This window comes from Lycium barbarum, chromosome 11 (genome assembly GCF_019175385.1).
Source record: "Lycium barbarum isolate Lr01 chromosome 11, ASM1917538v2, whole genome shotgun sequence".
Taxonomy (NCBI): Eukaryota; Viridiplantae; Streptophyta; class Magnoliopsida; order Solanales; family Solanaceae; genus Lycium; species Lycium barbarum.
Window position 1 is genome coordinate 123,439,702 of NC_083347.1, and position 72,089 is coordinate 123,511,790.

Below are 72,089 nucleotides of genomic sequence, written 5' to 3' on the forward strand. Positions count from 1 at the left end.
TGCTCACGACTCCGCTCGTGCCTTATTTTGACTTCGTTCACCGGTTCCCGAGCCGGTTATGATTCGTGCGCCCTATGATAATTCGGCCGTATGCTGTGTTACGGTTCCCGAGGCCTCGCCATAGGGCCGGGTTCCGTTTGGAGTTATGCTGTGATATGGCTAGTGATGCGATACGCTCACTTATGTTTGTGTTCGGGGATGTACGGAGATTCGAAACCTTCTGGTGTTATGCTGTGTGTGGCGCCAGCGTCGGAGTGGCGACCACGTTCTTGAGCGTTTGCATGATTTCGTTTGCATTATGTATATGTATATGATTTGATACGGATTTTGACATACTGATTGGTACTTCCCTTTGATATCCGGTTTGCTTTCAGTTTTGGCTCATATTTCTGTACTCCGTGTTTTACATACTCAGTACATATTTCGTACTGACCCCTTTCTTCGGGGGCTGCGTTTCATGCCCGCAGGTACAGACATTGGTGATCCTCCGCTGTAGGCTTCACTCTCTGCTATTTCGGAGTACTCCTTCTTGACTCGGAGTCAATTTTCGGTACAGACTTCTTTTGGCTATGTATATATTCTGTACATTTGACTATTTGGGTACGGCGGGGCCCTGTCTCGCCATATGTCTTTGTTTTGAATTCGTAGAGGCCTGTAGTCATATATGTGGGGCGAGGGTCCTATGTATGTTTGTTTGATTTTGTTTTCTGGTCTTACATCGGTCAGTTCGTTATGATGGCCCTAAATGGCCCTTATGCTTATATTTGCACTTATGACCGGCGATGTCTATTCCGCCGCTCCGTTTGGATTCGATATGACATTTTGATTTGTGCGACCGCTTAAGACATATTTTGATATAACCTATGTTGATATGACTTTTATGAAATTCTGAAATACGTTCGGATTTGGTAAATGAATATGTGATTTGGTCTGGGTACCCAGGTAGGGTGCCAGTCGCGGCCCACGGGGCTGGGTCGTGACAGCTAGGATTCCTAATATCCGTAATGGAAGAGTAGGAATACAATAACGAACATAGATACAAAATTCACGTACATACATACATAATTTCGGGCTACCAATATGTTGGGTTTAATGCCCTAGGATTCGAACTTCATGGATTTTACGAAACAGATCATGGGGAAGAACGTAGAGATTCCCACATGTGGATGGAAGTTCTACATACCTTAACTTCCCGCTTTTGAGCGTATCACAATGTCCTTCAATCCCTTCAACTTCAATCTATAGCAATACAGGTCATAGGGATTCTATATTAACAACAATATCCATGCTTTGTTCATCTAAGCATTTTATCAAACACTTGGTGGGTATGAAGCTCTATAACCCTCATTAATGGTGTTTTTTTCACCCAATCCCCATTCTATTACTTCTAAATACTTCTACAATCTCAATTAGATGTAATTAACATCATTCTTCATCACCCATATGAATACAACAATCCCAAGTCAACAATCCAACAACTCTAGCACAGTTCATATAATTCTCTCTATCAAACCCATTTATTTTTCTTCCAAGAATTCATCAATTCACAACTATAAATGATTAGGGAGTAGAAACATTACCTTTTATGAGTAGTCACCACAAAATCAACATCCCCAATTTCGATCTTTAGCTTAGAATGACGGCAACAACTTGTACTACACTTTATCCTTCACGAGCCTCGGGATTCGGGGCCTTAAACTTGGTTGATTCTCTACTTTATCTCTCTAACTCTCCTCTCTCTCACTTTCTCTCTCTAAGATCTGAAATTATGGGGAAAATGGGCTGCTAGGGTTGACATTTCCCTTAAATACCAAGGGGAAATGGGTTTGACCCAACTTGGAAACGGGTTGGGACCTTTCTGTCTTAAAACGTCCATATCTCCCTATCCCGATGTCACCTGTGAACCCACAACCTATGGTTGGAAAGATATTTCAATTATCTACAACTTTCGTTCTTTGCGTTTTCCCAAATTCCCAATTTATGATAGGGTTATGGCCTCCCGAAGTCAGGTGACCCGAAACGTACTTACGGACCAAGATACGGTCACTGTTACGGTCCCGTAACACGAAGTACGGACCGTAACTTGGTACCGTACCTTGGTGAAAATTTCCAGTGAGGTTCTGGAAATTTTTGGTGTGTTACGGTCCACTGTTACGGTCCGTAACACGTGTTACGGTCCGTAACGTCACCGTTACGCTGGCAGAACTTCCAGCGAACAGTCTTCAGTAAAATGGGCATAACTCTTTGCACAGATGCCCGTTTGACCCCCATAATATACCGTTGGAAAGATATTTCAAAGGGCTACAACTGTCATCAAGGAAGTTTTCCCAAATTCCAAATTAATAATGGGGTTATGGTCGTTGGAAGTAAGACCTTCTATAAACTTACTTGCAAACATGCCCCGTAGAGTGGTTTTCAACTTTGCTTTGCCCAAAGACTCTTCTCATGTCTTGATTGGGTTTCAAACACCATTTATACACTACTCAAATTGGGTTCATTATACCCCCATCTTATAAGACAAATCTTAACCCGGATGTACGAGGTGTTACACAATCACTTTTTTGAAAAGCACTTTTAAGAAATACACTTAGAAACATTTTTTAAAAGTTTGGTCAAACACGAATCGTTGTCCAAAAGTGTTTTTTAAATTAATTGACTAAACACAAATTGCTTCTCACCAAAGTATTTTTCTAAAAAGTATTTTTGGAAAAAGCACTTTTCAAAATACGTTGATTTTAGAAGCTTAGCCAAACAAGCTATAAATCTCTCCTTCCTTGTTAATTTATGCAATGTTTTTCGTTTTTCAAAATTCAAATATGCGAACTTTGATCAATATTTTGAAATGTGTGTTTTCATCATATTGACATGAGAATAAGTAATTTATGATACTTATCGTACAAGTTTTGAATATCCAAAATTTTAATTTTAAAATATTAAGTTGATCTAATTTAATTTTAAGGAAGTGATATATTTTAAGTGGTTATTAAAGCTAATGCATATAATTAAATGAAGTGACATATTTTAAGTGGTTAACTTATCTACGTAATGAGCATTTGAAAACATGCGCAAAAACTTTTTCGAAATTTGAGCCAAAAGTATCTGATATAAACATTTTTTCATGTGTTCATATACTCAATCGGAACATGTCATAATTCGAATGTCTAAATAAAATCTACTGACAAATTTAAGGGGTTATCAATATATTAGCCTAAAAACATCATCACGATCAAGTAAGAATCCTAAATGGACATCTATAATTGAATAAATGGAAAAGGACATAATTACCCTCGAACTATTCGAAATAAAGCAAATATACCCTCCATTTGATTTTGTTACCAAAACAGCCCTTTCCGTCTAACACAAGGACCACAAATACCCTCACTTTTAACGGCTCGCCACGACATCTAACTAAGCAGTCTGATTGGGTAAAAAATGTGATATGGCTTTCCAACTAGGTAGTCCAACTTGGCTGGAAAATTTATGTGTCACGCCAACATTTGTGTTTACCTGTTCAACTTTAAATAACTTGAGGTGTCTACTTATGCACACTCAAAGTTGGAAGGCATACTTGTCAGCTGAGGCCAAGTTTGAGGGCTTGTTTATGTATTTCGCGTATCGAAAAATCTCACTTTGACAATAAAGTGCTCCCTTCCAAAGACGACTTACCACCCCACCACTTAAGTCATAAGCGTCACTAACCAACAAAAAATTACAAGGAAGGAAGAGTAAACTTACATGTTTCTCCTTTTGATGTAATCTCAGCATTCTCCCCCATGGTGAGGCAAGGGAAAAAACAAGTAGCCACACCTTCAAACAATCAAGAATATTTAGCAAATTAAAAAGAAAGATGTTTTAATTTATTTAAGAAAAATGAAATTTGCAATGATGAAACACACACAAAAAAAAAAAAAAACATACAGTTGATGGGATCATCAAAGCAATCACAAAGACCGCTTGATCATTGCATCTCTGTTAAATTTGCTGTTGATGGCATCTTGCAAAGCAAAAAAAAAAATGTAAGATATTTTTTAGCGGTATCCTGTTTTTATATATTAAGATAAGAAGGTTTAATTAATTTAGGTCAAGATTTAATGACATCTAATTGATTAAGCTACATTTCTACCCATATCTATTCTTATGGGTGAACCAAACCGTTGAGCTCTGCCACAATTAATAAGGATTAAGGAGCTATAGCCAACTGTATGAAGGATTATTCAAATGAAACTAAAGAGTGTACAGACACAATACACTTTATCCCTTGTAGGTTAGGTAAGAATTTAATTTTTTTTGGTTATCTCCTGAACTTCATGCCAATTACAAACATCACATAAAATGAAATGGAAGGAATAATCCAATTTCTGATCGTATTAGATATTGTAATGGCTCTATGGGGGACAACCAGGACTAGAGAGAGTAGGGTAGGTTTACATTAATGATCACTTTCTCTATTTTAATTTATGTGACACTACTTTATTATTAATCAGTTCTAAAAATATTGACACACTTTTGAATTTGGAAACAATCAACGTTATACGTACACTTGGCATTTATCCTGGATGAGAAATTTTTATGGCCACACAGATATTACGATGCATGTTTAAGGCCACAATATTAAATATAAAGTGTATTGTGCATTTGAATGAAACTAAAGATTTTGCACAATATTGAAGAGCACTAGGAATCTTGAAGTTACTTCTTGAAAGATTGATGTTGATGATCTAGATCCTCTAAACATTCTAGTGATGTTTTGGTGTAGTTTATTTTGTTGTCACAAATAATATACACTTGCAGCTGTTATATGTGGTGCCTTTATACTGTAAAATGTTATTGCTGGAGTCAGAGGCGGATCCAAGGTTCGAACATTATGGGTTCAAATTCGGAATTCTATTACAATCGATTTGATAATTGGTGGAGCCAGAGGCGGATCCCTACAGTTTATGTATACATAAATGTCTATCACTAAAAGAGTTAGAAATGACACACATTATATCGAGGTGACAAGAGATTGTGAATGCGACATTGTTCATACATGGGCTTCTCTGATACGAATGGGCCACTTCAAATAGGTTCATTAATGTTTAGACTCAGAATACGATAAGCTATATGAACCTTTCTTCTCGCCTTGTATATGCTTCTGAAGTGATAGTATATACACACAGTTAAAATGAGCATTACTACGTAAATGAGACAAAACTGAAGTGGAAAATAGAGATCAATAAATATATTGTCTATCCTAAGCTAAATATATCATCTTACATAAGAAAAATAGAACCAAGGAACAAGAGAGAAAAAGAAAGCAGACTAGACAAGATAGTCACAGAGAGCGGAATGCTTCCTTTGTCTTTCCTCAGTATCATCCCTTCAATTATAGGATAATTCACCATCAAGATGAAAAATGAGAGGAACACTTGGCCAAAAAAATCACTAAATCTCCCTTCAAAAATCACTTTTCCAATTCCCCAAATGAAGGAAATCATATTCAATATGACTAATGTAACCAAAGGGACTATTAGCATCTTAGATGCTTGAAAATCATAAATTCCCATTTGGTATCTCTTCAATCTTTCATCATCAACAACCTTATTTGTTGGCAAAAAACTTGCTTTTCTGAAGCCAATTAACTTCAAGATTGCATCCAAAGTTCCATAGAAATAAGCTGTTATTGACTTTATCATCCATACCCTCCACTCATTCCACCATGTTCTCATTGTTCCTCCAGAGTGGACAACATCCCATAAGTACTTGGAAAGTGTTGACAAGAAAAGAAAAGAATATACAATGAACCATGGACTTGAGACCTGTGAAAACAATAATAGTTTCTATCAAGTCTATCTTCTAAGAAATAATTGTCTTGGGTAATCAAAAGTTAGAGTTTAACTTCTATACACTAACAATATAATGCAAATTTATCACTATCAAGTAACCTAAACGATAATTGCAGGTAGTCATTCAACAGAAGTGGTATTAGTAACCAAGAAAATAAGACAGGTTACCTGTCACAACATATTAAAATATAGTGATAGTGCAAAAAAAATTATATTGTCAACTATGTTGCTCGAACTCTCCAAATTGTCACCACAATCATGTTGGATCCTCCATAGATACACTACTTTTGGAGGATCCGGTGGCATATTTAAGAGTCTGAGCAACGTAGACTCTCGGTGTATATAAGTTAAATCTATTTAGATTTGAATTTAACTTCTATATGCTAACAGTCCAACGAAACTTAGACAACATTAGATCATACATATTAGAAGACAACCATTGGTACCCATATGTAAAAAGTGGGGGATTCAGAACTCAGAAAATAAAGAAGCTGGTTACTTGCCACGACACGTTAAAATAAACCGATCGTTTAAATATTTTTGCGCTATGAGCGTATATAATAAGTTAAATCTTGATAATGATCATATTTTTTCTTACCTTAGGATAAATGGGAATGCCATTTAGGAGACAAAGTTGAGGAATGATAGCTAAAAACCAAGCTGGGAAGCAATAGAGAGCCTGAGTAGCAAGGTAAGCATAACACATGCATTCAACAAGAGGTATTCTTGATTTCAAGCCATAGATGAGTGGACAAAATCTTGAGAACAAAACTTCAGTTAGACCAGAACTCCATCTTGTGCCTTGAACTAATGTGTCGTTCAAATTTGTTGTAGCACTGCCTAAAAATGCTGGCCTTGTGGGGTTGTAAAAGACAGATTTCCAGCCTTTGCAATGCAAAATGAAACTTGTGAAGTAGTCTTCCACCACTGAACGGTACATGAATCCTATCTATATGTATAATCAAGCCAATCAATCAAAATTAGCACAAATATGATAGAATAAGAGAAGTTAATTACTCCCTCCATTCCATTTTAAGTGGCACTATCTTTTTTAGTCCGTTTCGAAAACAACACCTTTTTTTTTTTACCCCCAATGACATGCTTGTATAGCATAAGAATCTCATACTCCCTCTATCCCATTTTATGTGATGCACTTTGCACTGAACATGGAATTTAAGAAAAGACTTTTGAAATTTGTGGTCTAAAAACAAGTCATAGATATATATGTGGGTGGATCATCTCATCAAAGATGAAATGAGAAGTTTAAAGTTAAATTGTTTCTAAATATGCATCCAAGGGTGTGAGTGTGTGACTTAATGGTTAAGGAAGTGGGTTGAGAACTATGGGTTCTCATGTTCAAATCCAGCGAGGCGAAAATACTAGGTGGTGTCTTCTTATCTGTCAAAGCCTTGGTGAACAGATTTACCCAGTACTTGTGCTGATGGGAGGTAGTAGATAACCTTGTAATTATGAGATGCGTGCAGGCTGGCCCGGAAACACAGTTATAAAAAAAGTATTTCTAAATATTGAGAATATGACAGACTAAACAAAATCATTCTTTTTAGGATAGAATAGAAACTAGACAGAAAGTGCAGAACATAAATTGGAAAAAAGGAAGTAGCATATACATGTTTACAATCATAAACTTCAAAAGTCTTTCTTTATTTTTTGTGTTTCGTATCCAATCAACTTATGCCACATAAATTGGAAAGGATAGAGTTGATAGAATTGATGTTGAACTTGCCTGCTCTCCCCATTGTGAATCCTGTTCATAGGTGCAAGAGGCTAAAATTTTTGCTTCTTGAATCTTATTGTCAGCAAATTCCTTATGATTAGTGCTTTTAAGAGTATTTAGGAACTCATTTGAGGGACCAAAACACTTCTTCATCTCACTAAGATCCATGTCTGATTAAACAAGTTAAAGAATTGTGATTACTACAGAGTTTATAGGAGAACTTTTTCAAGGGACAAATTAATGCCCAACAATTTATTAGGGAACATTTTTGTAATTTGAGGAATACCATTGTGTGTAGCATTCCCATATAGAGCCTTCCTCTTCATATAAAAGCATGAACCAGACAATATAGGTCCTATGACCCCATCCATCCCTGGCCACTTGAGCTAATATATATACATAGTAACAAATCAAAATCTTAGTTATACATCAAGTGTTTCATATATATTTACTAGACATTTACAGAGTTTCCACGGATGTTCCCGTCAAAACGTTGTCGGGAATTTGAGATTTCTAATGGATATCCGTCTGACGAGCATATTTTGTGAAAAAGGTGCGTGTTTCTAGCAGAAAATTTGTTATACTAACAATATATATAACCTTAACTCATTGAACTTTTATCTTATGTAGGTTTAGTACCTGATTATGTGAATAGTTTTTTACACCATCAGTGCATAAATAATGTAGAGATATGAATTACTTACCACAAAAATAGCTCTTAAGGCAGAATCATAAATATCTTTCTTGCTAATGTTGTGAAATCTTTGAGGAAACTGGACAAAAGCAAGTGAGGGAGAGATTTTGGGATCAAGGTGAAAGCACATTGCTTGTCTAGCTGAAGAAGGATCATTGGAGTGCATATCACAATCCAACATTAATATGTAAGGGGAGTTGCTTATTATCCCAGATACTCTAAGCTGCACAAAAAAGAATCATTAATTACACATAGTGACATTTCCAAAAAATTAATAAAAATAAATGAGAAAAATAAAACAAGTTAATACTGGAGAAATGTTTATTAGTTTTGCCTCCTGTTTATAAGATCATGAAAAAGAAATGGTCCAAATCTCTTGTGCAAAGAATGATGCACGAAACATTTAGCGTTCACATGGGGTTGGGGGAAAGGCCAAAGCCCACACCCAAGCGGGTGTAATGTAGGCATGACCTACACTGACACAAGCATTAGTGACTGTTCCACTGCTTCAACTCGTGATTCTATAGGGAATGATTTGGGAAATCCAAAACCAAAAGTAGTGGCATTTGCTAGTAGCAACATAACAGAGGTCTTCATAAACCAAAAAAAAATAAAATACTCTCTCCATTTCATTTTATGCATGTTCGTTGGTTGGATACGAAGTTTAAGAATATAAATTTAAAGAAGACTTTTAAAACTTGTAATCTTAAATATGCAAGTCATGTAATTCATGTAAGAGAGCGTTATAAAGGGTAAAGCGGGCTGGTAATCTTATAATAAAATATATACTATAGTGTAAGAAGTAATTTTTTTAACCAATTAAAAAGTAAAGTAAGATACATAAATTGAAACGAGGTAGTAGCTATTCATGAAAAATGTAAACAGAGTTGTACAAGAACATTGAGAGCTCCAGCTTTGAAATGGTGAGGATGAGAAGGATTTTTTTCCCTTGAAACATAAACAAGAGATGGTATTTTAGCTTTGCCATTATTTTTGCCTCTCTGCCCTATTATCTGCAAGACAAGAACATATAGGCAATAATGTTAATAAAAATTTAAGACAATGAAAAAAAAACGTGAAATTTCTGATGAACCAAACATCTATCACTAAAATATAATTTAATAAATAATTATGTCATTATTTAATTCCCGAGTTATAATTTCATTATTTAGCTTGTTCACAATCCAAACAAACCTTAAATAGTTTGATGAGACTGATGTTTTGTTTGTCTGTAATTATATATGCTATCTTGTGATTTGATTCTAATCAGTCATCCGTAAGAATTTAAGGAAACTTTTTGTTCAGATACGCTGCGCGTGACCAAATAAAACACCACATATGTTTTTTTTTTTTTTTTTTTAAATCACTTGATCATGAGTCACGAGTATGTATATCAACTTTTTATTATTATTTGATTATGACAAGCTAATATAGCATGTGATATAAAGAAAATGTACTTCCATTGAGAGCTTTAGTGAGGCAACTATCCTCCATTTAGAGGTGTCTTTGTTCTATAAATATGAATTGTTACCGAGGATAAGAATAAAAATTTATTCATAGCCGATATTTATACCAAATTAATGAATGCATGAGATATATATTCTATACATACATTTATTGTAATATTTATTCTCACTTTAATTTTTAATTACTAAGGTGAAAATGTACCTCAATGTTTGGACCAAAGTGTCTTTCCTCTGTCCCTCCATTTTCTTGAGCTTTCTTCAACCGCTCCTTGAACACCTCGTACTCTTTCTGCGTACATAGATGCTAACTATCAAATGAATTCAACCATTAAGATTTTTAGTATCGATTAGTTATACTTTAAAAAATAATGAGTTCAAATTTAATATTTATTGAAAATTTTATGATTCCACCTATGTATTTAAACGTCGTGTAAAAAACATTGGGTATCCATAATAAAGAGAAATCAACACTAAAAGTAATGTACTAACCAAATCAAATAAAGAGCTAGTGAATTTTTTAGCGCACTAATAAAGAAATAATGTCTTTTTTTTTTTTAAACGGAGAAATAAATGTTACGAAGTGCATTATAAAGCTCCAACTTTAGTAAACTGTACAAGGTTAAATTAAGTTTTTTACTGCATTACTTTCTGCACAAACTTATCATTTCTAAAAGATAATAACAAACCAAATAAAATCCCTACTTTTTTAATCAATAACTGACAAAACTCTACTATGTTAAAGTTTTTTACTGCTTGCTTTCTGCACAAACTTATTATTTCTAAAAGATTCTCTAAAGGATGATGATGATAATGATAATATAATATAATAAAATAATAATAATAATAATAATAATAATAACAAAGAAAATTAAATCCGTACTTGTTTAATTAATATTATCACTTAGCACTGAGACAAACTAACTATACAAAAATGAAAAAAGTAAAGTTAAAAATAGTAGTACTACTGTAACATCTCGTACTTTAACGTAAGCTTTAACCATGATCCTAGACTTATAAATCAGATAAAGAATGTGGGAATTGGAATTTCCCTGTTCCGTTGTAAGATGGGAGTTTACGCCCATGAACAGTGACCGTATTTCAGTTTACGGGCCGTAAATCAAATCGTAAACTGGTACCAAGGATTTCTGAGCATTCTGGAATTTGGTAGTTGAATGTCATATGGTTAAATACGGACCGTATTTCACAATACGGCCCGTATTTCAAATCGTAAACTGAAACCAAGGATTTCTGAGCATTCTGAAATTTGGCAATTTGATGTCAAATGGTTAAATACGGACCGTATTTCAAAATACGGCCCGTATTTCAAAACTTATTTGGAATTTGGGAAAACTTCTTTCATGAAAGTTGTAGAGCTTTGAAATACCTTTCCAACGGTATATTATGGGAGTCAAACGGACATCTGTGCAAAGAGTTATGACCATTTTACTGAAGAGAGACAGTACTGTCCGTATTTCAAAATACGGCCAGTATTTAACTAGGCCGAAAAATTATTTTTTCCAGAACAGTATATATTCGTCCATATCAGTTCAAATCATTATTTTTCATTCCTTCAAGCCCTAGAACGACTTCCTACCCTCTTCCATCATCAAGAACACCAAGGTAAGCCTACTCTAATTATTCCAACTCAATTCTAACACCTATCCTTGTAATCTAAACAAGAAATTATCATTCTAAAACTAGGGTTTTCAACAAAACCCATCTCAAGGTTCAAGAATTCAAGATTTTGGAAATCTTCTTCAAAGCTCAAGTCTTTAATTCAAGTTTTGGAGCGACTAAGGTATGTAGAGTTACTATCTACGTGTGGGAACATCATTGTTCTTCCCCACGCCTCATAATCCATAAAATTATGATTCTCTACTAAAACTAGGGTTTCAATACCATGCTCATGATAACCCTAGGTCCATGTCCATGATTATATTATGTATGAATTGTTATAATTTCATCATTGAGTTCTTAATATTTCTTTATGATTATTGAGAATCCGTCCGTAATCTATGAAAACCCATATCTTGTATTCCATGGGTTCTTGCATGCATGTTTTTGACTAAGAATGATGGTTTCATGAATATCCTACATGTCTACAAGTTTTCATGCAACTGTATTATATAATTACTTTCATGCTATGATACAAGATACATACATACTAGATACAAGTTATTTCATGAAACCATATTTACAAGTTATTTCATGAAACCATGCTTACACGTTATTTCATGAAACTATGTTTACAAGTTATTTCATGAAACCATGTTTACAAGTTATTTCGTGAAATCATGATTACAAGACAAGTACAAGTTAATTCACGAAAATCATGGGCTTCTTAGCTAATTATATTATGTTCATATTTTTGGGAGTTGCACGAATTACCGAGAAGGCTCAGATAGCCTGAAACTACGTAGCCACCGTAGGACAAGGATCGCTCCGCCCAGTTAGGACGATACCTTAATTTTACACTGAATGGATCCATCAGACACGTTACCACCTTATACCCTGGCAAGGTATAGGGGCTCTGCTAGTCCGGCGAGGTACCAGACTCCACGTATCCACGCGGTGATATCATGTGTCGGTTTATGAAATGCTCTCCTACTTATCATGTTTTACTTATGTTATATATATATATATATATATATATATATATATATATATATATATATATATATATATATATATATATATATATATATATATATATTTGTCATGTCTACCTCCGTTAGTCCTATTATTGATTTCTTCATGTCTGACCATCTATCGTCGTAAATCACTATTAGTAGAAAAACCAGTTGCAGCCATGCAAATGGATGGAACACATAACATATATAGACATTATGTTCATAAGGCCTACATTAGCTTTATAAATACATATATATATATATATATATATATATATATATATATATATGTACTCATGCTCATGTTCATGTCCAGGTTTTCAGTTTCAGTTCTTATCATGTTATTCCATGTCCCATGTTGTTTCTTTCAGTTGCTTTACATACCAGTACATTCAATGTGCTGACGTCCCCTTTTATTTCCCGGGGGCCTGCATTTCACGATGCAGGTACAGATTTACAGGACGACGCTTCTGCTCATTAGGATTTGCACGTACCCGCTTTTTGGTGAGCCCCATCTCATTCGGGGTTTGGGCATCTTCTTTCTTTATCTAGTTTTGTATCTAAAGGTATGCTGGGGGCCTTGTCCCAGCAAGTATGTTACATGTTTTTCAGACTCATGTTAGAGGTTTCATAGACAAGACAAGTGTCATGTTAGATTTCTAGAGTTGGTTAGCCGGTTTGGCTCATTATGATATTGTCCGCATTCATGACTTGATCAAGTATTTATGTTTAATATTATGACTTACTATGTCTTATAAAAGCTCAACATGCACTTCACGTTATATTTCCGCTCATGTATGCCTCATGATGGTTCAGCAAGCCATGTGGTTCGCTCGGTCACATACAGTCAGGCACCGAGTGTCGTGTTACGCCCAGGCCATGATTCGGGGTGTGACAACTACTTTATTAGATTAGTGTCAGATATTTAGAGTATACATTTTCTGTAGATAGTGTTTGCCACACACACAAAAGTTAAGATGTGGGGAATAATATATTTTTTAGAAGTTGAAGAGATAATATAATTAAATTAATTATAAAAATAGGAATCTAGCATAATGATAGGTTTGAAATAGGGGCGGAACTAGCCCTTCGGGCGTGGGTTCGGCCGGACTCAGTAGCTTTGGTCTGAATCATGTATTTGTATTAAATTTTTTGTCAATTATGTACAAATTATTAATTTAGAACTCAGTAACTTTAAAGAATTAGAACTCCAAACCCATAAGCTTCAAATTCTGACTCTGCCTCTGGTTTGAAAAGAACAATTAAATGATTGTATACCAAGGCTCATGTAGAAAAGGAATTTAAACTTTTTTATACTACTAACAGTGTAATTTTTTATTTTTTTTTGAGAAGTCATATAAAAAATTAGTAATGTGTAAATAAAATAGTAACCTGCTAAAACAAGTGTAAATACACTCATATCAAAAAAATGAGTAGTATTTTTTTTTTTTGGAACCCCAGGATAACCCGCTGCCGCTACAACCTCTGCCACAGCCTCTGCTCTTCGGGTGAGCACTTTGTGCGCACTGGGTAAACCCCCCACTGTGTAATAGCCTGCAAACCACACAGGAGATGTAAACCGCACTAGGCAAGCCCTATGCGACAGGCTCGACTCAGAAGGCATTGAGGGGGGATCGATCCCGGGTCATCCGTGTGGATAACCACCCTCCAAACCAACTGAGCCATCCCGAAGGGCCATGAGTAGAATTTTTATACGTTAATATATAAATAAATTTATATTATCAAGTCACAATTTTTTTTATCTTCATGTAACCTTCATAAAGAGTAAAATTTATAATTTTGCACATAAGCTAGATGTCTTGATATAACATGTAAAGGCAACCTGACGGAATATATATGTTAAGCTCTAAAATATTTATATTGTCAATGCATATATTTCAAAAGATTTAAGTTATATGCATTGTCAGGTAATGAATTTTTGTACTATCAGTATAATTTAACATGTTATTTCAAAGTTACTATTTATTCTTGAGTAACAATCAATGTTATTAAAGAGAGACTTGTTTGTGAGCTGATAATGTTAATAATTTTTTAGTTTAAGATTGTGTAAAAATCTTTTATACTATAGGTCATTCTGAAAATGTTCTATTAAAAGTGAATTTATGATCTTGATAATAAAGCATATACAACAAGGATTGAAGAGTAGTCAGATACTTATATCGTGCAAGCATGTAACCAGTGGCGGAGCCACACTATGCCGAGGGTGTTCATCCGAACTCCCTCAGCGGAAAAAAACACTATTTTTACTAAATTAAAATTATTTTTTATGTATATATAGTAGATGTTGAACCCCCTTAGGCTTCTTCGTATGTTTACTTTTTTATATTTTGAACCCCTCGGCGGAAATCCTGGCTCCGCCACTGCATGTAACATGTAAGGAGCATCATCATACTTTGGTTGCATGGGCAATGATTTATCCCAGGCCACTATAACATTGTTTATAGAATGAATTCTTTATTGACATTTGAAACCATCCTTTTGTTTCTTTTGCTCATAAACTAGAGGGATTTTTTGATAAATTAAGCTTATAAAATTAGTCAGAAACCCTCAAATAACTAATACTATATTTTGATTTTACTTTACAGAGGTAAGCTGCCAAAAGAAATCCGGGAGATGATATCTTATTTTCGATTAATAGGCAAAAAAAAAAAAAGTATAATTATTATTAACGTACAAGATCTCATTTCATTAAGAATTTTATACTAGATGTCAAAATTACAATTGAAAATAATGATATTAATATGTTACTAAATTTTTGGAAGTTAAGATTATCCTGAAGCATAATTTCTTAAGATAAATTCTTAACTGTGGTTAGAATGTTTGTTTAAGTCAATTTAATATAAGCCTTTAGAATTTAAAACAGCAGTGTCATCCAAGCATGCACTTGAGAAAAATGGAGAAAAAATATAAGAGGTCATAAATCCCTCTAGTTTGTGATTTTATTGGTTGGATTTTAAAATAGGTTGGATTTTGACATTACCATCAAATAATAAATACTATTTACAGAGGTAAGTTGCCAAAATAGTTTCATATAGGTTGGATTTATTAACCAGAGGGATTTAACATTACCCTCAAATAACCTATTTTGGCAACTTACCTATGTTAAAATAGGTTGGTTTAATTTACAGAGGTAAGTTGCCAAAATAAGCAACTTACCTCTGGTTTATGATTTTACCTGACGGATATAAAAGTTTCTGGCAACATAAACAGTTTAAGTTAATTTTTTTTATTTTTTTTTTAGAAATGAATGTGCATAAATTAAAAATTAAGAAAGTATATTCATAATAATTTTGTTTTACCATTAGAAGATTCGGCTGATATAAAACATCATAAAGATAAATTATTTTCAAATATATAAGAGGTCATTCTTCTTGGTACAAACTAATAAGATAATAGGTTTACATAAATCGAAACGGAAGTATTAAATTTTTTTTATTTGGCCACTGACCTGAATTTTTTCTCTTTCCTGCAAGTACTCCTTGCTGCCATTAATTTCATCAACTGCTTGAAAAAATACGTCAGGGCAAATCCTCTTCACACCAAATTCCTTACAAAATGGGATCCACAGTTCCCCAAATTTCCACGCTTCACGTATCGCACACAACGTTAAAACCGAACTGCCGTCATCGGATAGATACACCGTCACCTATTAAGAATAAAATTTATATATTTAAAAATTAAATTAAATCCAAACTTGTTTAATATTAGTATCACTTAGTACTGAGACAAACTAATAGTCTGTTTGGCCAAGCTTATTTTTTCTTCAAAAATACTTATTTTTTCAATAAGTGTTTATTTGAAAAAAAGTGAGGTGTTTGGCCAAGCTTTTGGGAAAAAATAAATACTTCTAGGGAGTAGCAGAAGCAATTTTTCAGAAGCTAAAAAAAAGTGTTTTTTGCCCAAAAACACTTTTTTTAAAAATACTTTTGAGAAAAATACAAATAGAAACACTTTTTAAAAGCTTGGTCAAACACTAATTGTTGTTCAAAAGTATTTTTTTAATTAATTGGTCAAACACAAACTGTTTTTCGCCAAAAGTGTTTTTTTGAAAAGTACTTTTAAAAAAAGGTATTTTTTAAAATAAGTTAATTTTAGAAGTTTGGCCAAACAGGATATAACAGTCAAAGAAAACGTGAAAAGTAAAATCAAAAGTATTACATTTTCAGGAGTTTCACATGATAATTAGTATTGAAACATACTTCAACAATTTAAGAAGAAGAAAAATCGAAATAAATCACTGTTAAGTTGTTTCGGTCACCTATTTGCATTTCATGTGCATACTTTATAAAGTTAATAGAACTACTCTCGCATGTCAATTTATGTGAAGCTTTTTGCTTTTCAATAGTCAATACGATTAAATTTTAAAATTTAATTGGATTAGATTAACTCAATATTTTAAGATTAAAATTTATATATCTTAGTTTAGGAGAAAGAGGAAGGAGAGAATATAAGTTGCAACTTTTCTTATATCAATTCGGTAAAAAAAATACATCTTAAACTATCTGTCAAAGTTCTTTCAATTTGAATCTCGAAAAGCAAAACGTGTCACACATTAATAGAAACAAGAGACTTTTCCCACTGCAAATCAATTAAAAATTTATTGTTACATAATTTTCTCACTTCATTCCTACTGAACCAACTTACTGGAATAGTGAGTAACATGTTCCCACTAAAAAGATCAAAAACTTCCTAATTTTACCGTGTGAAAATTAAACACTATCCCTACAATTCAATTAAAATATTTGTGAAAATAGCAACATTTTCAGTAGAAAATAATGGTTTTCTAGTATGCCATACGAACAAAAGTTCAGACATGGTAAAGAATAGTACTCCCTCTATTCCCCATTTATGTGACACTATTTCCTTTTTTGATATGTCTAAAAAATTATGTTACCTTTTTATATTTAGAAATAACTATAACCACACATTTATATAAGACTTATTTTGATCCACATATTTCAAAACTCTTCCTTTCTTTCTTAACTTATCTTTGCGCGCATTGACCTTCATTTGAAGTGGTCTTTAATTTTTGCCCTTCACCTAATACCCGAGGTTGTGGGTTCAAACCCCAACTCAATGAAAAAAAATTTGCAAAACAAAATTTACATGGCCAGAAATTTACAAATTTTGTCCATGTGTAACTTCTGCCTCCAGGCAGAATTTCAGCGATGGGCAAAAGTTAGAAACCACCATTTTGAGGGGCAAAAATTAAAGACCACCCCCCACCGAAGGACAATCCTGTAAATTGTTCCTTTCTTAAACTTCACGTCAAGTCAAATGGTGCCTTATAAATTGAGACGGGTCGAAGAGATAATTAACAAGTCACCTTTTCCGGTGGATAATCAATAGCCATGGCCGATAAAACAGTGTTAACAACACCTAACGGTGGTTCCTTTTTAGGATCAGCCGTACAAATAAACACGTCGATGGCCGGAAGTTCATCGTCCGGAGGTAAGTTTTCCGGGAAGACGGAACGAGAAACCGGTGTCCATGTATTTGCTGAGTCAAGTAGCCAGATGAAGGAGAGAATTAATTCGGAAGTGAAAATTAGGAACCAATAAGGTAAAAATGAGAGGTGAATTGTGGTGAGATTGATTATAAGTCTGTAATATAGCATGAAGAGTATTGCTATTGAGTGAATAAAAGTGTGAGTTCTGTTTACTGTGGCTGAAAATTTGTGCTCTGTGCACTTTTGTAGAGGTAGAGTTCCCATTTTTTATTTTTTTTTGTTGTACTTTGTTTTTGGTTGAAGGAGGAGAAGGAGGAGGTCTTTTATAGGGAGATTAAAATTTAAAAGTTTGTTTTTGTTTGTTAGAAAAATGGAGTCATATCATATGAATGGAACTTTTACTCTCTCCACAATAGTAAGAGATTAAGATTTTGATTTTATTAATTCCAGTTTTAGAGAAAGTAAATTATTGGGATGATATATTTGCTCTAAATCGTATAATTTAGGGTATATTTAAATTTTTTTGGAGTACGAGGGTCAAACTTTATAACTTTGATCATGAATTTTGATATAGATTTTTCAAGTTTGTAAAAATAAAATTTATATTTTAGAAACTACATAAAAAGTACTAAAAGTCATGATACTTTATGATTCAAATAATTTAGAAAAATATAAGGAAAAAGTTGTCAAAGAGCCGGCTCGTAGACTCTTCAAATAGTAATAGGTTCACATAAATTGAAACAGAGGGAGTATATATATATATATATATATATATAGCCCGTGCTGGGCACGGGCCCAAGCTATTATCTTACATTATTTTGTTCGGATTTCCCTTCAAACGCACTGGTCTTTAATTTTTGCCCCTTAAATTGCTGGTCTTTAATTTTTGCCTTTCGCTTAAAAAAGTGATCGAAAATATCCCGGGTTCTGAATTCAAACCCCCGCTCAGTAAAAAAAAAGTAAAAATCACAAGGCAAGACTTTCGTGAAACCTCTACCTTGAGGCCTAACATTTGCCCAAAATTATGTCTATTTTGGTAAAAGTTAGGCCTTAAGGCAGAGGTTTGTTTTAAGGCCTAATTTTTATTTTGAATTTATTCAGATGTTATTTTAATATCATGCATTGATTTATTTATTTTTTAATTTGCTTTTGATATCATGCATTGCTTTTTAAATTTTTTTAAATATCAGGCATTGATTTTTTAAATTTTCTTCTATTTTATTTTTAATTATGGTTGGCTGATCTTTGAGTTAGAATTGCTTTTGGAGATTATCAATTGTGATCATTTCGTTCCACATAATTATTTGGTGTTTAAATTAATGACAACAAATATATTTGATTGTTATACGTTGTTAGATAACTGACTACAATAAAGTAAACGGTACCCACTTTTATTTTTTTTAGCAGCTCTATAAGTAAAATTAATATGAAACAAATCTACTTTCAACTCAAATATAATCCTGTATCTAAATATGGATGAATCACAATTATGTGTTATTGGACACTCAAATTTAATTTAGTATTATATTTAGTCTCAACAATTTTATATTACCTCTAAATAGTAACTCGAACAAAAAATTCACTGTAAGTCATATACTTCATGTTGTGAGTCCTTAACATCCACACGTAAGGTCAGTGGTTAAAGTGTCACTTTAATGGTACTCTGGGTTATCCACATGTATTCCTCACATCATGGCCTTTGTCGGGCAATTAAGACATTGGTGCTTCAGTCAATTCACCAATACAGTCCAAGATTTACTAAGGCCTCATTTATTTGTATTTATTGTTCAGATTTCAGCTCATTAAGGGATCGTTTGGTAGGAGAGATAGGATGGATTGAATTATTAGTCTTATGGGATTAAAATTATTTCATATTTGGTCGGTGGGATAACTCCTTTGTTATTCTATCCAATCCCAATTATATGGCATAAAAAGCGGGATTAGTAATCCCTTATAGAAGGTGGATTAGTTATTCCATCTAATCCCATCCAATCTCATCTATATGGGATAACTTATTCCTCCTACCAAACGACCCCTAACTGCATTTGTCTTTTTTACTTTTGAAACATCTTAATACATTTGAATGGGTCTGAATAATTCAGAGATCTGGGACAAAGTCTGAAAACTTTTCATAAGAGCTTGAACCATTCATCCTTTCCAGACTCAAAAGGGAAGAATCCGTGGATGAACCATCCATTAATATTCAATTACAACCACCCAAACGTGGATAATAGCAGAATGGAGTCGATGAATTGATTATAATTGAAAATAACCAAAGACCAAGGACTGTAAAATCTCTATAAAGAAAATTGTTGGTTTTTGTTTGGGAACAAATTAAGATTTTGTTTTGTTTCAATTAGATTTTTCTAATGTTTTTATTGTTAGTACAAGATTAAGTTACTAGTATAATTATTACAAATTTATATTGTTATGTTTAAATATAGATAAATTATACATATTCAGATCTTGAAATAACAAATAGTCTTAATCATTTAGTGTTCAGATGTAAAGTCAGCATCTTAAACATTCAGATGTGCATTCAAATTCAGACGTCTTAATCTTAATGAAAACAAATGAGGCCTAAATCCCATAAAACACTTTTTAGGCAAATATTAAACATAATTTAAGAGCCCGATTGACCATATGAATTATTCACTTTAATTTGATTTTTTTTTTCACTTTTTTCGAAATCAGCGTTTGGCCATAAAAATTTCAAATACAATTTGAAGTTGTATTCCGGAATATCAAAAACAAGAAAAAATTATTTTTTAAAATTTTTAGTTTTTTTCACAACCAAAACAATTACTACATTCTCGCAAAGTTTATCGTTCTGGGGAAACGGAGCGAGAAATCGGTCTCCATATATGTGCTGAGTTTAGGAGAAAGAGGAAGGAGAGAATTAACTCGGAAGCGAAAATTAGGGACCAATAAGGTAAAAATGAGATTTGAATTGTGGTGAGATTGATTATAAGTCTGTAATATAGCATGAAGAGTATTGCTATTGAATGAATAAAAGTATGAGTTCTGTTTATTGTGGCTGATAATTTGTGGACTTTGCACTTTTGTAGAGGTAGAGTTTCCATTTTTTGTATGATTTTCTGTTGAAGAAGATGGTGTAAATGAAGAAGAAGAAGAAGAAGAAGAAGAAGAAGAAGGAGGTTTTTATAAGGAGCTTAAAATATATAAGTTTGTTTTATTTGTTAGATAAATCATATCACATGGTTGTAACTTTAATATATGGAGACGAAACTAGGATTTTGAGTTTATGGATTCTGAATTTTAGGCAACGTAACTTATTGGGGTTTTAAGTAACTAATTGGAAAAATGTCCGAATATTTAGAGCAAATATACCATTTCTTAAAAAAGCGGCTTATTTATACACCTTTCGTTATACAAATGGCTCAGATATATCATTTTCTGCTGACAGAAGTAACAAAATAGATTTTAATTTTTTTTTTTATTAAAATAAAAGCTATATAGGGGATATTTGATCATTTTGCAAAGTTCATGAGTATATTCGATCCTTGTCGCAAAGTTCAGCGGCATATTTGATCTTTATCGCAAAGATGGGATTAATAAGGTAAAAATGAGATTTGAATTGCATTGAGATTGATTATGAGTCTGTAATATAGCATGAAGAGTATTGCGATCGAGTGGAGAAAAGTGTGAGTTCTGTGTATTATGGCTGATAATTTGTGGACTCTGCACTTTTGCAGAGGTAGAGTTTCCATTTTTGTTTGACTTTTTACTCTGTTTTTTGTTGAGGAAGAAGGTCGTTTATAGGGAGATTGAAAGTTTGTTTTATTTGTTAGAAAAATGGAATCATATCACATGGATGGAACTTTAATATATCAACATGATTTGTTGTGTTGACATCATAGAACTGATTGTTATTTTTGTGGTTGCAAGTGTTGCTACTATTGTAAGGTGATAGTTGATGTGATTTATGACAATTAAGGGTAGTTTGGTACGCTGTACTAATCAAAATAGTCCTTATATTAAAATTTAGTCCATCCAAAATAATGTTTGGTTAATTCAATGTAATCATACCTAATACATGGATTACTTATACATCATAGGGAGGCTTATTTAATACCGAGGAAACCAAGGGATTACTTATACCAGGTTTAACTATACCTGGATAAGACCCCTAAAATGACTGAACTAACCCTCAAACCCTTTTCCCAATTACATGAAATAAAAAATCTCACAAATATTTAATGGTATAATTGTAAAGAAGATTTTGTATAGTTTTAAACCAAACACAAACTTAGATTATACATTGCACTCTAATTTTTAATACAATGAACCCTTGATAAAAAATAGTCTCAGCATTACTAATACCTGCATTACTAATCCCTAATTACTTGTCTTCGTATCGAACGATCCCTTAATGTTGGTTTGGATATTGCTAAAGAATGGACTATACTTGCATGGATTAGTAATGTTGGTTTCAAGTGTCATTTTCATGGGTAACATCTAACCTAACATTTGTAGAAAACTATATCTTGCATGGATTAGTAATGTTGGTTTCAAGTGTCATTTTCATGGGTAACATCTAACCTAACATTTGTAGAAACAAAATTTCAAAAATCATGAATAACGAATAATTAAATAATGAGTAAAGTGAAAAATGTAGTACCTGATTTTACCACCTTCTTTGTTAATCATTGCTGAAGTTGACATATTCATGAGATACTGCAAAGAAGTTTTACGTCTACCACCAAATGGTTCCGTCTTCGATTACACAACACTTCCTGCTTACTTGGAATTTTCTCAACAATCTATAATTAAGTCTTAGAACAAAGGCATAATACATAAATAGGGCCTCAAATTTAGCTTCATTTTTAAAGTATGTTCTTCAACTTTAGGTGTGCACAAGTAGTCACCTCAACTTGTAAAAAGTTGAACACGCAAACATAAATACTGACGTGACACATAAATTTTGGAGGTGTCTAGATGATCATTTTGTAAGTTAAAGTGTTCAACTGACAAAATGGAGACAAGTTGACGTGTCTACTTGTGCTCACCAAAGTTTTAGGGCATACTTAAATAATGAGATCAAGTTTGAGGGCCTATTTATGTATTATGTCTAGAATAAAATGCAAGAGAAGAACATAAATTTGAAGTCTTGGACCGCTAATGCTAAGTGTAAAATTGTACTTACTAAACAAATCTTCTCAATATTCCTACAAATTTGTTTGGTTGCGTGCAATACACAGCTTTGAATATCAGGGGACAGGTGATCATCGCTTCTCATTCGAGCCTTCCCTACTCTCTGTAATGTATTAGCTGATTTCTTTCTTTATTAGGTTAAAATTTTCCTCTAAATGTTCTGCTTTCTATCCAGGATCAAAGAATATATGGCTTAATTGTATTGATATCAATCTACATACTGCAGGAAAAGTTCTGGGGTGTATGTAGCACTACAGGTGGGGGTTCAATTGAACCCATAACTTTTAATGCGGAGCATAAATATATGTGTAAAAAATTATTAAATTGCAATAAATCGTACACATGAACCGATAACTCTTAAAATACTATGGTAATGAGTTCAACCCTAAAAATCTTTTGGAATGCCAAAAATGCTTATTTTTAAAAAGTGAAGTGTTTTGTCAAGCTTTTGTGAGAAAATAAGTGTTTCTCAGGATTAGCAGAAGGCAGAAGCAATCTGTCACGCCCCGAACCATGGCCTGGACGTAACACGGCACTCGGTGCCTGACTGCATGTGACCGAGCGAACCACATGGCTTGCTAAATCATCATGATACATAACATAAGCGGAATATAACGTGAATGTATGATGAGCCTTTATAAAACATGGTAAGTCATAATACTTAATAAAATACTCGTTTAAACATGAGAGAGCCAAAATGGCTATACGACTCCAAATGTCTGACATGACATAACTGACTTGTCTAGTCTATGAAACCTCTATCATGAGTCTGACTGGAAAACATACTTACTGGGACAAGGCCCCCAGCATACCTTTACATGCAAAACTAAATAAAGAAATACAATGTCTAAACCCCGAATGAGATGGGGCTCACCAATAAGCTGGTACGTGCAAATCCTAATGAGCAGAAGCGTCGTCCTGTAAATCCGTACCTGCATCGTGAAATGCAGGTCCCCGGGCAATAAAAGGGGACGTCAGCACATTTAATGTACTGGTATGTAAAGTAACCGAAAGAAACAACATGGAACATGGAATAACATGATAAGAACTGAAACTGAAAACCTGGACATGAACATGAGCATGTGTACATACGTATATATATAACATAAGTAAAAACATGATAAGTAGGGAGAGCATTTTATAAACCGACACATGATATCACCACGTGGATACGTGGAGTCTGGTACCTCGCCGGACCAGCAGAGCCCCTATACCTCGCCAGGGTATAAGGTGGTAACGTACCTGATGGATCCATTCAGTGTAAAATTAAGGTATCGTCCTAACAAGGCGGAGCGATCCTTGTCCTATGGTGGCTACATAGTTTCAGGCTATCTGAGCCTTCTCGGTAATTCGTGCAACTCCCAAAAACATTAACATAATATAGTTGGCTAAGAAGCCCATGATTTTCGTGAATTAACTTGTACTTATCTTGTAATAATGATTTCACGAAATAACTTATAAACATGGTTTCATGAAATAGCTTGTAAACATATTCTTGATTCATGAGTAATAACAATAGGTCATAATCATATATGTGTAATTGACTTGAAAACATGGTTGTAACTTGCAAAATAAAATCATAAGTTTCATATGAACATAATGAGAACACATGAGGAAGAATTCATGATTCATGGATTAAGCTGGGATTCCTAATATCCGTAATGGAAGAGTAGGAATACAATCATAGATACAAAATTCACGTACATACATACATAATTTCGGGCTACCAATATGTTGGGTTTAATGCCCTAGGATTCGAACTTCATGGATTTTACGAAACGGATCATGGGGAAGAACGTAGAGATTCCCACATGTGGATGGAAGTTCTACATACCTTAACTTCCCGCTTTTGAGCGTATCACAATGTCCTTCAATCCCTTCAACTTCAATCTATAGCAATACAGGTCATAGGGATTCTATATTAGCAACAATATTCATGCTTTGTTCATCTAAGCATTTTATCAAACACTTGGTGGGTATGAAGCTCTATAACCCTCATTAATGATGTTTTCTTCACCCAATCCCCATTCTATTACTTCTAACTACTTCTACAATCTCAATTAGATGTAATTAACATCATTCTTCATCACCCATATGAATACAACAATCCCAAGTCAACAATCCAACAACTCTAGCACAGTTCATATAATTCTCTCTATCAAACCCATTTATTTTTCTTCCAAGAATTCATCAATTCACAACTATAAATGATTAGGGAGTAGAAACATTACCTTTTATGAGTAGTCACCACAAAATCAACATCCCCAAGTTCGATCTTTAGCTTAGAATGACGGCAACAACTTGTACTACACTTTATCCTTCACGAGCCTCGGGATTCGGGGCCTTAAACTTGGTTGATTCTCTACTTTATCTCTCTAACTCTCCTCTCTCTCACTTTCTCTCTCTAAGATCTGAAATTATGGGAAAAATAGGCTGCTAGGGTTGACATTTCCCTTAAATACCAAGGGGAAATGGGTTTGACCCAACTTGGAAACGGGTTGGGACCTTTCTATCTTAAAACGTCCATATCTCCCTATCCCGATGTCACCTGTGAACCCACAACCTATGGTTGGAAAGGTATTTCAATTATCTACAACTTTCATTCTTTGAGTTTTCCCAAATTCCCAATTTATGATAGGGTTATGGCCTCCCGAAGTCAGGTGACCCGAAACGTACTTACGGACCAAGATACGGTCACTGTTACGGTCCCGTAACACGAAGTATGGACCGTAACTTGGTACCGTACCTTGGTGAAAATTTCCAGTGAGGTTCTGGAAATTTTTGGTGTGTTACGGTCCACTGTTACGGTCCGTAACACGTGTTACGGTCCGTAACGTCACCGTTACGCTGGCAGAACTTCCAGCGAACAGTCTTCAGTAAAATGGGCATAACTCTTTGCACAGATGCCCGTTTGACCCCCATAATATACCGTTGGAAAGATATTTCAAAGGGCTACAACTGTCATCAAGGAAGTGTTCCCAAATTACAAATTAATAATGGGGTTATGGTCGTTGGAAGTAAGACCTTCTATAAACTCACTTGCAAACATGCCCCGTAGAGTGGTTTTCAACTTTGCTTTGCCCAAAGACTCTTCTCATGTCTTGATTGGGTTTCAAACACCATTTATACACTACTCAAATTGGGTTCATTATTCCCCCATCTTATAAGACAAATCTTAACCCGGATGTACGAGGTGTTACACAATCACTTTTTTGAAAAGCACTTTTAAGAAATACACTTAGAAACATTTTTTAAAAGTTTGGTCAAACACGAATCGTTGTCCAAAAGTGTTTTTTAAATTAATTGACTAAACACAAATTGCTTCTCACCAAAGTATTTTTCTAAAAAGTATTTTTGGAAAAAGCACTTTTCAAAATACGTTGATTTTAGAAGCTTAGCCAAACAAGCTATAAATCTCTCCTTCCTTGTTAATTTATGCAATGTTTTTCGTTTTTCAAAATTCAAATATGCGAACTTTGATCAATATTTTGAAATGCGTGTTTTCATCATATTGACATGAGAATAAGTAATTTATGATACTTATCGTACAGGTTTTGAATATCCAAAATTTTAATTTTAAAATATTAAGTTGATCTAATTTAATTTTAAGGAAGTGATATATTTTAAGTGGTTATTAAAGCTAATGCATATAATTAAATGAAGTGACATATTTTAAGTGGTTAACTTATCTACGTAATGAGCATTTGAAAACATGCGCAAAAACTTTTTCGAAATTTGAGCCAAAAGTATCTGATATAAACACTTTTTCATGTGTTCATATACTCAATCGGAACATGTCATAATTCGAATGTCTAAATAAAATCTACTGACAAATTTAAGGGGTTATCAATATATTAGCCTAAAAACATCATCACGATCAAGTAAGAATCCTAAATGGACATCTATAATTGAATAAATGGAAAAGGACATAATTACCCTCGAACTATTCGAAATAAAGCAAATATACCCTCCATTTGATTTTGTTACCAAAACAGCCCTTTCCGTCTAACACAAGGACCACAAATACCCTCACTTTTAACGGCTCGCCACGACATCTAACTAAGCAGTCTGATTGGGTAAAAAATGTGATATGGCTTTCCAACTAGGTAGTCCAACTTGGCTGGAAAATTTATGTGTCACGCCAACATTTGTGTTTACCTGTTCAACTTTAAATAACTTGAGGTGCCTACTTATGCACACTCAAAGTTGGAAGGCATACTTGTCAGCTGAGGCCAAGTTTGAGGGCTTGTTTATGTATTTCGCGTATCGAAAAATCTCACTTTGACAATAAAGTGCTCCCTTCCAAAGACGCCTTACCACCCCACCACTTAAGTCATAAGCGTCACTAACCAACAAAAAATTACAAGGAAGGAAGAGTAAACTTACATGTTTCTCCTTTTGATGTAATCTCAGCATTCTCCCCCATGGTGAGGCAAGGGAAAAAACAAGTAGCCACACCTTCAAACAATCAAGAATATTTAGCAAATTAAAAAGAAAGATGTTTTAATTTATTTAAGAAAAATGAAATTTGCAATGATGAAACACACACACAAAAAAAAAACATACAGTTGATGGGATCATCAAAGCAATCACAAAGACCGCTTGATCATTGCATCTCTGTTAAATTTGCTGTTGATGGCATCTTGCAAAGCAAAAAAAACAATGTAAGATATTTTTTAGCGGTATCCTGTTTTTATATATTAAGATAAGAAGGTTTAATTAATTTAGGTCAAGATTTAATGACATCTAATTGATTAAGCTACATTTCTACCCATATCTATTCTTATGGGTGAACCAAACCGTTGAGCTCTGCCACAATTAATAAGGATTAAGGAGCTATAGCCAACTGTATGAAGGATTATTCAAATGAAACTAAAGAGTGTACAGACACAATACACTTTATCCCTTGTAGGTTAGGTAAGAATTTAATTTTTTTTGGTTATCTCCTGAACTTCATGCCAATTACAAACATCACATAAAATGAAATGGAAGGAATAATCCAATTTCTGATCGTATTAGATATTGTAATGGCTCTATGGGGGACAACCAGGACTAGAGAGAGTAGGGTAGGTTTACATTAATGATCACTTTCTCTATTTTAATTTATGTGACACTACTTTATTATTAATCAGTTCTAAAAATATTGACACACTTTTGAATTTGGAAACAATCAACGTTATACGTACACTTGTCATTTATCCTGGATGAGAAATTTTTATGGCCACACAGATATTACGATGCATGTTTAAGGCCACAATATTGAATATAAAGTGTATTGTGCATTTGAATGAAACTAAAGATTTTGCACAATATTGAAGAGCACTAGGAATCTTGAAGTTACTTCTTGAAAGATTGATGTTGATGATCTAGATCCTCTAAACATTCTACTGATGTTTTGGTGTAGTTTATTTTGTTGTCACAAATAATATACACTTGCAGCTGTTATATGTGGTGCCTTTATACTGTAAAATGTTATTGCTGGAGTCAGAGGCGGATCCAAGTATTAGAACATTATGAATTCAAATTCGGAATTCTATTACAATCCATTTGATAATTGGTGGAGCCAGAGGCGGATCCCTACAGTTTATGTATACATAAATGTCTATCACTAAAAGAGTTAGAAATGACACACATTATATCGAGGTGAAAAGAGATTGTGAATGCGACATTGTTCATACATGGGCTTCTCTGATACGAATGGGCCACTTCAAATAGGTTCATTAATGTTTAGACTCAGAATACGATAAGCTATATGAACCTTTCTTCTCGCCTTGTATATGCTTCTGAAGTGATAGTATATACACACAGTTAAAATGAGCATTACTACGTAAATGAGACAAAACTGAAGTGGAAAATAGAGATCAATAAATATATTGTCTATCCTAAGCTAAATATATCATCTTACATAAGAAAAATAGAACCAAGGAACAAGAGAGAAAAAGAAAGCAGACTAGACAAGATAGTCACAGAGAGCGGAATGCTTCCTTTGTCTTTCCTCAGTATCATCCCTTCAATTATAGGATAATTCACCATCAAGATGAAAAATGAGAGGAACACTTGGCCAAAAAAATCACTAAATCTCCCTTCAAAAATCACTTTTCCAATTCCCCAAATGAAGGAAATCATATTCAATATGACTAATGTAACCAAAGGGACTATTAGCATCTTAGATGCTTGAAAATCATAAATTCCCATTTGGTATCTCTTCAAGCTTTCATCATCAACAACCTTATTTGTTGGCAAAAAACTTGCTTTTCTAAAGCCAATTAACTTCAAGATTGCATCCAAAGTTCCATAGAAATAAGCTGTTATTGACTTTATCATCCATACCCTCCACTCATTCCACCATGTTCTCATTGTTCCTCCAGAGTGGACAACATCCCATAAGTACTTGGAAAGTGTTGACAAGAAAAGAAAAGAATATACAATGAACCATGGACTTGAGACCTGTGAAAACAATAATAGTTTCTATCAAGTCTATCTTCTAAGAAATAATTGTCTTGGGTAATCAAAAGTTAGAGTTTAATTTCTATACACTAACAATATAATGCAAATTTATCACTATCAAGTAACCTAAACAATAATTGCAGGTAGTCATTCAACAGAAGTGGTATTAGTAACCAAGAAAATAAGACAGGTTACCTGTCACAACATATTAAAATATAGTGATAGTGCAAAAAAAATTATATTGTCAACTATGTTGCTCGAACACTCCAAATTGTCACCACAATCATGTTGGATCCTCCATAGATACACTACTTTTGGAGGATCCGGTGGCATATTTAAGAGTCTGAGCAACGTAGACTCTCGGTGTATATAAGTTAAATCTATTTAGATTTGAATTTAACTTCTATATGCTAACAGTCCAACGAAACTTAGACAGCATTAGATCATACATATTAGAAGATAACCATTGGTACCCATATGTAAAAAGTGGGGGATTCAGAACTCAGAAAATAAAGAAGCTGGTTACTTGCCACGACACGTTAAAATAAACCGATCGTTTAAATATTTTTGCGCTATGAGCGTATATAATAAGTTAAATCTTGATAATGATCATATTTTTTCTTACCTTAGGATAAATGGGAATGCCATTTAGGAGACAAAGCTGAGGAATGATAGCTAAAAACCAAGCTGGGAAGCAAGAGAGCCTGAGTAGCAAGGTAAGCATAACACATGCATTCAACAAGAGGTATTCTTGATTTCAAGCCATAGATGAGTGGACAAAATCTTGAGAACAAAACTTCAGTTAGACCAGAACTCCATCTTGTGCCTTGAACTAATGTGTCGTTCAAATTTGTTGTAGCACTGCCTAAAAATGCTGGCCTTGTGGGGTTGTAAAAGACAGATTTCCAGCCTTTGCAATGCAAAATGAAACTTGTGAAGTAGTCTTCCACCACTGAACGGTACATGAATCCTATCTATATGTATAATGAAGCCAATCGATCAAAATTAGCACAAATATGATAGAATAAGAGAAGTTAATTACTCCCTCCGTTCCATTTTAAGTGGCACTATCTTTTTTAGTCCGTTTCGAAAACAACACCTTTTTTTTTTACCCCCAATGACATGCTTGTATAGCATAAGAATCCCATACTCCCTCTGTCCCATTTTATGTGATGCACTATGCACTGAACATGGAATTTAAGAAAAGACTTTTGAAATTTGTGGTCTAAAAACAAGTCATAGATATATATGTGGGTGGATCATCTCATCAAAGATGAAATGAGAAGTTTAAAGTTACATTGTTTCTAAATATGCACCCAAGGGTGTGACTGTGTGACTTAATGGTTAAGGAAGTGGGTTGAGAACTATGGGTTCTCATGTTCAAATCCAGCGAGGCGAAAATACTAGGTGGTGTCTTCTTATCTGTCAAAGCCTTGGTGAACAGATTTACCCAGTGCTTGTGCTGATGGGAGGTAGTAGATAACCTTGTAATTATGAGATGCGTGCAGGCTGGCCCGGAACCACAGTTATAAAAAAAGTATTTCTAAATATTGAGAATATGACAGACTAAACAAAATCATTCTTTTTAGGACAGAATAGAACAAACTAGACAAAAAGTGCAGAACATAAATTGGAAAAAAGGAAGTAGCATATACATGTTTACAATCATAAACTTCAAAAGTCTTTCTTTATTTTTTGTGTTTCGTATCCAATCAACTTATGCCACATAAATTGGAAAGGATAGAGTTGATAGAATTGATGATGAACTTGCCTGCTCTCCCCATTGTGAATCCTGTTCATAGGTGCAAGAGGCTAAAATTTTTGCTTCTTGAATCTTATTGTCAGCAAATTCCTTATGATTAGTGCTTTTAAGAGTATTTAGGAACTCATTTGAGGGACCAAAACACTTCTTCATCTCACTAAGATCCATATCTGATTAAACAAGTTAAAGAATTGTGATTACTACAGAGTTTATAGGAGAACTTTTTCAAGGGACAAATTAATGCCCAACAATTTATTAGGGAACATTTTTGTAATTTGAGGAATACCATTGTGTGTAGCATTCCCATATAGAGCCTTCCTCTTTATATAAAGGCATGAACCAGACAATATAGGTCCTATGAGCCCATCCATCCCTGGCCACTTGAGCTAATATATATATATAGTAACAAATCAAAATCTTAGTTATACATCAAGTGTTTCATATATATTTACTAGACATTTACAGAGTTTCCACGGATGTTCCCGTCAAAACGTTGTCGGGAATTTGAGATTTCTAATGGATATCCGTCGGAAATGTTTCTGACGAGCATATTTTCTGCAAATTCTGTCAATATTTTGTGAAAAAGATGCGTGTTTCTAGCAGAAAATTTGTTATACTAACTATATATATATATATAACCTTAACTCATTGAACTTTTATCTTATGTAGGTTTGTTACCTGATTATGTGAATATTTTTTTTACACCATCAGTGCATAAATAATGTAGAGATATGAATTACTTACCACAAAAATAGCTCTTAAGGCAGAATCATAAATATCTTTCTTGCTAATGTTGTGAAATCTTTGAGGAAACTGGACAAAAGCAAGTGAGGGAGAGATTTTGGGATCAAGGTGAAAGCACATTGCTTGTCTAGCTGAAGAAGGATCATTGGAGTGCATATCACAATCCAACATTAGTATGTAAGGGGAGTTGCTTATTATCCCAGATACTCTAAGCTGCACAAAAAAGAATCATTAATTACACATAGTCACATTTCCAAAAAATTAATAAAAATAAATAAGAAAAATAAAACAAGTTAATACTGGAGAAATGTTTATTAGTTTTGCCTCCTGTTTATAATAAAGAGTCTTTATCAAAGGATCATGAAAAAGAAATGGTCCAAATGTCTTGTGGAGAGAATGATGCACGAAACATCTAGCGTTCACATGGGGTTGGGGGAAGGGCCAAAGCCCACACCCAAGCGGGTGTAATGTAGGCATGACCTACACTGACACAAGCGTTAGTGACTGTTCCACTGCTCCAACTCGTGATTCTATAGGGAATGATTTGGGAAATCCAAAACCAAAAGTAGTGGCATTTGCTAGTAGCAACATAACAGAGGTCTTCATAAACCAAAAAAAAAAAATACTCTCTCTATTTCATTTTATGCGTGTTCGTTTGGCTAGATACGAAGCTTAAGAATATAAATTTAAAGAAGGCTTTTAAAACTTCTAATCTTAAATATGCATGTCCTGTAATTCCTAAGAGAGCATTATAAAGGGTAAAGCGGGCTGGGAATCTTATAATAAAAGATATACTATATATAGTCTAAAAAGTAATTTTTTTTTGACTAATTAAAAAGTAAAGTAAGATACATAAATTGAAACGAGGTAGTAGCTATTCATGAAAAATGTGAAACAGAGTTGTACAAGAACATTGAGAGCTCCAGCTTTGAAATGGTGAGGATGAGAAGGATTTTTCTCCCTTGAAACATAAACAAGAGATGGTATTTTAGCTTTGCCATTATTTTTGCCTCCCTGCCCTATTATCTGCAAGACAAGAACATATAGGCAATAATGTTAATAAAAATTTAAGACAAAAGGAAAAACAACGTGAAAATTCTGATGAACCAAACATCAATCACTAAAATATAATCTACTAAATAATTATGTTATTATTTAATCCCCGTGTTATAATTCCATTATTTAGCTTGTTCACAATCCAAACAAACCTTAAATAGTTTGATGAGACTCATGTTTTGTTTGTTTATAATTATATATGCAATCTCGTGATTTGATTCTTATCACTCATGCATAAGAATTTAGGAAATTTTTTGTTCAGATTTGCTGCACGTGACCAAATAAAACACCACATATGTTTTTTTTTTTTTTAATCACTTGATCATGAGTCACGAGTATGTATATCAACTTTTTATTATTATTTGATTATGACAAGCTAATATAGTTTGCTAAATATAGCATGTGATATAAAGAAAATGTACTTCCATTGAGGGCTTTAGTGAGGCAACTATCCTCCATTTAGAGGTGTTTTTGCTCTATAAATATGAATTGTTACTGAGGATAAGAATAAAAATTTATTCGTAGCCGATATTTATGCCAAATTAATGAATGCACGAGATATATATTCTATACATACATTTATTTTCACTTTAATTTTTAATTACTAAGGTGAAAATGTACCTCAATATTTGGACCAAAGTGTCTTTCCTCTATCCCTCCATTTTCTTGAGCTTTCTTCAACCGCTCCTTGAACACCTCGTACTCTTTCTGCGTACATAGATGCGAACTATCAAATGAATTCGACCATTAAGATTTTTAGTATCGATTAGTTATACTTTAAAAAATAATGAGTTCAAATTTAATATTTATTGAAAATTTTATGATTCCACCTATGTATTTAAACGTCGTGTAAAAAACATTGGGTATCCATAATAAAGAGAAATCAACACTAAAAGTAATGTACTAACCAAATCAAATAAAGAGCTAGTGAATTTTTTAGCGCACTAATAAAGAAATAATGTCATTTTTTTTTAAACGGAGAAATAAATGTTACGAAGTGCATTATAAAGCTCCAACTTTAGTAAACTGTACAAGGTTAAATTATGTTTTTTACTGCATTACTTTCTGCACAAACTTATCATTTCTAAAAGATAATAACAAACCAAATAAAATCCCTACTTTTTTAATCAATAACTGACAAAACTCTACTATGTTAAAGTTTTTTACTGCTTGCTTTCTGCACAAACTTATTATTTCTAAAAGATTCTCTAAATGATGATGCTGATGATAATGATAATGAAAATAATGATATTAATATGTTACTAAATTTTTGGAAGTTAAGATTATCCTGAAGCATAATTTCTTAAGATAAATTCTTAACTGTGGTTAGAATGTTTGTTTAAGTCAATTTAATATAAGCCTTTAGAATTTAAAACAGCAGTGTCATCCAAGCATGCACTTGAGAAAAATGGAGAAAAAATATAAGAGGTCATAAATCCCTCTAATTTATGATTTTATTGGTTGGATTTTAAAATAGGTTGGATTTTGACATTACCATCAAATAACAAATACTATATACAGAGGTAAGTTGCCAAAATAGTTTCATATAGGTTGGATTTATGAACCAGAGGGATTTAACATTACCCTCAAATAACCTATTTTGGCAACTTACCTATGTTAAAATAGGTTGGTTTAAGTTGCCAAAATAAGCAACTTACCTCTCTGGTTTATGATTTTACCTGACGGATATAAAAGTTTCTGGCAACATAAACAGTTTAAGTTAATTTTTTTTTTTTTAAGAAATGAATGTGCATAAATTAAAAATTAAGAAAGTATATTCATAATAATTTTGTTTTACCATTAGAAGATTCGGCTGATATAAAACATCATAAAAATAAATTATTTTCAAATATATAAGAGGTCATTCTTTTTGGTACAGACTAATAAGATAATAAGTTCACATAATCGAAACTGAGGCATTAAATTTTTTTTATTTGGCCACTGACCTGAATTTTTTCTCTTTCCTGCAAGTACTCCTTGCTGCCATTAATTTCATCAACTGCTTGAAAAAATACGTCAGGGCAAATCCTCTTCACATCAAATTCCTTACAAAATGGGATCCACAGTTCCCCAAATTTCCACGCTTCACGTATCGCACACAACGTTAAAACCGAACTGCCGTCATCGGATAGATACACCGTCACCTATTAAGATTAAAATTTATATATTTAAAAATTAAATTAAATCCAAACTTGTTAATATTAGTATCACTTAGTAGTTAGTACTGAGATAAACTAACAGTCAAAGAAAACGTGAAAAGTAAATTCAAAAGTATTACATTTTCACATGATAATTAGTATTGAAACATACTTCAACAATTTAAGAAGAAGAAAAATCGAAATAAATCACCGCTAGGTTGTTTCGGTCACCTATTTGCATTTCATGTGCATACTTTATAAAGTTAATAGAACTACTCTCGCATCTCAATTTATGTGAAGCTTTTTGTTTTTCAATAGTCAATACGATTAAATTTTAAAATTAAATTTGATTAGATTAACTCAATATTTTAAGATTAAAATTTATATATTTAAGTTTAGGAGAAAGAGGAAGGAGAGAATATAAGTTGCAACTTTTATGATATTAATTTGATAAAAAAATATATCTTAAAATATCTGTCAAAGTTCTTTCAATTTAAATCTCAAAAAACTAAACGTGTCACACATTAATAGAAACAAAGAGACTTTTCCCACCGCAAATCAATTGAAAATTTATTGTTATATGATTTTCCCACCTCATTCCTACTAAACCAACTTACTGGAATGGTGAGTAACATGTTCCCACTAAAAAGATCAGAAACTTCCTAATTTACCTTATGAAAATTAACCACTATCCCTACAATTCAATTAAAATATTTGTGAAAATAGCAGCTAAACATTTTCAGTAGAAAATAATGGTTTTCTAGTATGCCATACACACAAAAGTTCAGACATGGTAAAGAATAGTACTCCCTTTATTCCCTATTTACGTGACACTATTTTCTTTTTATGTCTCAAAAATTATATTATCTTTTTATATTTAGAAATAATTATAACCACACATTTATATAAGACTTATTTTGAACTACACATTTTAAAACTCTTCCTTTCTTTTTCAACTTATCTTTGTGCGCATTGACTTTCATTTGGAGTGGTCTTTAATTTTTGCACTTCAAATCCTTTCACTTAATACCCGAGGTTGTGTGTTCAAACTCCAACTCAATAAAAAAAAATTGCAAGACAGAATTTACATGGCCAGAAATTTACAAATTTTGTCCATGTATAAATTTTAGCGATGGGCAAAAGTTAGAAATCACCATTTTGAGGAACAAAAATTAAAGACCACCCTCACCGAAGGACAATCCTACAAATTGCTTCTTTCTTAAATTTCATGTCAAGTCAAACGATGTCATATGAATTAACAAGTCACCTTTTCCGGTGGATAATCCATAGCCATGGCCGATAAAACGGTGTTAACAACACCTAACGGTGGTTCCTTTTTAGGATCAGCCGTACAAATAAACACGTCGATGGCCGGAAGTTCATCGTCCGGCGGTAAGTTTTCCGGGAAGACGGAACGAGAAACCGGTGTCCATATAATTGCTGAGTCAAGTAGCCAGATGAAGGAGAGAATTAATTCGGAAGTGAAAATTAGGAACCAATAAGGTAAAAATGAGAGGTGAATTGTGGTGAGATTGATTATAAGTCTGTAATATAGCAAGAAGAGTATTGCTATTGAGTGAATAAAAGTGTGAGTTCTGTTTATTGTGGCTGAAAATTTGTGCTCTGTGCACTTTTGTAGAGGTAGAGTTTCCATTTTTTTTGTTGTACTTTGTTTTTTGTTGAAGGAGGAGGAGGTATTTTATAGGGAGATTAAAATTTAGAAGTTTGTTTTTGTTTGTTAGAAAAATGGAGTCATATCATATGAATGGAACTTTTACTCTCTCTACAATAGTAAGAGATTAAGATTTTAATTTTATTAATTCCAGTTTTAGAGAAAGTAAATTATTGGGATGATATATTTGCTGTAAATCGTATAATTCAGGATATATTTGAACCTTTTTCTAATAAATTAAGTCCTCTCGAATTCAGCATCAATAATCTCAAAATATTAGCTCCGCTTCTTACTAAAAAAAGTGACTTATTTGTACTCCTATCGTTATACAAATGGCTCAGATATACCATGTTGGCTGACGAAAGTGAAAAAATCGATTTTAAATTATATTATTTTATGAAAATAAAAGCCCCCATATGAGTTTATTTGATCATTCTCGCTAAGTTGAAGGGTATATTTCACCCTTCTCCCAAAGTTCAGGAGTATATTTGATCCTTCTCGCAAAATTCAGAAGTATATTTGATCCTTCTTGCAAAGTTCATTGTCCGGCAGCAAATTTTTCGGAAAAACTGAACGAGAAATCGGTCTCCATATATGTGCTGAGTTTAGGAGAAAAAGAAAGGAGAGAATTCACTTGTATAAAGTTGAACATGTCAACACAAATGCTGACGTGGCATTGACTTGGCACTGACGTGACCCTTTAAAATTTATGTGATACGTCAGTACCACGTCAACATTTGTATTTACATGTTTAATTTTATATAAATTGAGGTACTTACTTGTGCACACTCAATAACGAACATAGATACAAAATTCACGTACATACATACATAATTTCGGGCTACCAATATGTTGGGTTTAATGCCCTAGGATTCGAACTTCATGGATTTTACGAAACAGATCATGGGGAAGAACGTAGAGATTCCCACATGTGGATGGAAGTTCTACATACCTTAACTTCCCGCTTTTGAGCGTATCACAATGTCCTTCAATCCCTTCAACTTCAATCTATAGCAATACAGGTCATAGGGATTCTATATTAACAACAATATCCATGCTTTGTTCATCTAAGCATTTTATCAAACACTTGGTGGGTATGAAGCTCTATAACCCTCACTAATGGTGTTTTTTTCACCCAATCCCCATTCTATTACTTCTAAATACTTCTACAATCTCAATTAGATGTAATTAACATCATTCTTCATCACCCATATGAATACAACAATCCCAAGTCAACAATCCAACAACTCTAGCACAGTTCATATAATTCTCTCTATCAAACTCATTTATTTTTCTTCCAAGAATTCATCAATTCACAACTATAAATTATTAGGGAGTAGAAACATTACCTTTTATGAGTAGTCACCACAAAATCAACATCCCCAAGTTCGATCTTTAGCTTAGAATGACGGCAACAACTTGTACTACACTTTATCCTTCACGAGCCTCGGGATTCGGGGCCTTAAACTTGGTTGATTCTCTACTTTATCTCTCTAACTCTCCTCTCTCTCACTTTCTCTCTCTAAGATCTGAAATTATGGGAAAAATGGGCTGCTAGGGTTGACATTTCCCTTAAATACCAAGGGGAAATGGGTTTGACCCAACTTGAAAACGGGTTGGGACCTTTCTGTCTTAAAACGTCCATATCTCCCTATCCCGATGTCACCTGTGAACCCACAACCTATGGTTGGAAAGGTATTTCAATTATCTACAACTTTCGTTCTTTGAGTTTTCCCAAATTCCCAATTTATGATAGAGTTATGGCCTCCCGAAGTCAGGTGACCCGGAACGTACTTACGGACCAAGATACGGTCACTGTTACGGTCCCGTAACACGAAGTACGGACCGTAACTTGGTACCGTACCTTGGTGAAAATTTCCAGTGAGGTTCTGGAAATTTTTGGTGTGTTACGGTCCACTGTTACGGTCCGTAACGTCACCGTTACGCTGGCAGAACTTCCAGCGAACAGTCTTCAGTAAAATGGGCATAACTCTTTGCACAGATGCCCGTTTGACCCCCATAATATACCGTTGGAAAGATATTTCAAAGGGCTACAACTGTAATCAAGGAAGTTTTCCGAAATTCCAAATTAATAATGGGGTTATGGTCGTTGGAAGTAAGACCTTCTATAAACTCACTTCCAAACATGCCCCGTAGAGTGGTTTTCAACTTTGCTTTGCCCAAAGACTCTTCTCATGTCTTGATTGGGTTTCAAACACCATTTATACACTACTCAAATTGGGTTCATTATACCCCCATCTTATAAGACAAATCTTAACCCGGATGTACGAGGTGTTACACAATCACTTTTTTGAAAAGCACTTTTAAGAAATACACTTAGAAACATTTTTTAAAAGTTTGGTCAAACACGAATCGTTGTCCAAAAGTGTTTTTTAAATTAATTGACTAAACACAAATTGCTTCTCACCAAAGTATTTTTCTAAAAAGTATTTTTGGAAAAAGCACTTTTCAAAATACGTTGATTTTAGAAGCTTAGCCAAACACGCTATAAATCTCTCCTTCCTTGTTAATTTATGCAATGTTTTTCGTTTTTCAAAATTCAAATATGCGAACTTTGATCAATATTTTGAAATGCGTGTTTTCATCATATTGACATGAGAATAAGTAATTTATGATACTTATCGTACAAGTTTTGAATATCCAAAATTTTAATTTTAAAATATTAAGTTGATCTAATTTAATTTTAAGGAAGTGATATATTTTAAGTGGTTATTAAAGCTAATGCATATAATTAAATGAAGTGACATATTTTAAGTGGTTAACTTATCTACGTAATGAGCATTTGAAAACATGCGCAAAAACTTTTTCGAAATTTGAGCCAAAAGTATCTGATATAAACACTTTTTCATGTGTTCATATACTCAATCGGAACATGTCATAATTCGAATGTCTAAATAAAATCTACTGACAAATTTAAGGGGTTATCAATATATTAGCCTAAAAACATCATCACGATCAAGTAAGAATCCTAAATGGACATCTATAATTGAATAAATGGAAAAGGACATAATTACCCTCGAACTATTCGAAATAAAGCAAATATACCCTCCATTTGATTTTGTTACCAAAACAGCCCTTTCCGTCTAACACAAGGACCACAAATACCCTCACTTTTAACGGCTCGCCACGACATCTAACTAAGCAGTCTGATTGGGTAAAAAATGTGATATGGCTTTCCAACTAGGTAGTCCAACTTGGCTGGAAAATTTATGTGTCACGCCAACATTTGTGTTTACCTGTTCAACTTTAAATAACTTGAGGTGCCTACTTATGCACACTCAAAGTTGGAAGGCATACTTGTCAGCTGAGGCCAAGTTTGAGGGCTTGTTTATGTATTTCGCGTATCGAAAAATCTCACTTTGACAATAAAGTGCTCCCTTCCAAAGACGCCTTACCACCCCACCACTTAAGTCATAAGCGTCACTAACCAACAAAAAATTACAAGGAAGGAAGAGTAAACTTACATGTTTCTCCTTTTGATGTAATCTCAGCATTCTCCCCCATGGTGAGGCAAGGGAAAAAACAAGTAGCCACACCTTCAAACAATCAAGAATATTTAGCAAATTAAAAAGAAAGATGTTTTAATTTATTTAAGAAAAATGAAATTTGCAATGATGAAACACACACACAAAAAAAAAACATACAGTTGATGGGATCATCAAAGCAATCACAAAGACCGCTTGATCATTGCATCTCTGTTAAATTTGCTGTTGATGGCATCTTGCAAAGCAAAAAAAACAATGTAAGATATTTTTTAGCGGTATCCTGTTTTTATATATTAAGATAAGAAGGTTTAATTAATTTAGGTCAAGATTTAATGACATCTAATTGATTAAGCTACATTTCTACCCATATCTATTCTTATGGGTGAACCAAACCGTTGAGCTCTGCCACAATTAATAAGGATTAAGGAGCTATAGCCAACTGTATGAAGGATTATTCAAATGAAACTAAAGAGTGTACAGACACAATACACTTTATCCCTTGTAGGTTAGGTAAGAATTTAATTTTTTTTGGTTATCTCCTGAACTTCATGCCAATTACAAACATCACATAAAATGAAATGGAAGGAATAATCCAATTTCTGATCGTATTAGATATTGTAATGGCTCTATGGGGGACAACCAGGACTAGAGAGAGTAGGGTAGGTTTACATTAATGATCACTTTCTCTATTTTAATTTATGTGACACTACTTTATTATTAATCAGTTCTAAAAATATTGACACACTTTTGAATTTGGAAACAATCAACGTTATACGTACACTTGTCATTTATCCTGGATGAGAAATTTTTATGGCCACACGGATATTACGATGCATGTTTAAGGCCACAATATTGAATATAAAGTGTATTGTGCATTTAAATGAAACTAAAGATTTTGCACAATATTGAAGAGCACTAGGAATCTTGAAGTTACTTCTTGAAAGATTGATGTTGATGATCTAGATCCTCTAAACATTCTAGTGATGTTTTGGTGTAGTTTATTTTGTTGTCACAAATAATATACACTTGCAGCTGTTATATGTGGTGCCTTTATACTGTAAAATGTTATTGCTGGAGTCAGAGGCGGATCCAAGGTTCGAACATTATGACATGCTTGTATAGCATAAGAATCTCATACTCCCTCTATCCCATTTTATGTGATGCACTTTGCACTGAACATGGAATTTAAAAAAAGACTTTTGAAATTTGTGGTCTAAAAACAAGTCATAGATATATATGTGGGTGGATCATCTCATCAAAGATGAAATGAGAAGTTTAAAGTTAAATTGTTTCTAAATATGCATCCAAGGGTGTGAGTGTGTGACTTAATGGTTAAGGAAGTGGGTTGAGAACTATGGGTTCTCATGTTCAAATCCAGCGAGGCGAAAATACTAGGTGGTGTCTTCTTATCTGTCAAAGCCTTGGTGAACAGATTTACCCAGTACTTGTGCTGATGGGAGGTAGTAGATAACCTTGTAATTATGAGATGCGTGCAGGCTGGCCCGGAAACACAGTTATAAAAAAAGTATTTCTAAATATTGAGAATATGACAGACTAAACAAAATCATTCTTTTTAGGATAGAATAGAAACTAGACAGAAAGTGCAGAACATAAATTGGAAAAAAGGAAGTAGCATATACATGTTTACAATCATAAACTTCAAAAGTCTTTCTTTATTTTTTGTGTTTCGTATCCAATCAACTTATGCCACATAAATTGGAAAGGATAGAGTTGATAGAATTGATGTTGAACTTGCCTGCTCTCCCCATTGTGAATCCTGTTCATAGGTGCAAGAGGCTAAAATTTTTGCTTCTTGAATCTTATTGTCAGCAAATTCCTTATGATTAGTGCTTTTAAGAGTATTTAGGAACTCATTTGAGGGACCAAAACACTTCTTCATCTCACTAAGATCCATGTCTGATTAAACAAGTTAAAGAATTGTGATTACTACAGAGTTTATAGGAGAACTTTTTCAAGGGACAAATTAATGCCCAACAATTTATTAGGGAAAATTTTTGTAATTTGAGGAATACCATTGTGTGTAGCATTCCCATATAGAGCCTTCCTCTTCATATAAAAGCATGAACCAGACAATATAGGTCCTATGAGCCCATCCATCCCTGGCCACTTGAGCTAATATATATACATAGTAACAAATCAAAATCTTAGTTATACATCAAGTGTTTCATATATATTTACTAGACATTTACAGAGTTTCCACGGATGTTCCCGTCAAAACGTTGTCGGGAATTTGAGATTTCTAATGGATATCCGTCTGACGAGCATATTTTGTGAAAAAGATGCGTGTTTCTAGCAGAGAATTTGTTATACTAACAATATATATAACCTTAACTCATTGAACTTTTATCTTATGTAGGTTTAGTACCTGATTATGTGAATATTTTTTTACACCATCAGTGCATAAATAATGTAGAGATATGAATTACTTACCACAAAAATAGCTCTTAAGGCAGAATCATAAATATCTTTCTTGCTAATGTTGTGAAATCTTTGAGGAAACTGGACAAAAGCAAGTGAGGGAGAGATTTTGGGATCAAGGTGAAAGCACATTGCTTGTCTAGCTGAAGAAGGATCATTGGAGTGCATATCACAATCCAACATTAATATGTAAGGGGAGTTGCTTATTATCCCAGATACTCTAAGCTGCACAAAAAAGAATCATTAATTACACATAGTGACATTTCCAAAAAATTAATAAAAATAAATGAGAAAAATAAAACAAGTTAATACTGGAGAAATGTTTATTAGTTTTGCCTCCTGTTTATAAGATCATGAAAAAGAAATGGTCCAAATCTCTTGTGGAAAGAATGATGCACCAAACATTTAGCGTTCACATGGGGTTGGGGGAAAGGCCAAAGCCCACACCCAAGCGGGTGTAATGTAGGCATGACCTACACTGACACAAGCATTAGTGACTGTTCCACTGCTCCAACTCGTGATTCTATAGGGAATGATTTGGGAAATCCAAAACCAAAAGTAGTGGCATTTGCTAGTAGCAACATAACAGAGGTCTTCATAAACCAAAAAAAAAAAAAAATACTCTCTCCATTTCATTTTATGCATGTTCGTTGGCTGGATACGAAGTTTAAGAATATAAATTTAAAGAAGACTTTTAAAACTTGTAATCTTAAATATGCAAGTCATGTAATTCATGTAAGAGAGCGTTATAAAGGGTAAAGCGGGCTGGTAATCTTATAATAAAATATATACTATAGTGTAAGAAGTAATTTTTTTAACCAATTAAAAAGTAAAGTAAGATACATAAATTGAAACGAGGTAGTAGCTATTCATGAAAAATGTAAACAGAGTTGTACAAGAACATTGAGAGCTCCAGCTTTGAAATGGTGAGGATGAGAAGGATTTTTTTCCCTTGAAACATAAACAAGAGATGGTATTTTAGCTTTGCCATTATTTTTGCCTCTCTGCCCTATTATCTGCAAGACAAGAACATATAGGCAATAATGTTAATAAAAATTTAAGACAATGAAAAAAAAACGTGAAATTTCTGATGAACCAAACATCTATCACTAAAATATAATTTAATAAATAATTATGTCATTATTTAATTCCCGAGTTATAATTTCATTATTTAGCTTATTCACAATCCAAACAAACCTTAAATAGTTTGATGAGACTGATGTTTTGTTTGTCTGTAATTATATATGCTATCTTGTGATTTGATTCTAATCAGTCATCCGTAAGAATTTAAGGAAACTTTTTGTTCAGATACGCTGCGCGTGACCAAATAAAACACCACATATGTTTTTTTTTTTTTTTTTTTTTTTTTAAATCACTTGATCATGAGTCACGAGTATGTATATCAACTTTTTATTATTATTTGATTATGACAAGCTAATATAGCATGTGATATAAAGAAAATGTACTTCCATTGAGAGCTTTAGTGAGGCAACTATCCTCCATTTAGAGGTGTCTTTGTTCTATAAATATGAATTGTTACCGAGGATAAGAATAAAAATTTATTCATAGCCGATATTTATACCAAATTAATGAATGCATGAGATATATATTCTATACATACATTTATTGTAATATTTATTCTCACTTTAATTTTTAATTACTAAGGTGAAAATGTACCTCAATGTTTGGACCAAAGTGTCTTTCCTCTGTCCCTCCATTTTCTTGAGCTTTCTTCAACCGCTCCTTGAACACCTCGTACTCTTTCTGCGTACATAGATGCTAACTATCAAATGAATTCAACCATTAAGATTTTTAGTATCGATTAGTTATACTTTAAAAAATAATGAGTTCAAATTTAATATTTATTGAAAATTTTATGATTCCACCTATGTATTTAAACGTCGTGTAAAAAACATTGGGTATCCATAATAAAGAGAAATCAACACTAAAAGTAATGTACTAACCAAATCAAATAAAGAGCTAGTGAATTTTTTAGCGCACTAATAAAGAAATAATGTCTTTTTTTTTTTAAACGGAGAAATAAATGTTACGAAGTGCATTATAAAGCTCCAACTTTAGTAAACTGTACAAGGTTAAATTAAGTTTTTTACTGCATTACTTTCTGCACAAACTTATCATTTCTAAAAGATAATAACAAACCAAATAAAATCCCTACTTTTTTAATCAATAACTGACAAAACTCTACTATGTTAAAGTTTTTTACTGCTTGCTTTCTGCACAAACTTATTATTTCTAAAAGATTCTCTAAAGGATGATGATGATAATGATAATATAATATAATAAAATAATAATAATAATAATAATAATAACAAAGCAAATTAAATCCGTACTTGTTTAATTAATATTATCACTTAGCACTGAGACAAACTAACTATACAAAAATGAAAAAAGTAAAGTTAAAAATAGTAGTACTACTGTAACATCTCGTACTTTAACGTAAGCTTTAACCATGATCCTAGACTTATAAATCAGATAAAGAATGTGGGAATTGGAATTTCCCTGTTCCGTTGTAAGATGGGAGTTTACGCCCATAAACAGTGACCGTATTTCAGTTTACGGGCCGTAAATCAAATCGTAAACTGGTACCAAGGATTTCTGAGCATTCTGGAATTTGGTAGTTGAATGTCATATGGTTAAATACGGACCGTATTTCACAATACGGCCCGTATTTCAAATCGTAAACTGAAACCAAGGATTTCTGAGCATTCTGAAATTTGGCAATTTGATGTCAAATGGTTAAATACGGACCGTATTTCAAAATACGGCCCGTATTTCAAAACTTATTTGGAATTTGGGAAAACTTCTTTCATGAAAGTTGTAGAGCTTTGAAATACCTTTCCAACGGTATATTATGGGAGTCAAACGGACATCTGTGCAAAGAGTTATGACCATTTTACTGAAGAGAGGCAGTACTGTCCGTATTTCAAAATACGGCCAGTATTTAACTAGGCCGAAAAATTATTTTTTCCACAACAGTATATATTCGTCCATATCAGTTCAAATCATTATTTTTCATTCCTTCAAGCCCTAGAACGACTTCCTACCCTCTTCCATCATCAAGAACACCAAGGTAAGCCTACTCTAATTATTCCAACTCAATTCTAACACCTATCCTTGTAATCTAAACAAGAAATTATCATTCTAAATCTAGGGTTTTCAACAAAACCCATCTCAAGGTTCAAGAATTCAAGATTTTGGAAATCTTCTTCAAAGCTCAAGTCTTTAATTCAAGTTTTGGAGCGACTAAGGTATGTAGAGTTACTATCTACGTGTGGGAACATCATTGTTCTTCCCCACGCCTCATAATCCATAAAATTATGATTCTCTACTAAAACTAGGATTTCAATACCATGCTCATGATAACCCTAGGTCCATGTCCATGATTATATTATGTATGAATTGTTATAATTTCATCATTGAGTTCTTAATATTTCTTTATGATTATTGAGAATCCGTCCGTAATCTATGAAAACCCATATCTTGTATTCCATGGGTTCTTGCATGCATGTTTTTGACTAAGAATGATGGTTTCATGAATATCCTACATGTCTACAAGTTTTCATGCAACTGTATTATATAATTACTTTCATGCTATGATACAAGATACATACATACTAGATACAAGTTATTTCATGAAACCATATTTACAAGTTATTTCATGAAACCATGCTTACACGTTATTTCATGAAACTATGTTTACAAGTTATTTCATGAAACCATGTTTACAAGTTATTTCGTGAAATCATGATTACAAGACAAGTACAAGTTAATTCACGAAAATCATGGGCTTCTTAGCTAATTATATTATGTTCATATTTTTGGGAGTTGCACGAATTACCGAGAAGGCTCAGATAGCCTGAAACTACGTAGCCACCGTAGGACAAGGATCGCTCCGCCCAGTTAAGACGATACCTTAATTTTACACTGAATGGATCCATCAGACACGTTACCACCTTATACCCTGGCAAGGTATAGGGGCTCTGCTAGTCCGGCGAGGTACCAGACTCCACGTATCCACGCGGTGATATCATGTGTCGGTTTATGAAATGCTCTCCTACTTATCATGTTTTACTTATGTTATATATATATATATATATATATATATATATATTTGTCATGTCTACCTCCGTTAGTCCTATTATTGATTTCTTCATGTCTGACCATCTATCGTCGTAAATCACTATTAGTAGAAAAACCAGTTGCAGCCATGCAAATGGATGGAACACATAACATATATAGACATTATGTTCATAAGGCCTACATTAGCTTTATAAATACATACATATATATATATATATATATATATATATATATATATATATATATATATATATATATGTACTCATGCTCATGTTCATGTCCAGGTTTTCAGTTTCAGTTCTTATCATGTTATTCCATGTCCCATGTTGTTTCTTTCAGTTGCTTTACATACCAGTACATTCAATGTGCTGACGTCCCCTTTTATTGCCCGGGGGCCTGCATTTCACGATGCAGGTACAGATTTACAGGACGACGCTTCTGCTCATTAGGATTTGCACGTACCCGCTTTTTGGTGAGCCCCATCTCATTCGGGGTTTGGGCATCTTCTTTCTTTATCTAGTTTTGTATCTAAAGGTATGCTGGGGGCCTTGTCCCAGCAAGTATGTTACATGTTTTTCAGACTCATGTTAGAGGTTTCATAGACAAGACAAGTGTCATGTTAGATTTCTAGAGTTGGTTAGCCGGTTTGGCTCATTATGATATTGTCCGCATTCATGACTTGATCAAGTATTTATGTTTAATATTATGACTTACTATGTCTTATAAAAGCTCAACATGCACTTCACGTTATATTTCCGCTCATGTATGCCTCATGATGGTTCAGCAAGCCATGTGGTTCGCTCGGTCACATACAGTCAGGCACCGAGTGTCGTGTTACGCCCAGGCCATGATTCGGGGTGTGACAACTACTTTATTAGATTAGTGTCAGATATTTAGAGTATACATTTTCTGTAGATAGTGTTTGCCACACACACAAAAGTTAAGATGTGGGGAATAATATATTTTTTAGAAGTTGAAGAGATAATATAATTAAATTAATTATAAAAATAGGAATCTAGCATAATGATAGGTTTGAAACAGGGGCGGAACTAGCCCTTCGGGCGTGGGTTCGGCCGGACTCAGTAGCTTTGGTCTGAATCATGTATTTGTATTAAATTTTTTGTCAATTATGTACAAATTATTAATTTAGAACTCAGTAACTTTAAAGAATTAGAACTCCAAACCCATAAGCTTCAAATTCTGACTCTGCCTCTGGTTTGAAAAGAACAATTAAATGATTGTATACCAAGGCTCATGTAGAAAAGGAATTTAAACTTTTTTATACTACTAACAGTGTAATTTTTTATTTTTTTTTTGAGAAGTCATATAAAAAATTAGTAATGTGTAAATAAAATAGTAACCTGCTAAAACAAGTGTAAATACACTCATATCAAAAAAATGAGTAGTATTTTTTTTTTTGGAACCCCAGGATAACCCGCTGCCGCTACAACCTCTGCCACAGCCTCTGCCCTTCGGGTGAGCACTTTGTGCGCACTGGGTAAACCCCCCACTGTGTAATAGCCTGCAAACCACACAGGAGATGTAAACCGCACTAGGCAAGCCCTATGCGACAGGCTCGACTCAGAAGGCATTGAGGGGGGATCGATCCCGGGTCATCCGTGTGGATAACCACCCTCCAAACCAATTGAGCCATCCCGAAGGGCCATGAGTAGAATTTTTATACGTTAATATATAAATAAATTTATATTATCAAGTCACAATGTTTTTTATCTTCATGTAACCTTCATAAAGAGTAAAATTTATAATTTTGCACATAAGCTAGATGTCTTGATATAACATGTAAAGGCAACCTGACGGAATATATATGTTAAGCTCTAAAATATTTATATTGTCAATGCATATATTTCAAAAGATTTAACTTATATGCATTGTCAGGTAATGAATTTTTGTACTATCAGTATAATTTAACATGTTATTTCAAAGTTACTATTTATTCTTGAGTAACAATCAATGTTATTAAAGAGAGACTTGTTTGTGAGCTGATAATGTTAATAATTTTTTAGTTTAAGATTGTGTAAAAATCTTTTATACTATAGGTCATTCTGAAAATGTTCTATTAAAAGTGAATTTATGATCTTGATAATAAAGCATATACAACAAGGATTGAAGAGTAGTCAGATACTTATATCGTGCAAGCATGTAACCAGTGGCGGAGCCACACTATGCCGAGGGTGTTCATCCGAACTCCCTCAGCGGAAAAAAACACTATTTTTACTAAATTAAAATTATTTTTTATGTATATATAGTAGATGTTGAACCCCCTTAGGCTTCTTCGTATGTTTACTTTTTTATATTTTGAACCCCTCGGCGGAAATCCTGGCTCCGCCACTGCATGTAACATGTAAGGAGCATCATCATACTTTGGTTGCATGGGCAATGATTTATCCCAGGCCACTATAACATTGTTTATAGAATGAATTCTTTATTGACATTTGAAACCATCCTTTTGTTTCTTTTGCTCATAAACTAGAGGGATTTTTTGATAAATTAAGCTTATAAAATTAGTCAGAAACCCTCAAATAACTAATACTATATTTTGATTTTACTTTACAGAGGTAAGCTGCCAAAAGAAATCCGGGAGATGATATCTTATTTTCGATTAATAGGCAAAAAAAAAAAAAGTATAATTATTATTAACGTACAAGATCTCATTTCATTAAGAATTTTATACTAGATGTCAAAATTACAATTGAAAATAATGATATTAATATGTTACTAAATTTTTGGAAGTTAAGATTATCCTGAAGCATAATTTCTTAAGATAAATTCTTAACTGTGGTTAGAATGTTTGTTTAAGTCAATTTAATATAAGCCTTTAGAATTTAAAACAGCAGTGTCATCCAAGCATGCACTTGAGAAAAATGGAGAAAAAATATAAGAGGTCATAAATCCCTCTAGTTTGTGATTTTATTGGTTGGATTTTAAAATAGGTTGGATTTTGACATTACCATCAAATAACAAATACTATTTACAGAGGTAAGTTGCCAAAATAGTTTCATATAGGTTGGATTTATTAACCAGAGGGATTTAACATTACCCTCAAATAACCTATTTTGGCAACTTACCTATGTTAAAATAGGTTGGTTTAATTTACAGAGGTAAGTCGCCAAAATAAGCAACTTACCTCTGGTTTATGATTTTACCAGACGGATATAAAAGTTTCTGGCAACATAAACAGTTTAAGTTAATTTTTTTTTATTTTTTTTTTAGAAATGAATGTGCATAAATTAAAAATTAAGAAAGTATATTCATAATAATTTTGTTTTACCATTAGAAGATTCGGCTGATATAAAACATCATAAAGATAAATTATTTTCAAATATATAAGAGGTCATTCTTGTTGGTACAAACTAATAAGATAATAGGTTTACATAAATCGAAACGGAGGTATTAAATTTTTTTTATTTGGCCACTGACCTGAATTTTTTCTCTTTCCTGCAAGTACTCCTTGCTGCCATTAATTTCATCAACTGCTTGAAAAAATACGTCAGGGCAAATTCTCTTCACACCAAATTCCTTACAAAATGGGATCCACAGTTCCCCAAATTTCCACGCTTCACGTATCGCACACAACGTTAAAACCGAACTGCCGTCATCGGATAGATACACCGCCACCTATTAAGATTAAAATTTATATATTTAAAAATTAAATTAAATCCAAACTAGTTTAATATTAGTATCACTTAGTACTGAGTCAAACTAATAGTCTGTTTGATCAAGTTTATTTTTTCTTCAAAAGTACTTATTTTTTCAATAAGTGTTTATTTGAAAAAAAAGTGAGGCGTTTGGCCAAGCTTTTGGGAAAAAATAAATACTTCTAGGAGTAGCAGAAGCAGTTTTTCAAAAGCGAAAAAAACTATTTTAGAAGATTAAAATTTATATATTTAAAAATTAAATTAAATCCAAACTTGTTTAATATTAGTATCACTTAGTACTGAGTCAAACTAATAGTCTGTTTGACCAAGTTTACTTTTTCTTCAAAAGTACTTATTTTTTCAATAAGTGTTTATTTGAAAAAAAAGTGAGGCGTTTGGCCAAGCTTTTGGGAAAAAATAAATACTTCTAGGAGTAGCAGAAGCAGTTTTTCAAAAGCGAAAAAAACTATTTTAGAAGATTAAAATTTATATATTTAAAAATTAAATTAAATCCAAACTTGTTTAATATTAGTATCACTTAGTACTGAGTCAAACTAATAGTCTGTTTGACCAAGTTTACTTTTTCTTCAAAAGTACTTATTTTTTCAATAAGTGTTTATTTGGAAAAAAAAGTGAGGCGTTTGGCCAAGCTTTTGGGAAAAAATAAATACTTCTGGGGAGTAGCAGAAGCAGTTTTTCAGAAGCTAAAAAAAACTATTTTTGCCTAAAAGCACTTTTTTTAAAAATAATTTTGAGAAAAATACAAATAGAAACACTTTTTAAAAGTTTGGTCAAACACTAATTGTTGTTCAAAAGTGTTTTTTTAATTAATTGGTCTGCTTTTCGCCAAAAGTGCTTTTTTGAAAAGTACTTTTAAAAAAAAAGTATTTTTTAAAATAAGTTGATTTTAAAAGTTTGGCCAAACAGGCTATAACAGTAAAAGAAAACGTGAAAAGTAAAGTCAAAAGTATTACATTTTCATGAGTTTCACATGATAATTAGTATTGAAACATACTTCAACAAATTAAGAAGAAGAAAAATCGAAATAAATCACTGTTAGGTTGTTTCGGTCACCTATTTGCATTTCATGTGCATACTTTATAAAGTTAATAGAACTACTCTCGCATGTCAATTTATGACGAGCTTTTTGCTTTTCAATAGTCAATACGATTAAATTTTAAAATTTAATTGGATTAGATTAACTTAATATTTTAAAATTAAAATTTATATATCTAAGTTTAGGAGAAAGAGGAAGGAGAGAATATAAGTTGCAACTTTTCTTATATCAATTCGGTAAAAAAAATACATCTTAAACTATCTGTCAAAGTTCTTTCAATTTGAATCTCAAAAAGCAAAACGTGTCACACATTAATAGAAACAAAAGACTTTTCCCACCGCAAATCAATTGAAAATTTATTGTTACATGATTTTCCCACCTCATTCCTACCGAACCAACTTACTGGAATGGTGAGTAACATATTCCCACTAAAAAGATAAACTTCCTAATTTTACCGCGTGAAAATTAAACACTATCCCTACAATTCAATTAAAATATTTGTGAAAATAACAGCTAAACATTTTCAGTAGAAAAAAATGGTTTTCTAGTATGCCATACACACAAAAGTTCAGACATGGTAAAGAATAGTACTTCCACTATTCCCCCAAAAATTATGTTACCTTTTTATATTTAGAAATAACTACAACTACACATTTATATAAGACTTATTGTGAACCACACATTTCAAAACTCTTCCTTTCTTTCTTAACTTATCTTTCCGCGCATTGACCTTCATTCGGAGTAGTCTTTAATTTTTGCCCTTCAAAATTGGTTGCCCTTCACCTAATACCCGAGGTTGTGGATTCAAACCCCAATTCAATAAAAAAAAATTGTAAGGTAGAATTTACATGACCAAAAATTTACAAATTTTGTCCATGTGTAACTTCTGCCTTCAGGTAGAATTTCAGCGATGGACAAAAGTTAGAAACCACCATTTTGAGGGGCAAAAATTAAAGACCACCCCCACCAAAGGACAATCCTGCAAATTGCTCCTTTCTTAAACTTCATGTCAAGTCAAATGGTGTCATATGAATTAACAAGTCACCTTTTCGGGTGGATAATCAATAGCCATGGCCGATAAAACAGTGTTAACAACACCTAACGCTGGTTCCTTTTTAGGATCAGCCGTACAAATAAACACGTCGATGGCCGGAAGTTCATCGTCCGGCGGTAAGTTTTCCGGGAAGACGGAACGAGAAACCGGTCTCCATATAATTGCTGAGTCAAGTAGCCAGATGAAGGAGAGAATTAATTCGGAAGTGAAAATTAGGAACCAATAAGGTAAAAATGAGATGTGAATTGTGGTGAGATTGATTATAAGTCTGTAATATAGCATGAAGAGTATTGCTATTGAGTGAATGAAAGTGTGAGTTCTGTTTATTGTGGCTGAAAATTTGTGCTCTGTGCACTTTTGTAGAGGTAGAGTTTCCATTTTTTTTGTTGTACTTTGTTTTTTGTTGAAGGAAGAGGAGGTCTTTTATGGGGAGATTAAAATTTAAAAATTTGTTTTTGTTTGATAGAAAAATGGAGTCATATCATATGAATGGAACTTTTACTCTCTCTACAATAGTAAGAGATTAAGATTTTAATTTTATTAATTCCAGTTTTAGAGAAAGTAAATTATTGGGATGATATATTTGCTGTAAATCGTATAATTCAGGATATATTTGAACCTTTTTCTAATAAATTAAGTCCTCTCGAATTCAGCATCAATAATCTCAAAATATTAGCTCCGCTTCTTACTAAAAAAAGTGACTTATTTGTACTCCTATCGTTATACAAATGGCTCAGATATACCATTTTGGCTGACGAAAGTGAAAAAATCGATTTTAAATTATATTATTTTATGAAAATAAAAGCCCCCATATGAGTTTATTTGATCATTCTCGCTAAGTTGAAGGGTATATTTCACCCTTCTCCCAAAGTTCAGGAGTATATTTGATCCTTCTCGCAAAATTCAGAAGTATATTTGATCCTTCTTGCAAAGTTCATTGTCCGGCAGCAAATTTTTCGGAAAAACTGAACGAGAAATCGGTCTCCATATATGTGCTGAGTTTAGGAGAAAAAGAAAGGAGAGAATTCACTTGTATAAAGTTGAACATGTCAACACAAATGCTGACGTGGCATTGACTTGGCACTGACGTGACCCTTTAAAATTTATGTGATACGTCAGTACCACGTCAGTATTTGTGTTTACATATTTAATTTTATATAAATTGAGGTACTTACTTGTGCACACTTAAAATTGAAAATTTTACTTACAAGATGAGACTATATTTAAGGACATATTTATGCATTATGCATTATGCCTTTATTTTATTTGTTAGAAAAACGGAATCATATCACATTTATGGAACTTCAATATATATGCCAAATACATGTGCGCCCTTAAACTTGTCATATTTTTTCGACATTTAAACTATATCTTGTGCCGATTAGACACATGTTATTGGGGCAGTAAAAACCTAAAACACGTGTGTGTCACACTCGGCTGACATAACAATAACAGCAATGAGACAATGACACGTGGTAATTCGTATAATTAAGAATCTGATTTAAAAAGTTGTTTCCCGTCATTTTCATCTTCCCCATATCCTTTCACCATTGATTATACTAAACCAACCTTTGTCCATCTCCTCGCCATACAACCATTTTTAATTTGTTGATTATTTTGTTTTTGCATTGTTTGGTTGGTTGGTATATTAATGTGATTTCAGATAGAGAAATTAAAAAAGATTCATGATACCTTTACATTAGGATAGTGGGCATATCTCTTACCTTATTGTGTAAGTTGTATCAGACCTGTATATAAAGAAATAAAAATAAAAAGTTTTAACCCAGTGCACATTTTATTACTTATAGTTCGAAGTTTTTGGATTTCCTAAATCAATCCATATGGTTTCTGAAAGCAAAGAATCTATTTAAGAAGACACTAATACTTGTTTATTTTCGTTGGGTGACCTATATACTAACATATATAACTTCACTAACCAGAACTCTTTGGGGATTGTCCCCCTCTACCTCCATTAAAAAAGGATCAGAAACACATCTACAGGTTATGGTGGTCAAAGTCCACCTGCAGAACACTAAGATTTGATGGTTATTGTGATGAACATGGCTGTCAAGGGAAGAGAAGACGAAGAAGGTAAAGAAAAAATTACACAATCTTGGTCCTTCACTCTCTCTTTGAAGTGAGTCACATGCACGTTGCAATGTCACCAGCTCGTGTTTAATTGGTGCACTCAGACTTGAGTTCAGGGATTCATAATAAACAAAATTTAGTTTAACTATCTAAATAAAAAAATAGGATAAGTTTAAGGGGCCGCATATGCATTGGCGGAGTCAGAATTTTTATCTAGGGGTTCAAAAATTCTAAAAGGTAAATACACAAAGAAGTCAGGGGGTTCAACATCTACTATATATACATAACAAAATAATTTCAACTTTAAAAATACACTGTAATTTTTCGCCGAAGGGTACTCTGGAGCCAATGTGGCTCCGCCCCTTGGCATATGTATTTATACACATCACTATATCATATCACAATTCAAATGTATGAAACTTTAGTACTCCTTCCGTTTCAATTTGTGTGAACCTTTTCTAAGTACGAGCATCAAACTTTATAACTTTGATCATGAATTTTGATATAAATTTTTCAAATTTGTAAAAATAAAATTTATATATTTAGAAACTACATAAAAAAGTAATAGAAGTCATGATACTTTATGATTCCAATAATTTAGAAAAAATATGAGGAAAAAGTGGTCAAAGAGCCACCTCGTAAACTCCCCAAATAGTAATAATTTCACATAAATTAAAACAGTGTGTGTGTATATATATATATATATATATATATATATATATATATATATATATATATATACACACAAAGTGTGTGTGTGTGTGTGTATACACACAGAGTGTGTGTGTGTGTATAATCCGTGCTCAGCACCGATTAGCCCGTGCTGAGCACGGGCCCAAGCTATTATCTTACATTATTTTGTTCGGATTTCCCTTCAAACGCACTGGGCTTTAATTTTTGCCTTTCGCTTAAAAAAGTGGCCGAAAATATCCCGAGGTTCTGGGTTCGAACTCTCGCTCAATTAAAATAAAATCGCAAGGCAAGGCTTTCGCGAAACCACTACCTTAAGGTCTAACATTTGCCCAAATTAGGTCTATTGGGCAAAAGTTAGTCATTAAGACAGAAGTTTGCTTTAAGGCCTAATTTTTGTTTTGAATTTATTCAGATGTTATTTTAATATCATGCATTGATTTATTTATTTTTTAATTTGCTTTTTAAATTTTTTTAAATATCATGCATTGATTTTTTAAATTTTCTTCTATTTTATTTTTAATTATGGTTGGCTGATCTTTGAGTTAGAATTGCTTTTGGAGATTATCAATTGTGATCATTTCGTTCCACATAATTATTTGGTGTTTAAATTAATGACAACAAATATATTTGATTGTTATACGTTGTTAGATATTATGAATCACAATTATGTGTTATCGGACACTCAAATGTAATTTAGTATTATATTTAGTCTCAACAATTTTATATTACCTCTAAATAGTAACTCGAACAAAAAATTCACTGTAAGTCATATACTTCATGTTGTGAGTCCTTAACATCCACATGTAAGGTCAGTGGTTAAAGTGTCACTTTAATGGTACTCTGGGTTATCCACGTGTATCCCTCACATCATTGCCTTTGTCGGGCAATTAAGACATTGGTGTTTCAGTCAATTCACCAAAACAGTCCAAGATTTACTAAGGCCTCATTTGTTTGTATTTATTGTTCAGATTTCAGCTCATTAAGGGATCGTTTGGTATGAGAGATAGGATGGAATTGAATTATTAGTCTTATAGGATTAAAATTATTTCATATTTGGTCGGTGGGATAACTCCTTTGTTATTCTATCCAATCCCAATTATATGGCATAAAAAGCGGGATTAGTAATCCCTTATAGAAGGTGGATTAGTTATTCCATCTAATCTCATCCAATCTCATCTATATGGGATAACTTATTCCTCCTACCAAACGACCCCAAAGTGCATTTGTCTTTTTTACTTTTGAAACATCTTAATACATTTGAATGGGTCTGAATAATTCAGAGATCTGGGACAAAGTCTGAAAACTTTTCATAAGAGCTTGAACCATTCATCCTTTCCAGACTCAAAAGGGAAGAATCCGTGGATGAACCATCCATTAATATTCAATTACAACCACCCAAACGTGGATAATAGCAGAATGGAGTCGATGAATTGATTATAATTGAAAATAACCAAAGACCAAGGACTGTAAAATCTCTATAAAGAAAATTGTTGGTTTTTGTTTGGGAACAAATTAAGATTTTGTTTTGTTTCAATTAGATTTTTCTAATGTTTTTATTGTTAGTACAAGATTAAGTTACTAGTATAATTATTACAAATTTATATTGTTATGTTTAAATATAGATAAATTATACATATTCAGATCTTGAAATAACAAATAGTCTTAATCATTTAGTGTTCAGATGTAAAGTCAGCATCTTAAACATTCAGATGTGCATTCAAATTCAGACGTCTTAATCTTAATGAAAACAAATGAGGCCTAAATCCCATAAAACACTTTTTAGCCTAAATCCCATAAAACACTTTTTAGCCTAAATCCCATAAAACACTTTTTAGGCAAATATTAAACATAATTTAAGAGCCCGATTGACCATATGAATTATTCACTTTAGTTTGATTTTTTTTTTTCACTTTTTTCGAAATCAGCGTTTGGCCATAAAAATTTCAAATACAATTTGAAGTTGTATTCCGGAATATCAAAAACAAGAAAAAATTATTTTTTAAAAATTTTAGTTTTTTTCACAACCAAAACAATTACTACATTCTCGCAAAGTTTATCGTTCTGGGGAAACGGAGCGAGAAATCGGTCTCCATATATGTGCTGAGTTTAGGAGAAAGAGGAAGGAGAGAATTAACTCGGAAGCGAAAATTAAGGACCAACAAGGTAAAAATGAGATTTGAATTGTGGTGAGATTGATTATAAGTCTGTAATATAGCATGAAGAGTATTGCTATTGAATGAATAAAAGTATGAGTTCTGTTTATTGTGGCTGATAATTTGTGGACTTTGCACTTTTGTAGAGGTAGAGTTTCCATTTTTTGTATGATTTTCTGAAGATGGTGTAAAATATATAAGTTTGTTTTATTTGTTAGATAAATGGAATCATATCACATGGTTGTAACTTTAATATACGGAGACGAAACTAGAATTTTGAGTTTATGGATTCTGAATTTTAGGCAACGTAACTTATTGGGGTTTTAAGTAACTAATTGGAAAAATGTCCGAATATTTAGAGCAAATATACCATTTCTTAAAAAAGCGGCTTATTTATACCCCTTTCGTTATACAAATGGCTCAGATATATCATTTTCTGCTGACGGAAGTAACAAAATAGATTTTAATTTTTTTTTTATTAAAATAAAAGCTATATACGGGATATTTGATCATTTTGCAAAGTTCATGAGTATATTCGATCCTTCTCGCAAAGTTCAGCGGCATATTTGATCTTTATCGCAAAGAGAAGTTTAATAAGGTAAAAATGAGATTTGAATTGCATTGAGATTGATTATGAGTCTGTAATATAGCATGAAGAGTATTGCGATCGAGTGGAGAAAAGTGTGAGTTCTGTGTATTATGTCTGATAATTTGTGGACTCTGCACTTTTGCAGAGGTAGAGTTTCCATTTTTGTTTGACTTTTTACTCTGTTTTTTGTTGAGGAAGAAGGTCGTTTATAGGGAGATTGAAAGTTTGTTTTATTTGTTAGAAAAATGGAATCATATCACATGGATGGAACTTTAATATATCAACATGATTTGTTGTGTTGACATCATAGAACTGATTGTTATTTTTGTGGTTGCAAGTGTTGCTACTATTGTAAGGTGATAGTTGATGTGATTTATGACAATTAAGGGTAGTTTGGTAGGCTATACTAATCAAAATAGTCCTTATATTAAAATTTAGTCCATCCAAAATAATGTTTGGTTAATTCAATGTAATCATACCTAATACATGGATTACTTATACATCATAGGGAGGCTTATTTAATACCGAGGAAACCAAGGGATTACTTATACCAGGTTTAACTATACCTGGATAAGACCCCTAAAATGACTGAACTAACCCTCAAACCCTTTTCCCAATTACATGAAATAAAAAATCTCACAAATATTTAATGGTATAATTGTAAAGAAGATTTTGTATAGTTTTAAACCAAACACAAACTTAGATTATACATTGCACTCTAATTTTTAATACAATGAACCCTTGATAAAAAATAGTCTCAGCATTACTAATACCTGCATTACTAATCCCTGAATTACTTGTCTTCGTATCGAACGATCCCCTAATGTTGGTTTGGATATTGCTAAAGAATGGACTATATCTTGCATGGATTAGTAATGTTGGTTTCAAGTGTCATTTTCATGGGTAACATCTAACCTAACATTTGTAGAAAACTATATCTTGCATGGATTAGTAATGTTGGTTTCAAGTGTCATTTTCATGGGTAACATCTAACCTAACATTTGTAGAAACAAAATTTCAAAAATCATGAATAACGAATAATTAAATAATGAGTAAAGTGAAAAATGTAGTACCTGATTTTACCACCTTCTTTGTTAATCATTGCTGAAGTTGACATCTTCATGAGATACTGCAAAGAGGTTTTACGTCTACCACCAAATGGTTCCGTCTTCGATTACACAACACTTCCTGCTTACTTGGAATTTTCTCAACAATCTATAATTAAGTCTTAGAATAAAGGCATAATACATAAATAGGGCCTCAAATCTAGCTTCATTTTTAAAGTATATTCTTCAATTTTGAGTGTACACAAGTAGTCACCTCAACTTGTAAAAAGTTGAACACGCAAACATAAATACTGACGTGACACATAAATTTTGGAGGTGTCTAGATGATCATTTTGTAAGTTAAAGTGTTCAACTGACAAAATGGAGACAAGTTGACGTGCCTACTTGTGCTCACCCAAAATTTTAGGGCATACTTAAATAATGAGATCAAGTTTGAGGGCCTATTTATGTATTATGTCTAGAATAAAATGCAAGAGAAGAACATAAATTTGAAGTCTTGGAACGCTAATGCTAAGTGTAAAATTGTACTTACTAAACAAATCTTCTCAATATTCCTACAAATTTGTTTGGTTGCGTGCAATATACAGCTTTGAATATCAGGGGACAGGTGATCATTGCTTCTCATTCGAGCCTTCCCTACTCTCTGTAATGTATTAGCTGATTTCTTTCTTTATTGGGTTAAAATTTTCCTCTAAATGTTCTGCTTTCTATCCAGGATCAAAGAATATATGGCTTAATTGTATTGATATCAATCTACATACTGCAGGAAAAGTTCTGGGGTGTATGTAGCACTATAGGTGGGGTTCAATTGAACTTATAACTTTTAGTGCGGAGCATAAATATATGTGTAAATAACTCTTAAAATACTATGGTAATGAGTTCTATCCTAAAAATCTTTTGGAAGGCCAAAAATGCTTATTTTTAAAAAGTGAAGTGTTTTGTCAAGCTTTTGTGAGAAAATAAGTGTTTCTCAGGATTAGCAGAAGGCAGAAGCAATCACTTTTTTGAAAAACACTTTTAAAAAATACACTTAGAAACATTTTTTAAAAGTTTGGCCAAACACGAATCGTTGTTCAAAAGTGTTTTTTAAATTAATTGACTAAACACAAATTTGCTTCTCACCAAAGTACTTTTTTAAAAAGTATTTTTGGAAAAAACACTTTTCAAAATACGCTGATTTTAGAAGCTTAGCCAAACAAGCTATAAATCTCTCTCCTTCCTTATTAATTTATGCAATGTTTTTCGTTTTTCAAAATTCAAATATGCGAACTTTGATCAATATTTTGAAATGCGTGTTTTCATCATATTGACATGAGAATAAGTAATTTATGATACTTATCGTACAGGTTTTGAATATCCAAAATTTTAATTTTAAAATATTAAGTTGATCTAATTTAATTTTAAGGAAGTGATATATTTTAAGTGGTTATTAAAGCTAATGCATATAATTAAATGAGGTGACATATTTTAAGTGGTTAACTTATCTACGTAATGAGTATTTGAAAACATGCACAAAAGCTTTTTCGAAATTTGAGCCAAAAGTATCTTATAAAAACACTTTTTCATGTGTTCGTATACTCAATCGGAACATATCATAATTCAAATATCTAAATAAAATCTATTGACAAATTTAAGGGGTTATCAATATATTAGCCTAAAAACATCATCACGATCATGTAAGAATCCTAAATGGACATCTATAATTGAATAAATGGAAAAGGACATAATTACCCTCGAACTATTTGAAATAAAGCAAATATACCCTCCATTTAAAAAATCTTTCTTCCCTGCTGATCTTTTAAGAAATGTCGGAAGGTTCTATCAATTCACTTGAAATTTGGTTTGCGAGAAAATGTCATTGTGGACTCGATGCTCTAAATGTGACAGCTTGGACTGATCCCAATGTTGTGAGAATGTTCTACAAATGTCCAAGATCCAAAGTAAGTTGGTAAACTTATACCAACCAACAGTCTATAGTTGGTAACCCAAGACAGAATTTCGTAACCAAACTTCAAAAATCTTCAAAATCCTAATCCAGCTGAAGAAATATCCCTTTTTCGTAATTTTTGAAGTGTTAAGTGTGAAATGAGGAGTAAATCATTTTACCCCTTTAATGAGGAGTGAATTACACGGGTTACATTTATGTGTCAGTGGGTTAATGAATCTTTTTACACGTCAAATGTCTAGTCAGATCTCGTGGCAAGCCGTTAAAAATAAGGATATTTGTGATCCTTAGACCGCAAGGTCTCTTTTGTTATCAAAACCAACCGGATTATGTGTTCTATTTCGAATAGTTGGAGGATAATTTTAATCCTTTTCCTTTCAATCAATTCATGCTATGTAATTCCAATAATATAATAGCATGTGACTTGCCTTGTAATGATTGGCTATTAATTGAAAAAGGGTAAAGGGAATGGACATCCTTTTTTGGAGGCACTAATGTGGATACGTGGAGTCTTTTGGCACCCAAAGTTCATTGACTGTTCCTGCCCACAATATTTATATATATTTTTTTATAATCATGTGTTTAAGATTTACTACTTATTTAAATTTACGTTGTATAAGATTCATTTAAAAGAACTGATCTGATAATTTTTTTTCATTTTTAAGTTTGAATTCGAAATTTCTAATTAAGTATGAAAAACTCATATTCATCTCACCACATTACTCGATGATTGTTTATTGTAAACTTAACCTTAATCACTCTCCAATTTATTTTACAACAATAATGTTCAAAAGGGAAATTAGACAGCTAGATCATATGATCCCTTTGAATATCTGTATATTGAATTAGAGAAGCGTGAAAAACATTTTCAATTGATGACACACATAGGAGTATCCAGAGTTTCAGGAATGAGTGAATTATTACGAAGAGGTGAATTAAAAATTTATACTCATCCCAATTATGTGGCACCTTTCAGATTTCGAGATTCAAACAAGTCTTTTTTTTATCATAATATTTTCATATATCTTTTAAATATCTTGAATTTTCAATTATTGTGACTTATAGTACTTTTTACATAGTTTTCAAATATGTAAATTTTATTTCAAAAAATTTAAAGATTTCATGTCCGGATTCACTATCAAAATTAAACAGTTTGACTTTCGAATTTCGAAATATTGTGCCACATAAATTGGGAAAGAGGGAGTATTTAACGAGTTTAACCTTTAATTTTTACCATGATCTACACAGATATACAAATTTGAGTGTGTCCGTTATCTTTTTTAATTTGTAATTACTTATATTCTTTTGTGGAGATTTTGGTTTAATCACTCCTTCAATATTCTTTTATGCTTTCATTAATAAACACCAGACTCGGTTTAATTTTCTTTAAGAAGAAAATTTCTATTTGTTTGATATTCCTGCTCTCTTTTTGTTTTTTATTCAATTTAGAGAGGAAAAGTTCCTTTACGTAACAAAGAAAGTGACACTTAGCAATAGAAGTAGAAGAAAACATTACGTTTATATCAGTCCACCTTTGAGTGTGCTGTATGAAAGTGACGATTAATGAAAGTGATAATAATTTTTCTCAAGATTGATTTGTCTTTTTGTTAGAAGTGTCTTAAAAAATATTTGTGTTTGAGTAAATAGCTTTAGGAGATGGTGAAAAGATTGGTACTAGTTATATGTCGTTTCATCCCCGCTTTCTAAAAAATGGTTAAGTATGAATTTGTTAAATACTCATGACTCGGGTTGTACAAACCAAATCAATAAATCGCACCAAATTAACAAATCGAACCAAATAGAAAAAAAAAATTGATTACTGGTTTGGTGTTGGAAAAAAAAACCCGATCATTATAGGGTTGGTTTGGTTTTAACTAAAAAAAAATCAAACCGACCCGATTATATGTATACTGCTTTTAAATTATTTTATACATAAAAATATTTAATAGAATGTAATATATTAATATTTTCTTAAAAATTTTCATAATTTATGTATTCTTACATTCAGATTTGGACTTAATTTTGAGAAATGTTCCATATTTGAAGTCCATACAAAGAATACACAGAAAACCCAATAAGAAACTAAATGAAAATGAAAGGAAATGAAAACATATGTAATGTAACAAAAGAAAACTACGGCTACAATACATTTTCTCCTAAAATCAGAAACCATTTGCTCAATAATTTGATCTGACACAAATGGTTTGATCTGGTATTTAAAAATTCCAAACCAACCCGATCCATATACACCCTTACTCATGACTCAGATTGGTGAGATAGCAATCATTTTGTAAAAACATGTTTTCTTTACCGACGCACAAAGATCTTACTATGCAAAAATATTCCACGATTGAAGTAAGTTACTCGTTATGTTTCAACTTACATGCTTGAATCGAAACTGAAAAAAGATAGTAGAAAGTTTTTAGAGGCTGAATACATATACAGCCCCTTAAACTTGTCTCATTTTTTCAATTAGACACTTAAACTACACTTTGTTCCTATTGAACACTTGAATTTAATTAAAAATGTGTCAATCAAACACAAGTTGCTGACACCTCTTTTGAGAGCATGAAGTGCGAACTTCACCATCACTATTTTCTATTCAGTATGTATCAAATAAATATAAAAAAAGAAACAAAAAGTGAAAAAGGCAAAAGCAGGAAAATGTAATTCGCAAATAAGTTTGAACTGGGTAAGCCACATGTGTCCAATTTTAGCATATTTTCGTTTTCCAACCAAATGAAAACTTGAATAGAACTAAAGTTAGATACACTAAATTCCAACTTTATAAGAAGATCAACAACCAATTGGAGAATTCATACAAAAACTTATCTTGTTTATTGGGATCTCAAAACCAATTCTTCTTCAAGATTGGTTTATGCTCTTGCGATTTGATAATTGGGTCTTCTGAAACTGCCTCAACTCCTATTTAGGTGTCTAAATGAAAAAATAAGACACAGTTAAGGAGTTGTATATGCATTCAGTCTTTTTAAAACTTGCTTGCGGCTTTAAATATACTATAGTCATCTTAAACATATCATAACTCATAATATATCAATTTTTTGAAACGTGTAAAAAAATATGTCATCTAAATTGGAGGACTGTGATGACAAATCCACTAACGTCAGATTACATACTATAAATATTACACTAGTAAAAAATATGTTGAGATAACTCCAAATTTAGATGGAGTTCGCAATTATCAATGTGATATGTGCTAACTTTCGACTCAGATAAATCTAGGAGCAAAGTTCTAGAAGTTCAATTGATGTGCTGAAGCAAGCTCCTAGAACTAATTCATTTTTAGCCAAGTGAAACATAGTTCTATTTTCTTGTCCTTATCTTCATTTCTAATAAAGTGGTGAGTAACTGGAATAGAAACGCCTAGAGATAGTAATAAAAATGAGTCAATTATAAAAATTAAACTATCATTTTTTTTACGAGTTCCACGAAATTTATATTTTTTATGCTCATAAATATTCATTTTTGTCAATATAATTCTCATGACTTCCACATTCCTTTAATATAATACTCTATTAGCTTCAATTTAAGTGTCTTAATTTGATTCGATACAAATTTAAGAAATAGAAAAAAAACTTTTGAATCTTGATCCTAAATTAAAGATGTGTGTAATGTATTAAAATGTCATTTGAATCTTGTGGTTTTAAACTTGTCATGTAGAATGTTGAATTGTCAACTTATTAAATATAAAAAGATTCACTCTTTTTGGGACACACTAAAAAGAAAAATAAGATACTTAAATTAAAACGGAGAGAGTATTGAATCTAACCGAGCCCCGACACAAAGAACAAAAAATAAAATTAGTTAACAAAAACACTGAAGGTACATTTCTGTAAGCGCTTCTAAAAAAGAATTTGATCCACAAACATTGTGATGTTGACAAATCAACATCAAAATGCCAGCATTTAAGTTTTGATGTTGATATGGTGAAAATTATCACCATAAGCATGCAAATCAAATGTTCAAATTTTCCCCTTTTGAGTGGGATGGTTGAGGTGTAACACTTATTTAATGATCATTATATATTAAGGATATTAGACTATCGGCTAACATTTACAATTACTTGCAAATTTTAGACCATAGTTTACGTGTTATCATAAAAAATTTAATATGCTAAAAAAAAATCTTTAGACCGTTATCTGAAACATCCATGTATTGCAAGAGAATTAAAAAAATCATTTATTAAACAGCTATTCCAAAAAAGAGACAACCAGTAAACATTGAGTCCGGAGCCAAAATGGCTTATTTTTGCAACCATTAGACCAAAATAGGCTGTCTTTTTTTTTTATACCATAATGGGTATTTCGTTGGTTATCCAACGAAATACCCACACAAGCACTGTTCATAGCCGGATTTTTTTGTTGCATTTCGCTACACTTGTAGCGAAATGCAACAAATATTTTTTTTATTTTTTTTTTTGCATTTCGTGAGTTAATCAACGAAATGCAACAATTTTTTTATTTTTTTTTTGCATTTCGTGAATTAATAAACGAAATATGTGTTTTTTTTTTTTTTTTTTTGCATTTCGTGTATTAAAAAACGAAATAGGATAAAAAAAAAAATCGTTCATATAAAAACGAAATTGGAAAATATATATATATCTATATATATATATATATATATATATATATATATTGCATTTCGTTGGTATATCTACGAAATAGTAAAAAAAAAATTTGTATTTCGTTTATTAAAAAACGAAATATGAAAATATTTTTTTTTGTATTTTTGTATTTCGTTTATATCAAAACGAAATAGGAATACATATATATATATATTTCATATACCAATGAAATAGGATAAATATATATATTTTTTTTGTATTTCATTTATATAAAAAAGAAATAGGAAAATATTTTTTTTTTTGTTTATATACCAACAAAATATATATTCATATAAAAAAATAATATTTTCCAATTTCGTTTTTATATAAATGAAATACATATATATATATATATATCGTATTTCATTGGTATATGTATTCCTATTTCGTTTTTATATATAAAATTATTTTCCTATTTTTTTATATAAACAAAATACAAAAATACAAAAAACAAAATTCATATTTCGTTTTTAGATGAACGAAATAAAAAAAAATTCTTATTTCGTTTTTTAATAAACAAAAAAACAAATAGTTGTAAAGTCAAGACATAACTTTATTTTGAATATAAATATAATTCTAAAAAATATAGGGAGAAAAACTAGTTGTAAAGTCGTCAAACTTTAGATGGTCATAACTTTGCGCTCGGACGTCCGTTTTACGCGTTTTTTTTTTTTGAACTTGCGTATTTTTTCGAGATCTATGCGGACAAACGCCACAAGGCGGTTTGGCCGAGCCGATTTTAAAAAAAAAAAAAACAGCTTTATCCCATTCAATTTCAATTTTCCCCCAAATTGGCGTGAAATTTTCAGTTTTATTTACTTATAAGATGATGATACGCAATAGATTTCAACGTAAAAATCTTGGGGTAATGTAGTTGTGAATGTCAATTTTACTTCTGCAATTTCAATTTTTGAAAATAAAATTGACTAATTTTCTCGACATATAAAGTTGACTAATAAACGAAATACAAAAAAGAAAAAAAGAAAAAATATACTATTTCGTTGATATACCAACGAAATGCATCAACGAAATGCAAAATAAAATAATATATATATATATATATATATATATATATTCCAATTTCGTTTTGATATGAATGAAATAAAAAAAATCATATTTCAAATAAAATAAAAGAAATAACATATATATATATATATATATATATATATATAGATATGTATTTATTCCTATTTCATTGGTATATAAACGAAAAAAAATAATTATTTTCCTATTTCGTTTTTATATAAATGAAATACAAAAAATATATATATATATTTATCCTGTTTCATTGGTATATGAAATATATATATATGTATTCCTATTTCGTTTTTATATAAACGAAATGAAAATAAAATTATTTTCCTATTTTTTTATATAAACGAAATACAAAAATACAAAAAAAATTATTTTCATATTTCGTTTTTTAATAAACGAAATACAATTTTATTTTTTTTACTATTTCGCAGATATACCAACGAAATGCAAAAAAAAAAAAAAAATATATATATATATATATATGTATTCCTATTTCGTTTTTATATAAACGAAATGAAAATAAAATTATTTTCCTATTTTTTTATATAAACGAAATACAAAAATACAAAAAAAATTATTTTCATATTTCGTTTTTTAATAAACGAAATACAAATTTTTTTTTTTTACTATTTCGCAGATATACCAACGAAATGCAAAAATAAAATATATATATATATATATATATATATATATATATATATTTTCCAATTTCGTTTTTATATGAACGAATTTATTTTTTTTATCCTATTTCGTTTTTTAATACACGAAATGCAAAAAAAAATATATATATATATATATAATTTCTTATTTCGTTTTTTTATTCACGAAATGCAAAAAAAAAAAAATTGTTGCATTTCGTTTATTAATTCACGAAATGCAAAAAAAAATAAAAAAAAATTATTGCATTTCGTTGATTAACTCACGAAATGCAAAAATAATAAAAAAAAATATTTGTTGCATTTCGCTACACTATGAACAGTGCTTGTGTGGGTATTTCGTTGGATAACCAACGAACTACCCATTATGGTATAAAAAAAAAAAGGCAGCCTATTTTGGTCTAATGGCTGCAAAAATAAGTCATTTTGGCTCCGGACTCAGTAAACATTTCACCATAGTGCAAAGTCAAAGTTACAAAAGTGGAATTACCCAAATGAGTCTCACAGATCAAGGCAAGATTTGTGAAAAAGAAAAACAGCTTTCAACCACAGGCCTTGACAAATGAAAGAGAGATCTATACTATTATCATCTCCACTTTTGACATATCTCTATACAAGCTGCTTCTTTCATGGAGAAACTAAACAATGGTAAAGACAATGTTGCCAAAAAGCAGTTGGCCACAACAGCCGGCAAATGGTCACAATAACCTGCGATCGATCGAACTTGTAGAATTTTTACGACAGCACAAATTACTTGTCAGTACATATCATCGACTCATCAAGCAGATAATAAGCGCGCTTCAATGCATCTCTAAATCATCTCCAAATGAAGCCAGAATATCGAGTTGAGCTATGCAGCTTGGACTTGAAACCGTTCATTTGGATGTGCTTGAGTTTCAAATCAGCACGGACTTTTATACTCGCGAGAAGCATAGAAGCTTCAAACCTCATTTCTTGAGAGCCACGGGAGACTTCGAAACCATCCCATCATTTATTTACAGAAGATGTATGACGTTCCACGAACTTCCATGAAGGCCTTGCAGCAGCATTAGACACAGGTCCTCCGAACTCGAGCAGTCCTTTCAACCATTTAATTTTGTTTGCGAGTTCCTCCAAATCCAAAATCGCTGCCTCCGTCGAGTCAGAACCCATTGAATGTAACTGAACCCCATCACCCGTTCTGAATTTCTTCAAAGGACAACTCGAATAGTTAACTTTTTCAGTTGGCCCAGTGGTTTTCTCCGAATCAACTCCGATACAGGAACTATTAGAACCTTTATCTAACAAACTGGATTTTTTTGCTGATTCGTCTCCCGTATGAGAACAAGAACTAATATATGACCGTATGACTTTCTTTGATGTGTTCGTAGCCTCTTCTTGAGGATCAACAATCCGGTGTTTTGCTAACTCGAAAGTTTTAAAATCCCTCTTTTCATCAGAGGCTGGTGACAAGTTTGCAGATGAATGAGGAGAGAAAGAGAGACTTGGTGAAGATCCAGCTCTTGCTTGGCTGTCCCTTCTCCCTTCACCCATAGAATGTATTTCCAAAACTGGAAACCGACCAAGGGCTGCGATGATCATGACAAGCATATCAAAAAGTATGATGCAGGATATTCTTTTGTAGAAATAAATCTTGTTTTACGAATAAAACAGATATACACATGAGAATTAGTTGAAGATTACGATAGAAATTCTGGAGAATCACTTGCAAGGCCAAAATCACATGAGGTTGGAGAAAGGAATCAACGTGATAGTTTCTCCTTTAATGGATTCTTGACTCAACTCATTTGTCTCTCTGAATTATTAATCATTTGGCCTAAATGTGTTGGTTATTTCCTATGTTGCTCACTCTCAAATGCTGCAGCACCCGTGTCAGATCCACCAAAACTGCACTATTTTTTTTATTTTATTTTTGAAACTGGTAACTAAAAACTGCACTATTTAAAAAAAAAAAAAACTGCACTATTTTTTAAGGATTCAACACGCATCTAGCAGGATTTTTGATGAGTCCGAGCAATATAGGTTATTTCTTGATTCAAACTATTAATTTTCAAAATCACCTTTAATTATCATTTTCTCAAATAGTGACTACACATTTGATAAATAGAATAGAAATATTCTAATCCTCATGGGGTTCAAGCTAGAGCGTTAATTTTTATATACCAGTTTTGCGCTCATCAGTTTACACCTCTAGGAAGCTAAAGAAGTTCATAAAGTTTTTTTAGCCATTTCTTTCCCCCTTGATTCCACCAAAAAATAAGGCACTAGAGCAACTATATTTAACTATGCACAGCAATTGGTACTCCCTCAGAGCATCTCAATTACGTTCTATCTGAGCAACCACATGATATATTTAAAAGTTGTTTTATGTCTTGATTAAAAAGTTTTGTGAACAGCCAACGGAAGGAGTTAGTTTCATATTATAGTTACCGTGGTTGACAGGTTGAATCAGTTGAGCACATCGACGGACACTATCACCATCCTGCAATTTTCATGAAACAATTATAGGCAGAAAGAAAACTCCGCCTGTGTGAGCTCGCTCACATTGCCGGTCCCAAGCCCGGATAAAGGAGGAGGGTTGCCGAGGGTCAATCGGAAACAGCCTCCCTACCCAGGTAGGGGTAAAGGTAGGGGTAAGGCTGCGTACATCTTATCTTCCCCAGACCCCACTATTGTGGGATTACACTGGGTAGTGACCAATTATAGGCAGAAAGAAGCATCATAAAAACGGAGCTACACCAGAATACAATAGAAATAGCATTTTTTCCAACAATACGCCTGACGGTATTCAGAGGAGAACTCCTTTCAGAGGAGAACTCCTCGAGGAAAAAGATGCATTATCAAAAATTGCAAACAAAGACCAGCATCTTCTCTTTTTGGTTTCATTCTTTATTTACTCCTTTGGGGGGTTTCCTCATAGTACTTAACTAAACTACTAGAATTGAAATCTCAATCTGCAAAGCTATCCATTAAGGAAAATTTTATCCTTGTGAAAGTTTAATAATTATCTTTTAAATAGCCGAGAAATCCCCGAGGGACCGGCTTCGAAAAACTTTTTAAAATATTTAGAAAGTTTAAAAATTATTTTTTAAATGCGTCATCTCTCCACCCGTCTCCACTTAAATACGAGACTTTTGCCTGTGGCAGAGTTCGAACCCATGACATGGGCCTAACCGACATCACGCACCACGCTCTTACCACTAGACCAAAACCTTGGGGGCGAAATTTTAAAGACTATGTTTTACCATATTATATATCATTTGTAGGGAGAGAGAAACATAATAAAAGAAAAACATATGAAAAGAGCAAAGGGAAGAACCTGAGATGTAGGCACAGTCCAACCAAAGTTTGGAGACCAATCTAAGGATGGGCGCAAATCCTTGAAAGAAACTTCATAAATTGCACCTTCACCCACAGGAGGTGGTGTCAATGCCATCTATGAAGACAAAAACACAAGAATAGAATATTATTGAAGCAATTGTGGGAGAACAATTGAAGCTATTACTTTTTCACATTTGACAGAGTTGGCGGCATATTATTTTAAGCACTATCTTGGCATATCATTTTAGTCTGTAGGAAAGGGATTTTGGGTTAACCCATAAATCTCGATGTCTCAATAAAATTGCTGTGTGTCACCAAAAATAAAGATGCAGTTTGTCACTTCTAAAATACATAGTCCTCATAAGTCCATTTGATCATGTTGTGGATACTTAAAAAGAGAAAGTAACAGAAACTATTATGGGATGTAATTATAACAGATGACCACAGCAGTACAGCTAACCAACCAGTACATCCGGAATATAACAGATATATTTACCTCAGCTTCACCGTTGCCAAATAACTTTGTCAAGTGCCCAGACCAATAACAGCCATTAGCCCACCAATCAACCAAATCACCCACCTGCCAATTACCATCAGCAACTACTGTAGCTTCAGAAATTGAACTGACATCTGAAACTTCATTTTTAAGCTTGACAGAAGGATACTGCGGCCGCAGCATTAGTTGCCTTTTCTCCTTCGACTTCCCAACTTTATATGGAGGATATTGATACAGCTTGGTCCAAGTATGTTCTGTAACAGCAAGGATTGAAACGATTAACAAACATTTCCAGATACAGATACCGCGACAGTCTTATCTGAAGAAACATCTTTTATTTTATCAGGTAAAGTCGGAATTTCATTGATAATGCATCCAGTAGATGCTGGAAATTGCATCAATAGACACAAAATGAGTCAGCTTTTTCAGTGAACCTTCATGTATGCATTCTAAGTAGCTAACGAAGTCGAAAAATTCATTGAAACTATTTACACTGTGAAGTTTACTCTAACAAAAACGGTTTACAAGGTATTTAGTTATCAGCTGAAAACACCTACTCTCTCCGTCCCAATTTATGTGAATCTTTGACTGGGCACATAGTTTAAGAAATAACGGAAGAATTTTGAAATGTGTGGTCTAAAATAAGTAGTAATAGATATTAATGTGGCTAAAAGTCATGGATACTAGCACATAACACTCCGGTAGCACTTCTCTATCTCAACTGTCTGGTTTTAATCCTACGGGTAACATCTTCATCTATCATTCCATTCTCTTGAAACAACAAGCCTAGGTATC

The 72,089-nt window shown here is 32.6% G+C and overlaps 3 protein-coding genes, 1 long non-coding RNA gene and 1 pseudogene across 11 annotated transcripts in view; 1 reads left to right on the plus strand and 4 right to left on the minus strand.

Annotated features, from left to right (window-relative positions):
- Positions 1-5,100: 5,100 nt before the first annotated feature.
- Positions 5,101-18,126, minus strand: LOC132616679 (cellulose synthase-like protein G2). 3 transcript variants are annotated; one of them, XM_060331255.1, is made up of 9 exons: positions 17,698-18,125; positions 15,820-16,017; positions 9,923-10,009; positions 9,148-9,267; positions 8,265-8,477; positions 7,847-7,946; positions 7,570-7,730; positions 6,424-6,774; positions 5,101-5,798 (listed from the first exon to the last, which is right to left on the minus strand). In XM_060331255.1, the coding sequence occupies exons 1-9, from the start codon at positions 18,082-18,084 to the stop codon at positions 5,253-5,255; spliced, it is 2,163 nt and encodes a 720-aa protein (XP_060187238.1). In that variant the 5' UTR covers positions 18,085-18,125; the 3' UTR covers positions 5,101-5,252. The 3 variants fall into 3 exon arrangements, with proteins under 3 accessions (XP_060187238.1, XP_060187239.1, XP_060187240.1); XM_060331256.1 differs by lacking the exon at positions 9,923-10,009 and having other exon boundaries at positions 17,698-18,126; XM_060331257.1 differs by lacking the exons at positions 7,570-7,730; positions 7,847-7,946 and having other exon boundaries at positions 17,698-18,126.
- On the plus strand, positions 11,174-47,081 carry LOC132616683 (uncharacterized). Its single transcript, XR_009573330.1, has 3 exons — positions 11,174-11,340; positions 11,422-11,518; positions 45,932-47,081. It is a non-coding gene; the product is annotated as an uncharacterized LOC132616683 (long non-coding RNA).
- On the minus strand, positions 28,745-36,867 carry LOC132616680 (cellulose synthase-like protein G2; annotated as a pseudogene).
- On the minus strand, positions 41,876-53,043 carry LOC132616682 (cellulose synthase-like protein G3). Its single transcript, XM_060331258.1, has 7 exons — positions 52,619-53,043; positions 50,299-50,496; positions 44,437-44,523; positions 43,656-43,775; positions 42,772-42,984; positions 42,354-42,453; positions 41,876-42,237 (listed from the first exon to the last, which is right to left on the minus strand). Exons 1-7 carry the CDS (start codon positions 53,003-53,005, stop codon positions 42,023-42,025), a joined length of 1,320 nt encoding a protein of 439 aa, XP_060187241.1. The 5' UTR covers positions 53,006-53,043; the 3' UTR covers positions 41,876-42,022.
- A 14,858-nt stretch (positions 53,044-67,901) lies between these two features.
- The window catches only part of LOC132616493 (uncharacterized), a 12,720-nt gene continuing 8,532 nt past the window's right edge, over positions 67,902-72,089 (minus strand). For all 6 annotated transcript variants that reach the window (XM_060330918.1, XM_060330920.1, XM_060330915.1 and 3 more), the window contains 4 exons: positions 71,295-71,548; positions 70,797-70,913; positions 69,908-69,959; positions 67,902-69,045 (listed from right to left, as the gene is read on the minus strand). In XM_060330918.1, coding sequence (XP_060186901.1) covers positions 68,465-69,045; positions 69,908-69,959; positions 70,797-70,913; positions 71,295-71,548 — 1,004 coding nt within the window. In that variant the 3' untranslated portion in view covers positions 67,902-68,464. The remainder of the gene's footprint in view (positions 69,046-69,907; positions 69,960-70,796; positions 70,914-71,294; positions 71,549-72,089) is intronic.

Bases quoted from the DNA above. Each gene is read 5' to 3' on its own strand.
- LOC132616679 (XM_060331255.1), bottom strand. From the start codon at position 18,084: ATGGGAACTCTACCTCTACAAAAGTGCACAGAGCACAAATTTTCAGCC. The intron at 8,478-9,147 runs GTACAACTCTGT...TTTTTTGTGCAG, and splicing joins CTGGAGCTCTCAATGTTCTT to CTTAGAGTATCTGGGATAAT. The intron at 5,799-6,423 runs GTAAGAAAAAAT...TTGTTTTCACAG, and splicing joins GCATTCCCATTTATCCTAAG to GTCTCAAGTCCATGGTTCAT.
- LOC132616682 (XM_060331258.1), bottom strand. From the start codon at position 53,005: ATGGAAACTCTACCTCTACAAAAGTGCACAGAGCACAAATTTTCAGCC. The intron at 50,497-52,618 runs GTGACTTGTTAA...TAATCTTAATAG, and splicing joins TTGATTATCCACCCGAAAAG to GTGGCGGTGTATCTATCCGA. The intron at 42,985-43,655 runs GTACAACTCTGT...TTTTTTGTGCAG, and splicing joins CTGGAGCTCTCAATGTTCTT to CTTAGAGTATCTGGGATAAT.